This window comes from Terrapene carolina, unplaced genomic scaffold (genome assembly GCF_002925995.2).
Source record: "Terrapene carolina triunguis isolate 2854851 unplaced genomic scaffold, T_m_triunguis-2.0 Scaffold58, whole genome shotgun sequence".
Taxonomy (NCBI): domain Eukaryota; kingdom Metazoa; phylum Chordata; order Testudines; family Emydidae; genus Terrapene; species Terrapene triunguis.
In genome coordinates this window covers 89,059,768-89,131,856 of record NW_020664409.1, presented here as the reverse complement: position 1 = coordinate 89,131,856, position 72,089 = coordinate 89,059,768, and positions in this window count along the sequence as shown.

Here is a 72,089-nt window from a genome sequence, read left to right as displayed (position 1 = left end):
TGATTGTTTGGTTTGGCACACAGATGATCCAAGGGGCCAAGGGACAGCACAGAGAGGATTGGAGGAGTCGATGAAAGCTCACTCATCCTTCACAAATGTCTCGTACATGCTGATGTGTGACCTCCAATCATACATAGGTTTTTTTCCCACTGAATACTTAACATTTTATGTCTGTAATTTAACTTTGCTTAGAATGATATTGGTGAGCATGAATAGGTGTGTGTGTGTGCGTGCCTGTGGATGGAAGGGGTTGGTGGGAACGTAGAGTGTATGTATGAGTGAGTGAATGTCTAGGGAAATTGCTTGGCGGTGAGGAACAGCTGAGTAATTCACTTAACAAACTTTCAGGTCACTGTTAAAATAATCTGGCATCTGGTCTAGCTTTTGCACTGGATTTCTAGGGAACAGCTGCTACCTCTTTTTGTTCAGTTAAGTGTTTTCTCCCCCATTTTCAACTGAATACTGTTGAGTACCCATTTTGTGTTTGCTCCTGGGATTTGTTGTAAACTTTTCCCCCATGTAGATGTGATAGTGCTTTATGGTCAATGCCATGCAGATTTAAATTACCATTCAACACTTACATGAATAAGAATGTAGTGCAAGGGGCAATATATGGGTAAGAGTTAATTAGGGTAGGGCATAACACACTTTTTTTTGTCCCCCTTTAGTTCTATAAGCCTTCTGCCAGGTGGAGTCGGCAGCAACCAGGGCCGGGTTCCTTTTTGACAATGCAACACAGAACCGGCTCAAGCCCCCACCCAGTAACTTGGGAAAATTACACATCACCCCTGGGTGCCTCTGAGAGGCAATACTTCCCCTGTTGTAAGCACAGAGTCTGAGTGTAGAAAAGAAACTTTTAATAAAAGGAGGGAAGTAACCCAGCATTAATTTGGGAAAACGCCGCAAGCAGGCTTAATAAACATAAAACAATGAGCAAAATACCCACCCCCCCAGAGTATGTTGGGCCATGTCATTTGCCTCAGGTTCTTGAGTCCAACAACCAAAAGTTCCTTTAATGTGCTCCTCCCTTCTTCCTCCCCTCCCCCCCCCCACTCACAGTGGTTGTCCTTGGTCAGTGAAGACTCAGAGTTCAGAGGTGCATCTGCATGAGTTCAACTCCTGCCCGGGGGGGAGGGGATGCACCTTGCTCGCTCTGCTGTCTAGGTGCTTGCTCTGGCATAAACCGCCCTGCCAGCCAGCCAACTGCTACTTCACTCTGCCGGCTTTGTTGGCTGCTCCACCCTGGTCTGCCCTGCTGGCCGCTCCACTCAGTTGGCCGCCCTGCCAGCTGTCACCGATGCACACTGTCACGTTCTGTTGCCACCTGCCTCTCTACTGTGACCTCTGTGGGTTGGTCTCTTGAGGTTGTACCCAGCTCTCAGTGATTTTCAGCTCTTAGGGCACATCTACACTGGCAAAGTTACAGCGCTCGCAGTTACAGCGCTGTTCAGGGAGTGCAGAAGGAAAACCACTGTTGTGTGTTCACACTGACAGCTTCCCTAATTGTGGAAGGGTGATAGATGGCCCGCATATTCCAATTCTGGCGTTAGACCACTTAGCCACCGAGTACATTAATCGCAAGGGATATTTCTCAATGGTTCTCCAGGCGCTTGTTGATCACCTTGGGCGTTTCCCAGACATTAACTCAGGCTGGTCCGGAAAGGTGCACGACGCACATATCTTTCGGAACACTGGCCTGTTCAAGAAGCTGCAAGCAGGGACTTTCTTCTCAGACCAGAAGATCATCATAGGGGAAGTTGAAATGCCCATTGTAATCCTGGGAGACCCCGCCTACCCCTTAATGCCGTGGCTTATGAAGCCATACACGGGGCAACTTGACAGCAGCAAGAAGCAGTTCAACAACAGGCTGAGCAAGTGCAGAATCATTGTTGAGTGTGAGTTTGGCCATTTAAAAGCCCGCTGACAATGCCTGTATGGGAAGCTGGACATGGCAGATGACAATATTCCTATGCTTATAGCCACGTGCTGTATGCGCCATAATATTTGTGAAGGGAAGGGTGAAAGCTTCATTCAGGGCTGGACTGCAGCGGCTCAGCACCTGGAGGCTGAGTTTGAACAGCTAGAGACCAGGGCTATTATAGAGGCACAACGCAGGGCCATAAGGATCAGGGATGCCTTGAGGCAGCAATTTGAAGCTGAAAGCCACTAATATTTGTTGCTATGCTTGGGATTGCAGTGCTTGTAATGCTAGGAGGTGATTGGTGCACATGATGCAAGAAGGGGCCTTAACATAATTGTATGTTGCTTTGCAGTGCTCTTTTTGCTTTCACTTAATAGAATAAAGATTGCTTTTAAGCAAATACAATTCTTTTATTAAAAGACAACAACCGGAGGAGAGAGTCAAATGAAAAAATTCATCAGCAGGGAGGTGGATGAGGGAAGGGAAGGTATCAAGAGGAGGAGGCGTCCCAGGACGGCTACAGATTTGTGTATGTCCAGGGATCATACCCAACCTTCTCCTTTGGAGTACAATGCAGTGGGTGATGTACTTCAGCAGGGCCAAACTGCAGAGGGATGGATATTGAGTGCAGTGGATAGTGGGAGTCCACAGTGCTAGACTGTGAGGATGGAGGAGTGGAATGCTGCGGGTAGAGAGCGGAGCCAGGAGGTTGATAGCGGTGTGTTGGCGGTATGTGTGGGGTGCATGGGAAAGAGTTTTGCAGCTGCAGGGGAGGTCGGGTGTGGAGCTGCTCAGTTTGAAGAGCTAGTATCGCCTGGAGCATGTCCACTTGGCGCTCCATAATGTTTAAGAGCTGCACCATGGCTTCTTTCTGGTGTGCCACGTTCTCCTTTCGGTCCCTCTTCTCACTGTCCCGCCACTCCTTCAATTCCTGTTTCTCGGTGGTGGAGTGCATCATAACCTCATGGAGAAAGTCCTCCTTAGTTCTTCTTGGCCTCTTTCTAATTCTGTGCAGCTGTTCTGCCGCTGATAAAGAGGAAGGCTGGGCTCCCAAGGTCATCTCTGAAGTTTAAATGCAACATTTTACAGAAGCAGTATTGTTTGCAACACAGACAACACTGTTTCAGTGATTTAAAACACAGCCAGTACCCTCACACCTGTCACTAACTGGCTGACCCCAGGCAAGCACACATGAGCCACAAGATCCCCAAAATGGTGACTAGCGACAGGAGCAGGGTAAATCTCTCTTCCTGGACCCTGCTGTACACTGGGCACGTGGGCTCTTGGTGAGAGCTAGCACTGTAGGGGGGCCTGATAATCATTCCTGTCCCCACACTTTCCACAGGAGGTGATCATTATGGAAGATATCTCGCTGCTGAGGGTGAGCAGGGAATCAAGGGAGAGTTTTGTCCAAGCCTGCGGCTTCCACCCTGGCCCCTATGCAGCTCATCTGTGTGCAGCAATGGTCCTCCCCTCCCCCCGTGACGGCAAAGTGGCATGGGAAAGTTACCGTTAATGGGGCAAGAAACAAAGCAGCTCTGCCGAAGGATTGCTTAGTATCTCCACAAGAGTTTCCTGGGGATTTCTGAGGGAGATTCCCATGAAGTGAGGGAGTCAATCAACAGCCTGTTCCGCCGCTCAGACTAGGCATGCGGTGGGAGACAAGCCTGCTTTCTGCAACCTTCCTGCCCCCAACAACTCACTTCAGCAATTCCCAAAATCAGATCCACTTACCAGGGGCCTCCTCTCCTGTTTGCGCTTTGCCAAGATCCAACTGCTGTGACTGGCGAGGCTCTTCTGGGGTAGAAAAGAGTTCCTGGCTGCATACATCTCTGGCCTCCGAGTCATCCTCTGCCTCTGGGTCCCGCTCCCACTCTTTATCTAAGATTTCCTACTCCTGGCTCGGTCCACTCTCGACTGGCACATGAGCCAATGAAGTATCCACAGGGGCCTTCACAGTGGAGGTGGGGTCACTGGCAAGTATTGCGTCCAGGTCTTTGTAGAACCGGCAGCTCATGGGCGCAGCACTGGAGCGGCGGTTTGCCTCCCTCGCCTTGTGGTAGTCGTTCCGCAGCTCCTTCACTTTTACCCTACACTGCAGTGTGTCCTGATCATGGCCCCTTTCTATCATGCATCATGAAATCTGTCCGTAGGTATCTGAATTCCTATGGCTGGAGCGCAGCTGGGACTGCACAGCCTCTCTCCCCAAATGCCAACAAGGTCCAGAAGCTTGGCATTGCTCCAAGCGGGGGATCGCTTGGTGTGTGGAGCAGGCATGGCCACCTGGAAAGATATGCTGAGACCACTGCACGCATCACCGAGCAAACAGGAAGGGGACTTTCAAATTTGCAAAGGAATGTATGGGGTGGGGATGACGGTTGGTCACCTGTGGGCAGGGCAGTAGAGTTCAAACCGATGACCAGAGAGGTGAGAACAGGTATTGTGGGACATCTCCTGGAGGTCAATCGCAGCCCTGTAATCACCATGGTGCCTACACTGGCACTGCAGCGCTGTAGCCCCAGCGCAGAAAGCTGTACGTGTCTCGTTGGGGTGGTTTTTTTAGAGCGCTACAACTGCGCAGTTTCTGCGCATTAAGTGGTTGGCAGTGTGTACATCTCGGGAGTTACAGCGCAGAAAGCTGCTTTACTGCACAGAAACTTGCCAGTGTAGACAAGGCCTTAGATGGTGAGTCTCACTGCTGAAGCACGCTGGGCAGAAATGCTGCCCCCCAACAGATTATTTCAGCTCTAGTGATCACTTAACAAAACAAAAAAACTCCAAATGGAGCCTTAATTAGCTCTATCTTTGAACATTGGGGAGGGACAGGTTAAACAATGTGTTGGACTCTTAGCTCAAAGACCACACCTCCAGGCAGGAATATCTGTCCCCAGCCCCTCTCACTCTTCACTGGAGTCTGGCATCGGTCCGAGCCTCCTGCTTAGCGAGTTCAGTTGCGGGTGACCCCCCTCAATCAGGACAGGCTAAGTACAGTTCTGCTGCCCTTTACTCATACAATAAGAATAACAACATTTCATTACCGCAGTTCCCTGCAGTCAATACTATAATGATTTGTAACCCAACACCAGCGAAAGTTGATCACTTGGGGAACACAGCTCTGTCTGCTCATACCTAGGCAGAGTGGGTGTATTCATGTACATACAGTCTGGTCCTGAAGCCTTTTCCCCCTCCCCAGCTCATCACTAGCTATCAGGGAAGAGCTCATTCAGACCCTGCTTACAGTTCTAAAGCTTAACCTGAATTCACTCTAACAAGGCAAGAAACTCCACCCCAAGTTTAAACTGATCCTTTTCGGAGGTTCAAACTGATTTGTTTAATGTTCTTTTAAATATTATTTTCCATTGTCTCACTTCAGGGTCACAAGTCATTGAACCCTGTCTTTGGTGGAGAAGAGATTAAACGAAGCAGATGCATTAGAAAAGGAGAGATTGCCTGACACAGTTCACCATTTAGGTGCCAATCCAAGGCTGTTCTCACATTATTTCTGGTCTGACTGAAAGCAGAAAGCACTGGAAATCTCTCAGGAAAGCTGTTGCTGTTTTCCTCATACGATTTCCTGTCTGCAGCAATAAAATGACTCCTTATCTACTCCATCACTCTTTTCCAGTCCACCTTCAGGTTTTCTGACCCTTCATAACCTGCACATGCCACAGATTCTCCTAGAACATTATTAATTCCTTTTATTGAACAGGAAACATCCATTCCATCTGTAAGCCTACAGATCTGCTTTACTGGTGCTTGCATGATAAGACACGCATAATTTGTGGTATCTAGAAGCAGTGCAGCCATCACAAGGGCCAAGAGCCTGCCAGAACTAAGTAACCTTGTTAATTCTACAAAACTCCAACGAGAGCATGTTGTCCTCTCTGTCTTCATACTCCTCCACATTTTAAGACCTTAGTAGACATACACCATACACAATGCTAATCAGGCATTAAAGGCACAAGCCAACAGTCATATACTTTTAATATGAATAAAGCTTTGAATCAGCATGACTCATTAGTCAAGCGTGATTATTAGCTCGTGGAATAGCTTTCTTAGTGAAGTATAGAAACCCCCATTTTGGAGCCATTTAGAGATCCCTGGAGACATTTAAAATTAGACCGGACAAAGCACTAGAAAGTGTACTGTAGAGAACAATCCCACATTGGCATAGGTTTTTGGACTAGATGACCTAATAAGTCTTTTCTGCCTCTAATTTCTATGATTTTATGACTGGAAATAACTTTGAACATAAGAGGATTTAGATGACAGGCCTGGGCGTGCATTATTTACTGCCTAACTTACAATAATTGCTGTATTATGGGGTGCGGGAGAAGTGGTGGTGGGTGGAGGATTGTGCTGGTAAGTGAAAAGAGGAGATCATGGAATTAGGCAGCAGTGGTAGAGCTGGAATAATAAGCACAGTTCTGGCTGGAAAGGGTGTCTTTCTAATTAGTAAGAGCCCTGACTACAGTAAGTACCTTAAAGGTGTTTTACGTTTGTTTCCTACTTTGTTGTTTTCTTTCCAAATGCTGGGTTTCAGTTTGAAGGTGTCTCTCTCTGAACAGGAGCATCATTTTTACTTACATTGGGACAATGCCTTAGGGCCAGATCCTGGGAGGGTGCTGAGCTCCTGCAACTCCCAATCACATATTTTCCATACTCAGGAGAGATTGGCTGCTAAAGGGAGACTGCTGTGCCAAAAATGTGACCTACTGCATGTGTTTTAGACAACACAGCATCCGGACAGAATAGTTTCTTCCACTGTGGTTGCCTACTCCTGTCTTCTGAGCCATCCTTGACATTTACAAGAACCTTGCTCTTGGAGGCACTCAGGGGATGGGTTTTTGTAAGTGCCTCTTTACCTTGCATAGAAGAGCAAGGAAGACAGACATAACGGGGAAAAGCTGTGCATAGCACATGTGCATGTGTGATCACAGATAAGACCTGTTCTCTGATTTTTTGTTGTATGGTCATAACCCATTACACAGCTTACTTCATCAAATAGTATCCACGCTCCAGTCCTCACTTAAGGAATAATTTATTTATTTTTAAAAGCGACATTATTAACCAGATACTGGGAGCTGATTATTGTGACTTTTAAGGGAGGTTACATTTTTGGCTTCCTGACTTTTATGTTGTCCCTTTAAATGTCCCTTTAGATTCAAGATGCATTTTTTATGTGTGTTCGGACATGGGAAACTTTGTAATAGTTAAACAGCAAAAGAAGCTTTTTGGTTTCCTTTGCAGACATATATTTTGAGAAAAACCATGACGTAAAAATCTTGAAAACATAGCAGGATTGAGTTATGCTAATACCCCCATACTCTAGAACCATGTGAAGGGGGAGGGTCCCAGAACTCAGGCTTCAGATTGAGCCCAGTAGTTTACACTGCAATTAAACATCCCTTAGCTTGAGCCCCAGGAATCTGAGTCAGCTGGCATGGGCCAGCTGTGGGTTTTTAATTGCAGTGTACACGTACCCTATGTCTCTTGATTCAGAGTCCCATCCTTGAAATCACAAGACAACATTCCCTCCCTATACAACAAAAATAAATGGGGATAGAAAGGAAATGGGGGGAGGGTTTAATTGCAGTATAGACATACCCCTAAAGTCTAGTCCCAACTCTGCCACTAATTTCATTTGCAAGTTTGGGTAAATCACTTAACTTTTCCCTTCCTCAGTTTCTTGATCTATAAATTGTGGATAATGCCTATCTCATCAAAGTGATGTGAGGCGTGCTTAATGTCTATAAAGTGCTTTGAGATCCTCAGGTGAAAGGTGGAGTAGAAGAATAAATAACTTTTAATACAAGTCTCACTTGAATAGATGTGTTAGCCTATTCCTGGAATTTACAGAAATGCTGGATTTTCCATATGTTGCAATTTGATTGAACATCCTTCTCTTTAGCTTCACTGGCCCGTTCTGAAAGAGGAGAACAAAGAATCAATTGAAATATGTAATACTGGAAAGTTTAACATACTACATCACTTAACTACAGTCTACAGGATATTTAAAGTGTGGTTCCACTCTGAAATTGGCACGCTGCAGCAATACCTATCTGGAGCATTAAAGCTGCTTGATGCCACATTTCACTCTATAGAAATAGCATTGTGAGGGTCTATATTTCTCTCTCAGTGATTTCCATATCAAATCTGCTCCATTTACAAACAAAATGTGTTTTTTCTAGTTTCAGCTCTGCCAACTCAGCTTGGGTTCAATGGGTATGTCCACACTGCAATGGGACATCCGTGGCTGGCCTGTACCAGCTGACTTGGGCTTGTGGGGCTCAGGGTAAGGGGCTGTTTAATTGCAGTGTAGATGTTGACCCTCCCACCACACAGGGTCTTAGAGCCTGGGCTCCAGCCTGCACCCAAATATCTAGACTGCAGTTAAACATCCCTTTAGCTCAAGCCCTGCATGCCCAAGTCAGTTGTCATGGGCCAGCTGCAGATGTCTAATTGCAGTGTGGACATACCCATTGAACCCAAGCTGAGTTGGCAGAGCTGAAACTAGAAAAAACACAAACTTGAGTTGTCTCCATTACTGCATCGTCACCAGTAATAAAGGTCCTGAAAATTAGATTAGTCCCTCAGTCCCACCTTTGAAAAATCATTGTCTTCAAATGATGTCCTCAGTCCTATTGCCTTCACTGGGTTTGCATGTGAGTAACTGATTGGAACTTAGTAAACAAGTCTGTTGATCGTGCACAAGATGAAAGTTGGGTTAAAAATCCCTCTTTTTAGCAAACCCCATTCCTCCCAGAGATCGTTCGGGGCCAATGCAAGTGGAAGAAATGCATGTTTGGAGTACAGATGACACATTTCCATTTGCAATAGACAGAGGCAGCGTTAACCTCTTCCTGGGGCGGTGCGGGGGTGGGGTGGGGCTGAGGTGGGCTAGACATAAAATTGGGGGGTGCTGCGCTATCCAGCCAGCAGCCGCCACTCTCCAGCCACCCAGCTTTGAAGGAAGCGCTGCTGCCAGCAGCAGGGCAGAAATAAGGGTGGCAATGCCATGCTATCCACTCCCTGTCCCCTCCCCTCTGCCCCTAAAAGAACCCCGTGTATCCTAAACACACATCCACAGTCCATCATATAGCTCAGAACCCTAGGCCCCCATAGACGCCCAGCCCCCTACACACACACCCTGCCCATATCCAGACCCTACCCTGACTCACACAGCTTCTACACCCCCTTGGGACTCTCCATAATAAACTCTCCCCCACTGCATCTGTTAGGGTGGGTACCTTTAGCCATGGCCCCGAGAGTGGAGCCAAACCCAGCTCAAAGATATCCTGGCAGGAGGCGGGGAACCCCTCCAACAATCTTCACAGAGACTCAGTGTAGCCAACTCAGAGATGCACTGAGCCTCTCTCTGCTGCCTGATTGGTGCTCCCAGTTGCCTACCACACCTCTTTTGTCTCTGATTGGTGTGCAAAGGAATGTCCCACCTTCCCCTATTGCACTTGAACCGTCCAAGTCAGCAAGACTTCCTCTTGGGAAGGGTGTTTACACGTGCATCCCCTGGTCACTGATTGGCCTGTGTGAAGAGCAGCTGGGGCTGTGATTGGACACCAGACCAGGAGCTACCCCTGCTTTGCTAGGCTGCACCAAGTTGGTGAGAGTCCTGGATCGCTTGCTATATCCTCAGGTTCTCCCCAGCCACTGTGTGTGAGGTTCAAGTAGGTTGTACGTACCAGCCCCTAGAGCCGCCGCCAGCAGCAGCGGAGAAGTAAGGGTGGCAATGCCATACTATACCATCCTTACTTCTGTGCTGCTACTAGCAGTGGTGCTGCCTTCAGAGCTGAGTGCCCAGCCAGCAGACGCCGCTCTCCGGCCACCCAGCTCTGAAGGCAGCGCCACCGCCAGCAGTAGCGAAGAAGTAAGGGTGGCAACACCATAGTGCTGGGAGGGGTGGCTATGGGGGTGGGGGGGGTCTAAGGCAAGTTTTGGAATAGCTGTAGTCCCCACAAGTCTTCCCCTCCCCCCCTGAGTGCTGCCCCAGCAATAGAAATACATCACTTTTTCTACTGCTTGCATTAGCTTCACCCTCCAGGTCTGATGAGAACATTTTGCCCTCTCTGTTTTCTGCTCAGTTCATGTTGATCTCTATTGCTCCATGCATCCATGTATTTGCACGGTAGACTTGCCTTTGTGTTTCCATCATCTGTAATGCAGAGCTTCACATACAGAGCTTGTCAGCAGGAAAAGTAGATGCACTTGTGTAAGTAAACTACTGAGGAAGGACCATCATAATCACCAGTTCTCTTTGGGTACTCTGATACTATTAGCTGTAGGTAACTGCAGTGCAAGGGACCTATTCATAAAAGCCATTGGAATAATTTCTTTTCCTCCTTTACATTTTTATTCTTAGTTTGTGCAGCTTGGAAATTGTTATACTCTACTCCATGTTTATGTATCTATACATTCATATGCTTTATTGAGGCATAAAATCTTTCCCCCACCATGTGTAGGACTCCATAAAAGCTACATATGGCATGGAATTCACAATGGTGTCTCAGAAGGAATGCATATGAGAAAACTGCAATCTTGGAGGGCAAGAAGGATACAAATGAATGTTTTCTCAGTATGGCTCTCCCCTAGAATGATCCTAAATGGATTGCAAACCAGAATTATGCAACAGCAACTCATTCTGTCAGTCACCTGCATTCAACTCTTTCAGACCACGACACAGTTTTTCTTGGTTTCTTATCAATCCCATCAGTGTTACTAGTCCTGAACTAAGCAATATATCATGCTCTAGTCTACAAAGTATGTAAATGAAGATCGAACTGCTAAAGAAACATATTGACAACCTTACTAATGAAGCAGCCCCCAAACCCATTCTTGCTATTACCTCACATATTGCTCTGAATTTCTGTTTTCATCTTGGTAGTGCAATCAGGGAAACAGACTAACATACTGGATGGAATTACTGGCTGTACACTAGAGCTGGGCAAAAAAAAAAATTTGAGGGGGGGGGGGAATTTCTACTTTTCACTGAAAATCTGAAAACTAACTTTTTCAGCCAAAAGCATGACATAGTTTGTGCAAAGCAGCCACTTTTTGTGAAAACTTTTGTTTAATCCAAAACCCAATTGTCCACCGCAAAATATTTTTGACAGAAAAATTTTGACTGTTAATATCTAAACACCTTCAGCATTAGATACATGCACTCAATACCATTTAAAAATATTAGTATCGTGGAGGAAATGTATGAGACTGGAAGTCAGGACACCTGGGTTCTAGATCCAACTCTTCCATTGACATGCTACAATATGTGATCTGGGCAAGTTATTTTCCCGCTCTATATTTGTTTCTCATTGGTAAAATGGGGATAACAATACTCATCCCCATAGCCTCCTTGTAGTGTACTTTGTAAACCTCTAAGGGTGCTATTTAAGTTAAAAATATTGTTGCGGTTATAAACGATGTAGAAATATTTTATATCTCCCAATTACACAAAGATAAACTTCTTGGATGGGTTCTCTCTGTTTTTGGCCATCTGATTAATTACGGTTGCTTAATTGCTTACCAATTACCCAGTGGATTCAATGAATTCCTTAAGTGCTGATTGTTCAGTTCTGTACAAAATCTATAAAGAACTACAACATATCTTCTTATAGAAAGTACCGCATTTATATCAAATGACTTCCACGAAGCTGAATATAGAACCCAGAACATGCTAGCCCATTGGTAGGGCCCTACCAAATTCATGGTCCATTTTGGTCAATTTCACAGTCGTAGGATTTTAAAAATCGTAAATGTCATGATTTCAGCTATTTAAATCTGAAATTTCACGGTGTTGTAATTGTAGGGGTCCTGACCCAAAAAAGGGGGTTGGGGGGGGATGCAAGGTTATTGTAGAGGGGGTTGCAGTATTGCTATCCTTACTTCTGTGCTGCTGCTGGTAGTGGCACTGCCTTTGGAGCTGGGCAGCTGGAGAGAGCAGATTTCATGGTCCGTGATGCGTTTTTCGTGGCCATGAATTTGGTAGGGCCCTACTCATTGGTCTCAGATATTCTTGATTTCTTCATTAAGGAAATCAGATCTCCTGTTTACTTTCTCTTTCCAGATTTCCAGGGCCAACACATTTATGACTATGAATATTCTAGATCAGCTGACAGCATTCAACAGGTTAAAAGATCAGATTGGGGAAGGGAATTAATTAAAGCAAGCAACGTCCTCCTTATCCCACCCAGCAGCCATTACAATGGCCTCTGTCTCAAGTCTAAGGCCTTCCTATACACAAAAATTGACCAGTTTAACTAAAATAGTGTAAACCAACATAGTTATACCAGTGCAAAACCCTTTGTAGGTATGTTTAAATCAATTCAAGATTGTCTTATCTCAGTTTAGCGCAATCCATTTTTCTTACGAGAGTAAACTGAATTGAAATAAACTACACTTAAATTGATTTAGGTGTCTACATTCAAACTGGTTCTGGTTTCCCTAAATTGGTTTAAAAACATGCCTTAGATCGATCAGTGCAAGTTTGTGTATTAAGTCCTAAAGTGATTTGGCTTTGAACCCTCTAATTTAATGGATACCTGAATAATCTGAAAATTATTCAATATCCTTTAATTTCATTCCAGCTAGTTTTCTAAAGTTTCCCATTGCTACTCCCAATATTGGAAATATGGAAGGGGTATTTCATATGACATACTTCGCTGAACAAAGGCATTATATGCCCTTGTGAGATTTTACTGAAAGACTGATTGATCATAGGTTTTTAAATGATTCATTTGAGCTTTTGTCTGTTGTCAGACCAGGTGTGGAAATTTGATAAAAAAATTTTTTTCATACCATCCAGGCAGCAGAAGGACTAATATGAACTAACAATGTTAATGTCCCGCTTCTAAGAAACGGTTGGAGATTGGAAAAAACAAAATAGCTATTTAGAGCAGTATCTGATATTTTCCCTTAGGAATCAAAGTGTTTGCAGCAAGGCTTTTTCTTATTATTTTTCTTGTAAGCTTTGTTCTGTTCCCCTACCACTAATTACCAGGATAGCAACCAGTCAGAATTTAGAACCTTTTAATCTTTCTACTTTATACATCTTCTCCCATTGAGTACAGAATCAGCATACATTCTAGTCCCCTCTTGGTTTTCAGGTGTTCATTGTTTGGGAGAATGGAGAAGAAAAATACACGTGTCATGTACATTCAGCCTTTGGTGATTGATTGTTTCATCACTATGAAACAAATTTTCTATACCAATTATGTCTTTGCAGATGACAAAAGCCATTTAGGCTAATGACCATAATAATTAATTTTCATTATGAAGCAGATTAGTTAATGATGCCAAAACCTACGTTTCTTTATAGAAGTAAAATACAATATCTTGTGTGCACTCCCAGAATGTATCTTCTAAGTTTGTTAAATAAGGTACTACATTTCATATTGTTTTCTGGATAGGAGTAGCGTTGACTGATTTTGACCGAAAGGGTTCAATGTGAAAGGCAGCAACACAGTTCTCCAATGCCAGGAGCTCGTTAGTAGCCCCCCATTTTCACCCACAGTAAAACGTGATTTATAGCTGAGAAAGACTTAGGCCATGTCTACGCTATAAAATTATGGTGACCTAAGTTACATCATCCGCTGCAGTTATTACATCACCTGTGTGTGTGTCCATACTAGGCTCCTTGTGTTGGCGGTGTGTGTCCTCACCAGCAGTGCTTGTATTGATTGCAGCTATCCTACTGTGCAACTCACCCCCATCCAGTGCAGAGTGTTTTGGGAAGTTTTTGCAATGCCTTATGGGACTGAAACAAGTCGGTAGGGAGCATGTGTTCAACTTCCCATAATGCAGTGTTCTCCATACCACAATTTCACCTGCATGCCATAATATTTCACACCCCTTTTAAACATCCCCACAAATCCATGCATCCCTCCTTGCTGTCTGCCATATGTGACAGAAGCATGGATCCTGCACAGCTTTGCACTATTGTGATGAGTGTTGTAAGCACAGGGCATCTGATCCTGCAGTATTTGCAGAGCTGCAAGAGGAGCTGTGGGAAACATGACAATTCCTTGCAGGCTAGATTGCTGTGGAACCTAGAAAGAAACAATTCAAGGTTTTCCGGTCAGGGAAAGATGCTTTTTATAAAATGATGGGGTCTAAATTAGCTGTTAGCACTCAAGAAAGAGACCTTGGAGTCACTGTGGGGAGTTCTCTGAAAACATCCACTCAATGTGCAGTGGCAGTCAAAAAAGCGAACAGAACATTGGGAATCATTAAGAAAGGGATAGATAATAAGACAGAAAATATCATACTGCCCCTATATAAATCCATGGTACACCCACATCTTGAATACTGCGTGCAGATGTGGTTGCCCCATCTCAAAAAAGATATATTGGTGTAAACAGAGTCTGACATCTAGTGGTGAGCAATGGACAAGGACTTCTGGAGCTGATCTCGTTTGCATGGGCGCACCCAGCCTGCTTAGGTGCTCAGCATGATGGGATTAATTGCCCAAATGATCACTTGTGGTTGGTGTTGGATCCCCAGTCTCTTTGTTATTGGGGCAGGAATAATAAAGGGTTGTTGTCCTTGTTGCGTGAATGAAGGGCAGCAGAACTGTACCTGCCATACCCCAGTGGAGGGACTCACCCTCAATTGAATGGCACTCGCTAGGCAGGGGACATGGGTTCAAAATAGGGTGACCAGACGTCCTGATTTTATCAGGACTGTCCCGATTTTTGCTTGTTTGTCCCGCGTCCCGACCGATGTGCGGTCGGGACACTGGACAAACAAGCAATTTTGCCCTCCCTGAAGGGCTCTCGCCCCCCCCACCCCCGACTCTATTCCCTCCTTCCCCCATTGGCTCCCGCCCTGGCCCCGCCTCTTCCCCAAGCATGTGGCATTCCTCCTCCCTCCCAGGCTTGCTGCTGTAATGGCGGCAAGCCTAGAGGGAGGGGGTGGTGGCCGGCTTCCAGTTCCTGGAGCTGGTGAGTAGGGGCACCGGGTGGGCAGGGGGGCTGTCAAGGGGGCTGCTCCCCCAGGAGGTAGATGGGGGGGCTCCGGACCCCGGCAACGGTGGGGGAGAGCAGCTCGGGGCTGCACCAGTGGCCATGTAAAGTTTATCGGCTTGGAGGGGGACCCCGGCTGGCTCCTCGCCCCTGTAGGGGGGTAGCGTCCCCACCCCGCGCCAGCATGTTGCACCAGCCGCCGCAGGCCAGGTAAGGAGCCGAGTTCCCCCCTCTCCCCTCGTCCTGGCTCCTCAGCTGAGCCCCCCCGTCGCCCTCCTGGTGGAGCAGCCCCCTTGCCAGGGCCCCTTGCCCGCCCGGTGCCGGAGTTGTACTCACTAGCTCCAGGAACTGGAAGCCGGCCACCACCCCCTCCCTCCAGGCTTGCGCCGGCATTCCAGCTGCAAGCCTGGGAGGGAGGAGGAATGCCGCTCAGCTGAGGAGCCAGGGGGAGGGAGGGACTCGGTTCCTTACCTGGCCTGCAGCGTCCGGCGAGACATGCTGGCGCGTGGCGGGGACGCTACCCCCCTACAGGGAAGGGTGAGGAGCCAGCCGGGGTCCCCCCTCCCCAGCCGATAAACTTTACATGCCCACTCGTGCGGCCCTGAACCGCTCTCCCATGCCGCTGCCGGGGTCCGGAGCCCCGCGCCTCTCGCTCCAGTGGCTCCTTCCCCGCGGGGCGGCGGGACGTGCCGCATGTGCCCGGGGCCCTGAGTGGGGGCGGGGCCGCGGCGCGGCCGGGGCCTGCTAATTCCCCTGGCACCTGCAAAACGACTTTTTTTTTTTTGGTGGATTTTTTTTTTCGTCCCCCCCCCGCGTCCTGATATTTCCTGTCAGTGATCTGGTCACCCTAGTTCAAAAGCTCAATGAGTTGAGAGAGGGTGGGGACAGGTACAAGTGGTGTGGGCCCTGTTTCAGCGTTCTAGATGCCATTTGACCCTTCCTCTCTCCACGGTATAACAAAAGAGCTAATTTAGAGTCAATTGAGAGTCTTGTTACATGCTGCAGAGCTGAAATCACTGATACCTAGGTCTAAGTATTAGACCTACGTTGGGACAGTGTCTCTTACGCAAGAGACTGCCCAGTGTGCACCAGCAGTGAGGCTCCCCAACTAACAGCTGAAATCACTGAGAGCTGTGTTTAAGTGGTGGGTCCTGAAGACATCCCGGCAGCTGGCAGAGAGGTGCAGAGAGCAGCCAACAGGGCGGCTGGTGGAGAGGTGTGGCCAGCAGGGCAGGTGATGGAGAAGGCGGCCAGCAGGGCGGCTGGCAGAGAGAGCCAGAGCAGAGCCCCGCAGGGAGGCATGGCAATCGGCCAGAAGGGCGGCGAGCGAGTGCCTGAGCAGTGGAGCATGTAAGGTGCCTCCTTACTCCCCTCCTTCCACCCAAGGTAGGAGGTGAACTCTACAGATGAACCTCTGAACTCTTGGGCTGTACTGACCAAGGACAGCAATGGTAAATGGGGTGCAGAGAAGGGATGGGCACATTAAAGGGACTTTTGGGTTGCTGGACTTAAGAACCTGACGGGAAAAGGACACTGTCCAACTTATTTGGGGGTGGGTCTTTTGTTCATGGTTTATGTTTATGAACCCTGTTTGTGGTGTTTTCCCAAATTAATCCTGAGTTACTTCCCTCCTTTTATTAAAAGTTTTTGCTACACTCAGACTCTGTGCTTGCAAGAGGGGAAGTATTGCCTCTTAGAGGCGCCCAGGGGGAGGTGTGTAATTGTCCCAAGTCACTGGGTGGGGGCTCAAGCTGGTTTTGTGTTGTACTGTTGAAAAGGATCCCCTGGATCAGGGGTGGGCAATAATTTTCACAGGCGGGCCACTCCACAAATTTTGGTAAGTCGTCACGGGCCACCCAGTTCTACTATATTAATGGAGGGGGTGCAGGCTCCGGGAGGGAGATTGGTGCAGGAGGGAGCTCTGAGCTGGTGCAGGGGATTGGGGTGAATGAGGGGGGGCAGGGTCTGGGAGGGAGTTTGGGTGCAGGAGGGGGTTCTGACCTGGGCCAGGGGGTTGGAGTGCGGGAGGGGGTGCGAGATGCAGGCTGTGGCTGGGAAGCGTTTACCACAGGTGGCTCCCGGCTGGTGGTGCGGCAGGGCTCAGGCAGGCTGCCTTCATGCCATGGCCCCATGCTGCTCCTGGAAGCTGCCGGCTGCTGGCACTGTGGCATGTCTCTGCACGCCCCTTGGAGGGAGTGGGGCAGCGGGTCTCCATGCGCTGTCTGTGCTTGCAAAAACTGCTCTTGCAGCTCCCATTGGCCAGTTTCCAGCCAATGGGAGCTGTGAGGACAGTGCTGTGAGCGGGGTCAGCACTCGGAGCCACCTCTTCCCCCAGCCATGGGCACGCAGAGATATGCCAGCAGCAGCCAGCTGCTTCCAGAAGGCAACAAAAATTATTAGGGGTATGGAACGGCTGCTGTATGAGGAGAGATTATTAAGACTGGGACTTTTCAGCTTGGAAAAGAGACAGCTAAGGGAGGATATGATTGAGGTCAATGGGAGCTGTGGGAAGTGGCGGGCAGCACGTCCCTGCAGCCTGCCCCGCTTCCTGCAGCTCCCATTGGCTGGAAATGGCAAACTGCGGCCACTGGGAGCCATGGGGGGCCATGCCTATGGACGATCAATGTAAACAAAATGTCTCACGGCCTGCCTGATTACCCTGATGGGCTGCGTGCCGAAGGTTGCCGACCCCTGGCCTAGCACAATGACCTCTAATACAAATAATAACAAACACCAGATAGTGGATAACAAATAATCTTATTTACACACAAGAGAAGGGGGAGTGAGGCTTTGGTGCGTGTGTTTAGCTAAAGCTGTGTTTTTAGATTTGTAAGCAGAGTCAGGATAAGTTCTACCCTGACATCTGGTGATGAATTATGGCGAGGGTGGAAAAGAACTTCAGGGGCTGATCTTGTTTGCATAGGCACACCCATCCGCCTAGCCTGGGACAACAACAACTGAAAGTGGTTACTTTGGCTGGTGTGGGATCCCCAGTTTCTCTGTTATTGGGGCAGGAAGAATAAAGTGTTTTTACCCTGATTCTGTGAATCAAGGCCAGTGGAACTGTTGTATGACAGAGGGACTCACCAGTAACTAAGTAGCACTCGCTAGACAAGGGGCATGGCTTACAAAACCCAGTGAATTGAGAGAGGTTGGGGACAGGTATGTGTACCTGATGGTATGGGCCCCTTTTGGGGGCCTGGAACACCAATTGTACTACCCCCTCTCTCCACTGTTGAATAGCAGAGCTAAGTTTGCTTCTATTAGGAGTCTAGCTAGAAGTTGCTGAACTGAATTCACTTTGGGCCAATGGTGCACCAGCACTGGGGTTCCCCTACTACAAGCTGAAATCACTAAGAGCTGAAATCACTAAAAGAGCTAAAATTGCTGAGCTGAGATCACGGAGTGCTGTGTTAACCAGTGGGGGAGCCTGAAGATATATCGCTAAGCAGCTGGCAGAGCCAAGCAGTTTGTGGGACGGTTGGAGCGGCCCACGGAACGGGGAGCAGAGCGGAGCAGTTTGCGGGGACGGCTGGAGGAGCGGCGCGGCGTGGCTGGTAGAGTGGAGCCATTCGTGGTAAAGGCTGCAGCAGAACTCCACGGAGAGGTGGGGCAGTTGGCCTCGGACCACGTAAGGTGCCCCTTAACATTCCGTGTGCGCCTCCCCCCCATTTCCGCCCAGGCTGGGGGGGTAAAACTCTGCAGATAAACTTTTGAACTTTGGGGCAGCACTGACCAGGGACAGAGACTTTGGGGTTGTTGGACTTTGGGGTGATTGGACTTAAGACCCTGAGGGGAAAAGGACTCTGCCAAACTTACTTGGGGGTGGGTCTTTTGCTCATGGTTTGTGTTATGAATCCTGTTTGTGGTGTTTCCCCAATATAATGCCGCATTGTTTCCCTCCTTTATTAAAAGGCTTTTGCTACACTCAGACTCCGCGCTTGAGAGAGGGGAAGTATTGCCTCCTAGAGGCGCCCGGGGGGTGGTATGTAATTGTCCCAGGTCACTGGGTGGGGGCTCGAGCCGGTTTTGCATTGCGTTATTGAAACAGAACCCCTAGATACTGAACCCAGCCCTTGTTGCTGCCAACTCAGAGGGGCAGAAGGGTTACAGATTGATTTAGTTAAACCACTGCCAGTTTGTGTGGATTAAAAGTGGTTTATTTCAGTTAAGTTTAATAAGCTACTTAGAAGATATGTTCTGTGAGTGCATGCTTGTTACTGGATTAACTTTAACAGAAATAAGTGATACTTAAACTGAAATAGGATGTCTACACGCAAACCTCAACCAGTTTAAAAAGTCGGTTTAAAAACACATCTTTAGTTAAATTGGTGCATCTTTGTGTGTAGACAAAGTCTAAGTGAGCAGAGAAAAGAAATGGTGGAGGGGAGGAGAAAACTTGAAAGAGAAGGAGAAAATTGGGAAAATAGTGTGAGACCTAGTGTTATGGCATGAAGATCACCCGGAGACGCCCCCTTTCGGTCAGGTATGGTGCTGCAAGTGAGCCCTGTCTCACTTATCTTCACCTGGGTTATAAACAAGTTCACACAGACCATTTTATCAAAAAGTACCCCCCGCCCCGCCCCGCCCCACCCCATCCCCGGTTCTCATTTCTTAACAGCCATAAGAAAAAGTATGAATTTATCCAGATACACCCAGGGACGTTCATCGTCCTAGTCCAATTAGCAATCTCTGGCTCCTTCCTTCAGGAGATTCCTCTTTTCTGAGCCTGTAAACAGTCTCAGTTTCTGGAACCTTTCCCCATTCCTTCTCTGGGTTACTCCTTTTCAAGCCCTCCTTAAGCAGAAGTTCCCAGCTCTCCTCTTTGGAACTGGACTGTATGTCCCTCGCTCTCTCCTCAAACAGGAGTTGCCCCAGATTTCTTTTCTGGACCTAGGTTCTGCCAATCAGATTCTCTGGTCTTTCTTAAGAAGGAGCCCACAGCAATCCTCTCTAGAGCAGAGTTTTGGGTTGACCAGCTGTAGGTCTTTTGCCAATTTCTCCCTCAGATGGCCCTTTGCCCTTATTAGCCTTCAGGGTGATTACAAGCCAGCCTTTCCTTGCTGATGTGTCCCAGTATTGAGGGAGGAGGCAATATTTGTGCTGGTCCACCTGTCCCACCTCAACCCCAAATGGTTGGGCATGAGAGGAGCCCTGACGGCCTCTCTGAAAAGCTCCTGGCCCCGGGCCCTTAAAGAAACAGTACTGGGATTTCCTCCCAAACAATTCTTGCTCCTGGGACCATTTCCTCTCTCCCACTGTCTCCTAGTCCTTTTGTGTATAATTGGATCTTTCATACTATGTGACAGAATGGGATGACCACTAGGCATCACTACCCTTAAGGGAAGACTATCCCACCAACCTGATCTACACATAAAACTTAGTTCGACATAGCTACTGTGCTCAGGGGTGTGAAAAATCCATACCCATGAGTGCGATAGCTATGCCAACCTAACCCACAGTGTAGATGCTGCTAGGTCAATGGAAGAATCCATCTGTCAACCTAACTACCATCACTCGGAGAAGTGGAGTCCCTACAATGACAGAAAAACCCCTTCCATGCTGTAGTCTGCGTATACACTGAGGTTCCAGCAGCATAGCCACGGTGCCATAGCTACGCTGCTGTAGTGTAGACATGGCCTGAGGAAAGAACTGTAAGAAAGGTGCTTGGGAGAGAAAACAGAATAAGAAATAGAAAACAGAACCAGTACATAGACAGGAGAAAACAAGAGAAGGACAAAAGGAGAATCGACAGAAAAATACACAGAGAGAGTTCTCACTTCCCCTTCCTGCCAAGATGGCTGCATCCTCAGCTGATGGGTCTGAAGAAGTCTTTTTTCCTTCAGTATGTTCTTGGCATGTGATGGTGGAAGAGTCTGTTTGTTTGGGAATGATGCAGAAGTTACTGTGCACAGACTGGTGGATCCTGTGGTGCTAGCAGTTGACATCATGAACATTGTCCCTGGCTAAAGGTACCTGTGAGGAAGCCGACTTGGGAACTGTACTGGGGAAGGGGGGCCAGCTGCTAGAGGGACCCCCTCGTATGGACAGTTTGCAACAAGGTCTCCTTACTCTGGGATATGGTTTGCAGGGCATGTCCTCCATTACAAACTCTAGGAAGGGCAGGACAACAGTGGAGCTTAGCCATAGTTGGGCTGTATCCAAAATGTAGAGGTAAAGGGCAGTTTAGTTAGTAACCACACCTGTGGCCTCCCCTTCACTGTAAGGGGAAAGGGGGAGTAGTATTGTGATCTTCTCTGCTGTGGGGGCTCCACTCACTTTAGGGGACTCCACCCAGGGGGCTATTAAAAGTATGAGTTGACCAGAGGGAAGTGGCCCAGAAAAGGCTTTTTTTTAAGAATCTGAAGTTAGGTCTTCTGTTATTCTGGACCCTGAGGGTCACACAAAGAGAAGCCTCACTGCTGAGGAGGGAGCACAGAGGCTTGTTGTGAGTGAGCAACTGAGGAACAGTGATGGTAAGGAAGGATCTGAGCGTCTGTTTCTAGTCTGGGTATCTGTTTCCTGAGGGGCTGGCTAGGAAGAAATCCTAAGCAGCAGTCACAGCTGGTCAGGATTGGGCTTCTGGTCCAGACTCCTCACAATGGAAGCATTATCCTAGGATGCCTTAGCAGAGAGATATGATTTGACTGTACTATGTGGGAGATGTGGTCAAGTGAACCACCAGGGATTTTGTTGGATCTCTTTTGTTAAAATATTTAGGATTCTCACCTGCACAACTGAAAGCTGTGATACCCCTGCCAGGCAGCAGGGAATTCAATGTCAGCTTTTTCTTTTATGGTAAAGTGGAATTTTTCTGGGAGCAATTTGGAATTAGGAAGAGGACTAAGGGCCTGGATGATGTAGTAGCTGTTTCTTTATTCCAGTCTGTGATTAATTTCTTCTGCATGAAGAAGAAATTAATATATATTCTAAAATATACATGAAGCAAATGTTCTGCAATGAGTTTCACTTTATGGCAGTGTTGCAACCTCAATTTAGGGTTTGGCATGATGAATGTAAAGGCACCATTGAACTTTTCCAGGAAAATAATTAGTGCAACATCTCCACAATATATTTTATTTAGGTTCTGAGTGGGGTTACTGTGTGTATCCCAGCTAGCCACACACAGAGCACTTAAGTATGAACTGTGGTGTGAGGAAGTGCATATTCTGTGGTTCTAATGCATACAAGACTGAGGACTGCAGGCTCTTCATTAGATGCAACATGTGGGAAAAGTGAACATTTATAGGTAGTGCCGAGAGCTGTGGTACAACATTTTCAGCATCACAAGAACACTTCCTCCTGCCCTAAACCACGGTTCAGAGGATCCTGGACAGCCCTGCAAGGACTGATGAAAGCCCCATTTTGAGTGGCAGCCCCCCTCTACTTTTGGGGGAAGGACTGACATTGTCCTTTGCTGATACAGGATTGGGAAGGGGTCAGGGAACCACTGAAAGTCAGGACGATACAGATGGGGACATACACACTGGTAATGTGGGGGAGAATATTGGAGATAGGGAGGGGGGAAAAGAGAAACTGGTGAAGGAACATTCACAGGTGATATTGGTTATGCAGGAACCCCAGTCATCAGGGAGAAATGGGCAGACCTATAGATGAGGAGTGGGTTTTGATGTGCTCAGCTTCAGAAACAGAGGATTTTCTTGAAATCAGACAGGGAGAGGATCCAAGGAGAGTGCTGGGTTTATAGTAGCTGAGGGTGGCCTGCAATTGTTCAAACCACACAGTATTCTCACGTGCAAGCAAATAACGGGTTTAGTCACTGCTGTGGACAAGAGAGAGCAGAGACAGGAGCCCGCAGATGAGTTACAAGCACACTCACTGGGGGGAAGGGACCCAGGTGTTATAGGGCTCGAGCAACTTCAGAGCAAACTAGAGTGGCGGTTCAGAATCTGGGGACTCATGAGCCTGCCAGTTGAGACTAATGAGCCAGTCAACAAGGAAAAAGTGACTAATGAAAAGGAAAGGGGTGAGGGGTAAGTCAGAGAGTTTAGTATCGGTGACAAGGTGGTCAACTACACAGGGATCACAAGGACCTGTGACAACTCAGACTTGAGGCTTTGTTTAGGTAGTAGTGAAAATTGCAACTTGGAATGTGCACTCCATCCTGAGTGTTTGCCAGAAGCAGATGATCTTTCAGTTTTTGGAGGGACAGGATTTGGATCTAGTGGGTGTTATGCTGTCTGCTATGACTCACGACCATGAGTGCCAACCTCCAGGCAGACTGTCAAAAGGCAGGGCAGAAACCCCAAACTGGTTGTATGTTCTACAATTAGATTTCACCAACCCAGTAACAAGTGTGAACTTCTAAAGCACTATAACAGTCTTACCATGGAGTCACAGACAGTCCCCTTGGGCGTTCCAGTCTAAGGGTACGTCTTCACTACCCGCCGTATCGGCGGGTAGCAATCGATTTATCCAGGATCAATATATCGCGTCTCATTAAGATGCGATATATCGATCCCCGAACGTGCTCACTGTCGACTCCGGAACTCCACCAGAGCGAGCGGCGGTAGTGCAGTCGACAGGGGAGCCGCAGCCATCGATCCTACGCCGTGTGGACCCCAGGTAATTCGATCTAAGATACTTCGACTTCAGCTATGCTATTCGCGTAGCTGAAGTTGCGTATCTTAGATCGATTCCCCCCCCCCAATGTAGACCAGCCCTAACTTGCCATGCAGGCAAGTTTGAGTTTGTGATAGATGGTCCCTTACACCAAAAATCACAATAATATTCAGGTTACTCTAAGTCCCAAAGGACCAGTCACTTATCCCAAGTCAATTGTACTCAGATCTCAAACCAAAGACAACACCTGTAGCCAATCCTGTAATAAACTAACTAAAGATTTATTAACTAAGAAAATAAATGTAAAAGTTATTTACAAGATTAAAACAAGCAAGCATACACGCACCAAAAGGTACAATCTTCAGTTCAAAAGATAATAGCAGTGACCATAATAAGCAAGCTTTTATGTCTTTTGGGGCTAACCCAAGCCAAGCAGCTTGGGGATCTCTTGCTTATGTCTAGGAATCTTTGTTCCTCACAGTTCAGACAGCATAAAGAGACCCTAATTTCTTCTGGATAGGGACTTTTATCTCTCCACCTCCCCCCCCATCCCCTGCACTCTCTCTAGAGTCCAAGCTGATGGGACAAGTACTCCTGCATGTAACCTTTTCTTGGGTGGGTGGGTGGAGGAATCAACAAAGTCTTTCTTCTACAGTGGCCCATTTGGATTAAATAATCCTTCCTGACGGGCAGGAAAAAACATCTCTTCGGGTAAACTAATATTTCACTCTTGGTAATGCATCTCCCCTGACTGTGGGGAATTTATAGTCTTAACAAACATTTTTATAGTTACAGAGCAAACATTTAAACATGATCTTATGACATGGGATACAGATATATGTAAGATTAATGCATGCAGCATCCTACAAGCATTCCATAAAGTCTAAATGCTAAACACATGGTTATAACTCTAATATCCATTTTGATAATGCTAACACACAGGTAAGCTGGTTTCCAGCTATGTGTTTGTCAGTGTTCAGTGAGGCCTAGGGCCTTGCCATGAACTAGTACCTGGTCTGCCAGCGTCACAGCGGGGAGCTAGGAAATAAGTCTATGTTCTAGGCATGACATTTTGGGAGCTCAGAGATATTGGAGGAGGAGGCCATTTTGTTTGATCCACAGGGCCTGATACTTATGATAGAGTAGGGGTACTGTTTTATACTTATGCAGTATTGGTGCAGATGTGTAGTCAGGAAAGGGTTTATTAATTGATTTCCATTACTCGGATGTGAAGTATCATTGTGTCCAGGGCCGGCTCCAGGGTTTTGGCTGCCCCAAGCAGCAAAAAAAAAAAAAAAAAAAAAGCAGCGATCGTGATCTGTGGCGGCAATTCGGCGGAAGGTCCTTCGCTCTGAGCCGGAGTGAGAGACCGTCCGCCGAATAGCTGGACGTGCCTCCCCTCTCCGGAGTGGCCGCCCCAAGCACCTGTTTGATAAGCTGGTGCCTGGAGCCGGCCCTGATTGTGTCACCATCTATGGTCCACAGCATCACAAGCCAAGGAAAGATCTTATTATAGTGGTTGTTCCTTTTTTATTGATGTCTCAACAGTTTTTTTTATGGAGGACTTTAATTGTTTTGCTGCAGTGACTGACAGAGTGAAGCAACTTGAAGGGTTACGAGCTGAAGAAACTTTGTGTGATGCCACTGGGTTGAAGGATGTTTTTGAGCATCCTCATTTAAGTTAGGAGGGGATGTTTATATATTTTAGGGGAATCTTGTAGTCAATAGGACAAGGATTATGTGAAAACTATCCCAGTCCCTCAATGTGCAGTGCAGCCTGTAGTTTTCTGATCACCGCTTGGCCCAAGTTGATCTCGGGGAGTATGGCGCAGTGACCTTTGGCTGTGGTTATTGGAAATTAAATACTTGTTCACTCAATAATGCAGTGGCAGTTAGAAAGGTTGAAGGTATCTTTATGGAACGAGAAATAGCTCTGGAGTTTTACTCCCCCCGCAGATGGAATGGTGGGAACTGACAAAGAGGAGCCCGGTTGACCTCTCTATGTTCCTTTTCAGGATGTCTGTATACATCTGATTACAAGCATTATTTAGCGTTGCAGAGCCACCTTAATAGTTGACTGCAAGCTGGGGAATGCATAAAAATAAGGGTCATAGAGGCAGTTAAGAAGGGAATGGTTCGGTACCAAAGGAAAAAACTGAAATCAGCTAAATTTGCAAAGGACTTCAGGACAATAAGTGGGGCAGGTTCCTCTGATATATTTGTGAGATGTAAGGAAAAGAGACTGTAGCGAGATATGGTGAGGTTCCAGTCTTAGCACTGGGCAGGTCTGCTGTGATGCTGAGGACAGTTCAGGAATATTACAGTGAGCTCTTTTGGGGACAAAGTCTTCCTCCTTTCCAGCAGCAGCAGTTTTCGGATAGTATCGCAGGTTTTTGAACATTAGCAGAAGAGGAGCAGGATTTGCTTGTGAAACTAATAGAGGAGATGGAGGTTTGGACAGCTGGCTTGTCATTTAAGAAAGGAACTTTGAGAATTTTATCAGAGACTGTTGGATCCCCTTTCTGTGGTGCTGTCATGTGCTTTCCATGATTCCTTGACTTGAGGCACATTGGGAGCCTCCTCTGATGAAGGTTTTGTTATTTTATTTTATTTATTTTTTGTCAAAAATGGGGATTTGCAAGATGCCTAGAATTGGAGGCCCATTGCCTTTTTGAACATGGATTGCAAAATTTTGGCTTCCATTCTAGCCAAGAGATTGGGGGAAATAGCAGGGAAACCATTGCATCTAATGCAGTTAAAGGCCACACAGTGGGAAGGCTACACCGTGTGTAGTTTGTGGGAAGTATTTGAAATTGGTTGATGGCTGGGTTATGTTTTGGCCTTGGATCAGGCCAAAGCTTTTGATAGAGTGAACTTTCCTTACTTATGGCTGGTCCTGTCTCAATATGGTATTCCCCTACAGTTCATTAACTGTCTGCAGCTCTTCTATGTTCATGCACATGCATTCCTTTAGTAAATGAGTGGAGGGAAGAGGCTATACTAATACTCTGGGATAAGGCAAGCATGTTCACTGAGTCCACGATTGCATTGTTTTTCTTTGGACCATTTATGGTGAGCAACATGGGTGGCCGGTGACCCGACCATTGTGGGAGGCTAGCATCCGGCCCCATCCCTTGTGCCTGAGGCCCCACCCCTCCCTCTTCCTATCTGCCCCCCTCCTCTGCTGGAGCCCAGAGCACCCTGGCCCCAGCACTGGGCAGCCGGGCCGCCCCCAGCCATGGTGTGCCGAGAACTGCAGGAGGAGGCTTGGGGGCAGAGCGTGGGTGGGGCCATGCCAGGCTATTTGGGAAGGCACAGTCTCCCGCTGCCTACGATACCCGCCACCCATGGTGAGCAGCATATGGTAACAGAGGATTTCAGGACTTAGATGTTGGATTTAGTGGGAGAGAAATTTCACTCTGCCAATGAAGCCTATGCAGATGATGTCACATTGCTGGTGGGCTGTACCACAGACAGGGACATCTTTTTGAAACCTTACAGAATGATTCAAACACAGCTGAAGCAGTGATTAACATGAAGAGGAGCAGGGCTTTGTGAGTGGGGATTTGGGGTGCTCTTTTGCTCTTCCAAAAGTGTTGAAGATTGTGACAAGCCCTCTCAGATGGGTCACAGATATTTTGGGACTCACCTTTGGCATTGATTCAGGAGCAGAATTGAACTGGGAGAAGTGGTTTGCCTCCTGCCTGGTTAAAGTAATGAGGTGGAAGAGATGGATCCTGACGTTGGCAAAAAGGGTGATGTTAATTAAAACATTCCTGTTATGCCTTCACATTTATATGGCATAAGTGTATCCTTCCCCTGGAAAGTTGTTAGTCAGATTGACGGCTACTTTTTCAGAGATTCTGGGGCAACAAATGTAATCTAGTGGAAAAAAAGTATACCAGTTAAATATTGGGCTTTGGGAATAGTCTAACGTGAAGCTTTCTTGATTGTGTTGTGTTGTGTTTTTTAATTTTCATAGGATTCGTGCAATTGGGGGTAGGAGACAGCCACTGCCTTTTCCAGTATTACTGGGAAATGTCACAGGGGAAGAAATTGAGTAACTGGTGGGGAAAAGGAACTGCAGCCCCTAAAAACATTTTTTTTTCCCAGCAAGAGCCCAGCAGACTCCCTCTTAGGGTATGTGTGATGGGGTGTACCTGGCCTCTAAGGCTCCCTACAAGATACCCCGTGGTCCTACTACAGCCTGTCCCAGGAAGCAGCAATATGGGAGGAATGGAGCAGTGAAGCTGGATCCTCCAGACTTTCCTAGAGAGGACTCTTTGGGGCAGCCATTTTGGAAACAACAGAGATCTGGTTCTCCAAGGGCTAGAGGGGCTAGCAACAGCCAATTAGGACCTTGCTAGCCTAGATAAAAGGAGGTGTCTGGCCTTAGCCATTCATTTGCTGGCTGGGACCAGAGGAGTGGAGGGAGGGAGCTCCTCTCTGGGCACAGGGACCCAATAATCAGTCAGCATTCATGGGTGGCTGAACTTACATAGCTGGGAGTGCAGAGAGAAGGACCAGAGGACACTGGCCCTGAGATAGACTGGAGATAAAGGGGCCCAGCAGGAAGAGGCCCATGGAAATACCAGCGAAAGATCTGAGTTGAGCAGTATCCGGCTGCTGTGTGCAGGGTCCCTGGGCTGGAATGTGGAGTAATGTTCAGGTCAGGTTCCCCTACAGCCACAGGTAAAGTGGCCTAAGCCCCAAGAAAGAGACAGGGCTTATTCGGGGGCCCAAACAAAGGGCTGAAGTTAAAGGGCCCAGAGCCAGGCTGAAGACCCTAGCGAGTGCAAAGAGACTGTTTATTTATTGGACTCTTTAATACCCTGAAAGGGGTTCATTCAGATTTGGGAGTGGCTGGAGGGCCAATCCACTGAAGATCTGTTGAGTTTGGCTAGCAGTCTGCAGGGGGCAGAAAAGGTGAAAAAAGGACTGTGGTACCACACCCAGCCACTTGGAAGTGCTCAACAGGTGAGTGCCCCTTCACACTATGTCTATGCAGCCAGCAGCAGCAAGTCTCTAATCCTGGGTCAACAGAGTCAGGTTTTTGCTAGTGGACTAAAAATAACGGGGTAGATTGGCTTCAGAGCCCCAGTGCCAGCCCAAGCCTCAATGTCTACATGGCTACTTTTAGTGCAGTTGTGCGAGTCCGAGTCTGTAGACTGAGGCTCAGAGGCTGTATAAACATACCCTTATATACAACTTACTTTAAGATGCATTTCCCATTGGCAAATTCAGGAGATAGCATGCCAGCACACTGGGTCCATCAATGGCTATTAGCCAGGATGGGCAGGAACGGTGTACCTAGCCTGTGTTTGCCAGAAGCTGGGAATGGGCGACAGGGGATGGATCACTTGATGATTACCTGTTCTGTTCATTCACTCTGGGGCACCTGGCATTGGCCACTGTTGGAAGACAGGTTACTGGGCTCGATGGACCTTTGGTCTGACCCAGTATGGCCATTCTTACGTTCTTATGGGTCACAGTTTAGGAGAGCATTATACCAGACGGTGCTTAAGAAATATTTTTCAGAGTGCCATTTCGCATTACTGAATTGCCCAGAAGATTGAATGATTGGGCCATTGTTGTAAATTCAAAACAATAGAGTTCCCTTTAAGTACTGGGATTTACAGTGGTGGGTATTTCATAGTAAATGGTACTTTAGAGGTAATCCACAAGGTAGCATATAGTAGATAAAGGTCGTCCCTGGGCATCTACATCTAGAGGATGTAATGAAGCACTTTTATTATTTGACTCCTTTAAACACTGGCATTTGGGAATCCTGCTATTGTGTGGCCAGACTTATGATCAATTGGCTTCTGGAATTTTTCAGACACCAGAGGACTGAGCATCTGTCTTGATAAGGAAGGACAGACATTTGCCACATATTTTCTTTGAGACTCTCGCAGTTGTTAACACAGTGGTTTTATGCTACCTCTGGCAGAGCTGTTGTTTGGCCTATCTTCAGGCACAGAATGACACACCTGAAACTAGTTCATGCTATTTGTGCGGTTATTCAGTGACTGGCAACAACGGAGAAAAAACAAATGAGTTCAGAGGAATGGTGGGCGGTGTGGAAGCTGGTGATAGCAGATTTCTCTTCTAGGTTTCAGGAGTAAGAGTCTGGGGCGGAGGGCAGGGTTTGGATGATTTCTTTTTGTATCTGTGATGTGTTCTGACTGCAATTATAATTTTGGGGTTTGTTTTGAAGTTCTTAGTCCAATGAACATGAACAGGGTGAGAGAATGGTTAAACAAAGCAGGGCAGCTGTAGTAATTGCACCAGGGCATGAGGTAGAAGTGATTGGTCAGTAGAAGACACAAGCTGCATCTTGGTACAAATGAAGGGCTCCAACCCAATAAGGTTGGGAAACACTGTTTTAGTAAGAACTATGTCTGCTCATTAGACAGTTATTGAATAGCATAATGTTATATCAGGAAGAAAATTCTTGTCATTTTCTGTTCAGCAAAAATATTGTTAAATAAAAATGCCGAGTTCTGCTTTTCTCCCAGTAGGTGGGTGACACTCAGCTCCTCTATTTATAATCTATGACTATGGTTCTTAATGCATTTATCCTGTTAATACCTTTGAAAACCTGATTTGGTAAAATGACACTAGTGGCATGCTTGTGTCAATACCTCATCGGTAATTAGATTATCAATGGCTTTTGCATGTATTGTACTATTTCAGCATCACTCACATCTGGTACAGTAGGCAACACAAATATCTTCTAAAAGGAATGGGGAGGTGAGGCTGGGCCCCTTTCAGTTCTGCAAAGGTCAGCAGTGCTGTCCCGTGGCAGGGAATGGGGGGATGTATACTGCTTCCTCTTGATGAGCTATGCTGTGGCCGTATTTCTGAAAGCACTGTGCCTCCTGAGGCAGAATGCCTTCCTCAGCTTTCTATCTACTTGCCTGTGAACTTTAATGCAAGATGGAAAAAAACATATAAAGTTCTAAGTAAATGCAAATTTCTTTTTATCTCAAGTTGTTTTGCAGGCCTACAAGTGGAAAGTGGTTTTTTTTGTTTTTTGTTTTAAGTTTTAACTGTTAGAACCGCTGAAGATGGCTTGGTTTAAAAAGTGAATTTTCACAAATAGTTAGTTCTAAATGTGGTCTAGGCCCCTTTGTAATTATGGAAAAAGATAAAATAATTGAAATATTTACTTTTGAAAACTGTCTACTATTAAGTTCCTTGGTTTTTTTTTGTTTTGTTTTTTTGTAACATGGTACAATGGCATGCATGCATCTGTGCAATAGAAAGATGTTGAGCTGGTTGAAAAATGCAGTTATTTTCTGTGAAAAATTTCAAAGGAAATAAACCAATTTTCATTTTGTTTTGAAAATTCCATGGCAAATTTTAATTTTTAAAATTTGATTGGATTCAAATCAAAATGAAAACTTTTCAGAGTATCCCCTACTCCATCTCGCACTCCAAAAGTGTGTGTGCATGCAAAAAGGGATAGAACAGGCAGACAAAAACCAAAGAAGTGAAAACTTACACTCAGTGGGAGAAATCTTGTTATCCACGACATCAACATAAATATAAAGCAAGGGCCCAACCCTGCTCACACTTGTCACTAGGGGTTTTTTGATTGACTCCAGTCGGAGTTGGATTGAGCCTCAACTCCACTGAAGTTAGTAGAGTTAGGGTACGTCTTCACTACCCGCCGTATCGGCGAGTAGCAATCGATTTATCTGGGATCGATATATCGCGTCTCATTAAGACCAGCCCTTAGAGTACTTCAGAGTTACACCTGTGTAACTGGGCCAAATGCGGCCAGCAGAGTGTTGGAGGGTGACACACAAACCCACAGTTTTGATTTAAGACTGCCACATCAGTCTTAGCCCCCTCTGTTGTATGTGGTATTAAAGCATTCAGAAGAAGGATGTTCTAGTAGGGGTAGTCAACAGGCAGAACGCTGGCCAAATCCGGACTGCCAGATGCTTTTGAACAGACCCTGGAATCTTTTTATTTACTTATTATAATCATAATTGTTGTTGTTTTTAAAATTTAATTTCTTTGGGGTCTGGACCTTGACTATACCTTGACCAAGAAATTTGGACCTTAATAAAAAATAATTGACTACACATGAAGGGTCCTAGAGCTGGATTCAATTCCCAGCTCTTCCACAGACTTTGTGTGACCGATGACAAGTCACTTGATCTGCCCTGTACCTCAGTGTCCCATGTGTAAAATGGGGGTAATGCTTCCTACATCACAGGGGTGTTCAGATACTATTAGCTAACGTAAAAGATAGACACTCATATTGTTCTCTACAAGGGAGTCTCCATATACAACCACTGTATGTTCTAACCATAAAGTACAAATCTGATGAAATAGCCAGACCTAGAAAGGTGAATTAAGGGTATGGTGACAGCCAGACCAGCTTTGCTTTTATTGGTATGTGTTTCAACATCAGTGTTATTTTAACACGCACATATTTTCTAACTTACTCCGTCTGGGTGAAAATTCTGGGCTTTGCTCCAGATTGAGGGCCTGATCCCACAGTCTTCACTCAAGCAAAATTCCCATTGATTGCAATGTGGGTTTTAACAGAATGGATTTCAGAACTGAGCCATTAAACAGTACTTTTTTTGTTTGTTTGTTTCTTTTCTTTAAGGGGACATCCTTATTTACCTATCTGGCATTGCTATTGTGAGTCATATTTATTGACTGGAAACTTGGCAAGGCTAATATTTGTTTTTGGTAACAAGATACTACCCGCAGTTTTTACTTACAGGGCTCTGCAGCAACCAGGTGGAACATACATCATTAGTTTACTGAATAATGAATATACTTTAAATCATGATTCAAAAATGTTCAGTTACTTACTGTGTATTAAATTATAAAAAAAATGTTTAATGTAAAACCAGCTTTCCATAGTAGAATTAACAGAATCAAAATAAGCTTTTTATCAACTTTATTGAAACTAATTCAACTTTCCAAGAACTAGAAAATGGTTTCCTGTCTTGACTGTTTTGGAATTACTTACTGTCATCTGTTTCAAACGTTAAAGGATATGATTTAATATCAGCAATAAGGCCTCTGTTCTTAGTTTGGCAGGTGTTAATTACTTAAACACTACTCATTTTAATTTATTTCCAATCATTCTTTTGAGTGATTTGCTTTAAAGAATTCATTATGTGTATTTTCTGCACAAAAAACAAAATAAAACTTTGGGGGGGGGGGTGGAGGGGGAGGAGGAATCCCCCAATTTATAGCCCTATTTCTGCAACACTCTAATTGATAGGCATGTAGAGGCAGAGATATATTCAAGTATTATGATCTCCTCTAATGGAATATAATATACACTACATCATTTTTATCTTCTCTGTAATAAAAAAATAGTTCTCTTAGGCTATGGGTTTCTGCATGCTAATGATTGTCCTCTGTATGAATGAGTTTTGAAATGTGTTGCAGTTATTGAAACTTCCATTTTCTTTGGAGTGATTCAGACAGAATCATTTGAAAAATGGAAACAAAACCCTAAAATAACTGAAGTGATTTCTTCACACATTATGTGTAGGCTTCAGTTTTGTTTAACTCTGGTGACAAAACACAGCGCCATGTATATTGTTTGGTTCCCTCCAGATACCCATTCATGATGATGAAAAATGCCTCTCCAGATAAATTTGAGTTTTCATCTACCACAACATTAGAAAAATGCCCCCTTTCTTTTTACCTTGATTTTACTTTACCACATTACACTGAGGAAATAAAAGTCCTAATGCCATATAATAGAACCCTGTATTGCGCAAAGTGAAATTCTAATTGTATGATAGATAACCCATAAACCACAGTACAATTCTTGTCAGTAGAATAACATAACGGAAAGCTGGGCTGGAGAGAGAGAGAGAGAGAATTTTAGCACCACTGGGGAAATGAGAAACTGACAACTATAGGTATTACAGTTATACAAGGCAAGTCATTTCATCCTAGTAATAAATGGAAAAGGTGGGTGTTTGTTTAGATTTAGGCCACTTGGTAATGATTTTAACACTCAGCCAAGCCTCCTGCCAAGACAAGCACTCTGAGGCCAATATCTGTAATGAACTCTCATCTTCTCAATTATAGATTCAGTCATGACCAAAATGATATCCAATATTCCATCTCTCCTCTGTGCAACTTCAGGAGCTGCTCTTGGGGACCTGCAAACAGTGCAGCTCCATATGGAACACCCTTTCTGGATGGCGACCCCTTGCTGGCCAAAGCACAGAGGCTGGGATGGTAGCAATAAAGTAGGCTTTTTTTTTTTTTAAATAGGAAGAAGATGGAAAGACTGTGAGAGCAGTGGGAGCCTCATAGGGAGGGAATTAATAGCTGGAGGCTCCAGAGGTAAAAGGGGGAAAGGAAAGGGATTGAAACTATCTTCCTCTTGCCTCAGGGATTCTCTTACCCCCTTTTAACACATGAAGGACTGTACAGTTTATTTTGTCTTTGCAGTTCTATGACATTGCTTTTGTTCCCTGGGTTCTGCCAGCTGATTTATTCTTAGTCATTGTATGTAATGCATTATTGTGCTCTTGGAGTGATGTCCAGCAATATATCTATGGCAAGATACTCCACTCCTTTTTATTTGTTGCCGTTACTTCAAAGTGATTGTCCATATTTCTTGCCCACTTGCATCTGCCAGTAAGTCCCCTTTCTGATTCTCAACTTCAGTATTCATTGCAATGCTAGACCATCTGATTCATTCCATGACTTGTATCATGTCATTCATCAGCCTGATCACATGGCCTCACTACTTAATATTTTCATTTTCTATAGTCTCTCCCCACTTCTGCTTCATTTTTCTCTGATGGCTTCATTCTTCACTATATCCACCTGCCCTTCCATCCAGCCTAAAGTGGTGAATGGTGCTTTGGTCCCCCTGCCTAATAAATGATCTGTTTCCCTCCCTGCCATTGTCTCTGAGCACAGTAAGTATTCTGTCCACACCCAGAACTCCACTGAGGCTTGACTCCACAAATAACTCAATGAGAAGACTAAGATTTCAGGTGGGAAGCTGCAGCCAGTGGACTGATTGATTGATGTTGGACATCTATGCCCAAGTGGGGAAAATGGTGCAGCCATGGTTAGCATGGAGTGGTAACCACTGGAGGAGGCCCTAGGGCTAAGCGATTCTGTCTCAAGTTCTGCACTCCCTTCCAAATGCAAAATTTCTACTCTGAGGAAATGCGACCAGGTACCACCAAGGTTGCTCATCTGCTAACTGTTGCCAAAGGATGGGGAGCTCCTTCTAGATAAGCAAGTCCCCAGACCTCCCTAAAGGGCTTCCATGTTGACCTTCTAGCTTCCAGACAAAAGCTGAGCTGGGGAGAGAGGAAGAAAAATGCCAGGGGATAAAATAAAGAGAAACAAATATCTCAATGGGAAATAATCTCTTGTGAAAGGTTGTCACGGAGAGCTGGAGAGAAAACCTCTTCACTCCTTCGTGGAGGCAGAGATCCTGAATAGGGCACGGTCAATCTAGCAAACATCCCAGCTGAAAAAACAAACCCCTTATTTGGTTGCATTCTGCTGAAGCTCTGATTTTCTGTCTCAAACAAGGGAGTTGTTGCAAAAGAAATGCAGTGTGGCCTAATGGAGTAAGCCCTAGACTGGGACTCTGGAGACTTCGATTCTAGTCCCAGTTCAGCTACAACTTTGCTGGGTGATCTTGAGGAAGTTACTTTCTTTCATGTGCCCCCAATTCCTTATCTGTAATATGCTTCTAATGATAGGGGCATCCTTTAAAAGCACTTTGAACTATACAGATAAAAAGCACTATATGTTAGATATTTCCCCTCTTTATCTAGCATAAACTCATGTTGCTTCCTGTATTCCTCGCTTCTTAGCCTAAATATTGTAGAGTTGCTTGGGCTGTTCAACAGTTGCCAACTGGTGACTCAATTTTAGTCCTGCACAAGGTGGCTTCCATGTATAATATCTAATGTCGCTTGCCCAATCTTGCAACCACAAATCACAGGAATAGTAGGACTTGAAAGGACTGCTCATGAATTCAATGGGATTGCTAATGTGAGCAAGGATCACAGGATTGGGTCTCAAGTTAATAACATTTTTAAGGTGCCTTTTGGCAACATCTGGATGAAAGCTGGAAATAAAGATGGTTCTCATATCATCAGCATAACTCTGTTTTTAGTTATTTCCCCACAATTTCCTGTGTATGGCAATGTTGGCAAAGAACAGTTAATTACTTAGTGTTTCTGAATCACTCTGAACATGAAATAAGTGCCAAGTATTATTGTTACTATTATTATATGAGACATTGGGTTTGGGGACTCATCCTTCCCTTCCTCCCATCCTTTTAGTCTCCATTAATGCATAGGCTTTGAGTGGTATTGTATGCGGCTTATATGTGTAACGAGTTGCTTGGTGTAACTGGAAATAGGAAGATGTCCCTCCCTTCCCTGCTGCAGAAGGTAGCTGCTATTTTGCCTTCGTGAAGGGCTTGTCCTGGAGGAGATGTACAAGGTGCTCTCTTAGGGAGACTTTACTTTTTGTTCGTTCCTTCGCTGTTCTGTTAATATAAAATAAAGGTCATTCTGAGTAAAAGTATCTGGCCGTGCTCTGCTTATGCAAAAACAAATCTCTGGTGAATACGTAGTGTATTGTGGGTCCTTTTTTCTTTTTCTTTTTTACTGATCCTCCCCAATATCTGTGCCTTAGTCCAGTCTTGAAGCGACAATCACAATATGCTCTGCTCTTCGAGAGCACACAGAAAACATGGCTGGCGCAAAATGTAATGAGGACGAACTCAGATAAAGCATTCTTCAAGAGGGACTCTTGCCTCTGGCATTAACTCAACACCAGATTTCCAGTCACACAACAAGGCCCACCTTCTCTCCTAAGCATTTGGGGAGAAGAGCGCTCATTACAATTAGCTAATTTAGGGTATGTGTGGAAATTCGTATGTCTTTGGACCTTTGTTAGTTACCTAGGGCATTGTAGGGGGGTCAGATATTTATGCTAAGATGCTCAGTTTATTTACTACACCTCTACCCCGCTATAACGCGACCTGATATGACACGGGTTCGCATATAGTGTGGTAGCAGCGGGGCTCTGGTGGCGCTTTAAAAGGTCCGGGGCTCCGGCTGCTGCGGGGAGCCCTGGGCCCTTTAAATCAGCGCTGGAGCCCTGCCACTGCTACCCCGGGGCTGCGGCAGCGGGGCTCGCCGGTAATTTAAAGGGCCTGGGGCTCCCCGCGGCCGGAGCCCCGAGCTCTTTAAATCACTGCTGGAGCCCTGCCGCCCCTACCCCGATATAACGGCGTTTCACCTATAACGCGGTAGGGATTTTTGGCTCCCCACAACCGCGTTATATCGGGGTAGAGGTGTACTATGATACTGCTGAGATACTTGTTTAGTTGTTGTAAGGGTACCCACAGGATAGGATTGGTTTCTGTTCAATATAGCAATGGTCTGTGACCAAGGAGACCTGCATTCTATTCCCAGCTCTGCCTCTGGCCTGCTGGGTGATCTTGGGTAGGTTTCTTCATCTCTCTTTGCCTCCATTTCTCCATCTGTAAAATGGGGATAATGATACTGTCCTCCTCTCTAAAGCACTGTCAGGGCAGGGCTGTGGGTGGCTAGTCAGTTACCAAGTTGTAGTCAGGAAATATGTAGCAGGAAATATGTAGCAGAGTTGGCGTCAAGCACCAGGTTACAGACAGGAGGCAAGTAGCAGAGACTGGGACGAACCAGGGCCATGAGAGAGTCTACAGAGTTTACAGTAGGGCGTGGACTGGAGCAGAAGCAAGCAAGTGGTCTGCATCATTGCTCAGACAGCTGCCTGTAGTGGCTTACTGGTTTATATACCAGCATGGGACAATGAGTGTGCTGCAGGGGCCTGGCACTCAACCTTACTTCCTGCAGTGTCTAGCATCATAGGGCCCCCCCAGGAGAAACCTGGCCTGAGCTCCTGGTGCTGATGTGGCCGTATCAGTAGCTCAGAACCTCTGTGGTTCTAGTCCTGTAGGTGCTTATATTTACTGATACAAAGGGCTGTGTAAGAGCTACGTGTTAATCATATTATTATTACTCTAAATAAATAATGTTTATCTTTTCTTTTCTTTACCAGACTTTTTGCACAATGTTTATAGGCCCTTGATAGCCACTTCAGTGGCCATATTTATACCGGTGCAGTAAGGGCCAGGGGAGGTAGGCTCATATTTGGTAGATATGTCCCTGAATTCCATGCAACATGATTAGTAGGGCTGGTTGAAAATTTTCTGCCAGATTGTTTCTTGACAGAAAATTGTGTTTTCAACTAAATGAAAATTTTCACCAAAAGCATCTGTTTTCCATGAAAAATTGTGACTTTTCATCAAAATAACAAAAACTAGAAAGTTTTCAGCTCAAAACTCAGGAAATTTCCTAGTATATCAATGAAAATGTTTTTGTTTTATTTTAGTTTTTCGTCAATATTTTCTGCAGAAAAAAATCCTCATTTTCTGACCAGCTTTAATGGTTAGAGTGATGTCTAGCTACATGAAAGCAAAAATCAGGGATTTTTAAAAAAGGAAATCAAACTATATGTATATTATTACAGTGTATTGAAACTAAAATATAAAATTGAATAACCAACAACCCCTATGTGTAAATAAAAAGAAATGCAAACTTAATACTACAAAATAATTAAAACGTGAATCATGAATTTAAAAAAATCAACATTTATCTTTTTTATCTTGAAACCTAACTTGGGTAAATCAGTTTCTTTTTCTTTGGCCTCCACGAACATTGTTTAAAATATGATTTTATGACTTCTGATATCAAATTACTGCATATTACCTAGAATGCAAAATGAGATCTGTCTGGGCAGTCAGTAAGATGTCATTCATTATTGTTTTACCTTAGGGACTGAATATTCAATCTGAAAAAATAAACCTTCTATGTATACTCCACCTACATGACAAGACTTTCTTTTATAACTTCCTTTCTGATATGCAGCTTCTGTCCCCAGCTTACAGCTACATGAAACCCTAGCAGATTCACCCTGGTTATAATTTACTCTCAAAACACCCAAAATGCTTTACTTCCTAGAAGTGTTTATTAAAAAAACCCACCCAAGTATATTTTCATTTTAACTATTCATATGTCAGTTACTGCTTTTATTTTGAAAGCTTGGTAAATATATAATTTCAGTATATACTAATTCTGTGAGTTTATAATTGCATTTGCTAGAGTCATTTCCTCTGACGTGTTCAGTATTGCTAAATTTTATTGTCAAAAGGATGAAACAGATCACATTTAAATTCTGTGAACATGCTTATCCTTTTGCCCATCACTTCCATGGACTTTATGCTAACCAGTGCAACTCCATTGATTTAATTAGTTACTCCTGAATTATGCTGGTATGAGAAGAAATTCAGGCCTTACTGTATGTTCCATTGCTGATCAGACCATTCTAAAAAGTGTTTCCAGCATGGAGTAAGTGAAGTGTATAGGAAGTGGAATGACACAAGCACTACGTAACCTTTGCTACTTGTTGAAATAGATCACAGAACCTAGAGAATCTATTTTCTTCTTTCTGTCTGCAGTTGCTTTAGGTGTTAGGGTTGCCACCTGTCCAGGTTGTCCCTTTTTTGAGGCCTGCGAAATCTGTAAGGTGCTCACTATACATTCCCAACTGTCCAATTTTATGGGTTCAGGATCATGCTGGATGTCCCGGTGTTTTTGTACCTCAGTGGTGGCAACTATATTATGTGTACTGGCACTCTAGTCCAAAAAATTCCTCTCTTTCTCTGGCCAGCTTACTGGCACACTCAGAATCCCTTGCATGGTGTGGGGGTTGGAATTATCTCTGGCCAATCATGAAGATCCTGAGCTCGATGTCCTTAATTTCAAAGAGGAATGAATAGGAGAGTACTGGCCCACCTACCAGTGAAGAGAAGGAGACAATACTGAGGGGCACACGGAAGCAGAGACAGGCTGGCTAATCAGCTAGCCTTGAAGAATTCATCATGGTTTCTCCTAAAATTTGGCAACCTAGGCACTTGTTGAAATTCCTGTCCTGTGTATGAGTCTAAAACAAGCCCTGTCTTCAGCTGTGAAACTGTCATTGGCATTAATGGAAGCTATATGCATATTGCATGGAACTGACTCATTGGTTCATCTGGTATGAGAATGGACCGAATAAGGACTCAGTCCTTCCTTGCCATAACTATTTTTCTCAACCTGTGCACCGCGTGCTAGAATGCAGAATTGAACCCAACAAGGGGGCAACCTGAAGGAAAACACAAATCTGAAGGTTAGAGGGTACAAGGCAGTTGTACAAATACAGGATCAAATGGACAAAGAGCTTAAACTAATGAAAGAGGACAGGCACTAACAGAATTTAGATGGATTTTTTTCTGAGATGTTAACCTAATGGAATAAGCTACTAATGGAAGCAATTGGTAAAAGTAGCAGTTTTAAAAAGGATTTAAACTGGCATTTAAATAAGATGGAGGCAAAACTACTAAATCAAACAAACAAACAGACCTAGATGTATAAAACAAAGTCATCTACTCCTCCCAATATTGTTGTACACTATCCATACAATTAAGTCAGATGTTCCTACACACAGTATGTTACCAGTATACTATTTGCGTATATTTTAGGGCTGTCAAATGATTAAAAAAATTAATCGCAATTAATCGTGTGATTAAAAAAAATCAATCGTGAGATTAATCACACTGTTAATAATAGAATACCATTTACTTAAATATGTTTGGATGTTTTCTATATTTTCAAATATATTGATTTAAATTACAACACAGAACACAAAGAGTGCAGTGCTCACTTTATATTTATTTTTTATTACAAATATTTGTGCTGTAAAATACAAAATAGTATTTTTCAATTCACCTTATACAAGTACTGTAATGCAATCTCTTTAGCATATATATACACTTATAAATGTAGAATTATGTACAAAAATAACTGCATTCAAAAATAAAACAATGTAAAACTTTAGAGCCTACAAGTCCGCTCAGTCCTACTTCTTGTTCAGCCAATCACTCAGACAAACAAGTTTGTTTACATTTGCAGGAGATAATGCTGCCCACTTCTTGTTTACAGTGTCACCTGAAAGTGAGAACAGGCATTTGCATAGCACTGTTGTAGCCGGTGCCGCAAGATATTGATGTGCCAGATGTGCTAAAGATTCATATGTCTCTTCATGCTTCAACCACCATTCCAGAAGACGTGTCCATGCTGATGGTGGGTTTGCTCGATAATGATCCAAAGCAGTGCAGACTGATCATGTTCACTTTCATCATCTGAGTCAGATGCCACCAGCAGAAGGTTGATTTTCTTTTTTGATGGTTCGGATTCTGTAGTTTCTGCATCGGAATGTTGCTCTTTTAAGACTTCTGAAAGCATGCTCCACACCTCGTCTGTCTCAGAGTTTGGAAGGCACTTCAGATTCTTAAACCTTGGGTTGAATGCTGTAGCTATCTTCAGAAATCTCACATTGGTACCTTCTTTGCGTTTTGTCAAATCTGCGGTGAAAGTGTTCTGAAAACAAACAACATATGCTGGGTCATCATCTGAGACTGCTATAATATGAAATACATGGCAGAATGTGGGCATAACAAAACAGGAGCCATACTATTCTCCCCCAAGGAGTTCAGTCAAAATTTAATTAACACATTTTTTTTTTAACAAGTGTTATCAGCATGGAAGCATGTCCTCTGGCATGATGGCCAAAGCATGAAGGGGCATATGAATGTTTAGCATATCTTGCACGTAAATACCTTGCAATGACGGCTACAAAAGTATCATGTGAACACCTGTTCTCACTTTCAGGTGACATTGTAAATAAGAAGCCGGCAGCATCGTCTCTCGTAAATGTAAACAAACTTGTTTTGTCTTAGCGATTGGCTGAACAAGAAGTAGGACTGAGTGGACTTATAGGCTCTACAGTTTTACATTGTTTTGTTTTTGAGTGCAGTTATGTAACAAAAATATCTACATCTGTAAGTTGCACTTTCATGATAAAGAGATTACATTATGGTACTTTCATTATAATGAGATTACACTACGGTGAGGTGAATTGAAAAATACTATTTCTTTTGTTTATCATTTTTACAGTGCAAATATTTGTCATAAAAATAATATAAAGTGAGCACTGTACACTTTGTATTCTGTGTTGTAATTGAAATCAATATATTTGAAAATGTAGAAAGCATCCAAAAATATTTAATAAATTTCAATTGGTATTCTATTGTTTAACAGTGCGATTCAAACTGCGATTAATCGCGATTAATTTGTTTGAGTTAATTGCAAGAGTTACTTGCGATTAATCGACAGCTCTAGTATATTTTGAACTAGTTTGGGCTGTGAGAGTTTATTTAAACACAGGGTATGTCTGCAGCAACTAGACACCCACGGCTGACCCGCACCAGCTGACTCAGGCTTGCATAACTCAGGCTTTAGGGCTGTTTCATTGATGTGTGGATTTCTGGGCTTGGGCCGGAGTCCTTGCGAGGTGGGAGGGTCCCAGGGCTTGGGCTCCAGCCTGAGCCTGGAAATCTACACAGCAATGAAACAGCCGTACAGCCGGAGCTCTGTGAGCCTGACTCAGCTGACATGGGCCAGCTGTGGGTGTTTTTTTGTTTTGTTTTTGTATTTGGATTTTTTTTTTTTTGCTGTGTAGACATACCCTTAGAGTGGTACAAAGACAGAGACCATGACACATTTCAACTCACAAATCAGGCAACAGATTTACATGAAATTCCTCAGGAAATTGAACCTTTATTCATGATTACATGCTTAAAATTTGAGGAAGAGTTACTAATTCTTCCTACAAAACAGAGGTTTAATGCCTACTTAAAGTGAAAAATTAAATTGGAATAGCACCTGGAGAATATTTAATTTAACTGGCCAAATTCAGAGCTGGTGTAAGCGGGTGCAACAATCCAGTGGAACTGCACCCATTAACATCGGTATGTGGCCCAATGTATTTATCTTAAATTACATTGTCAGTAGGTTTATAGTGATTTTACAGGCTTTGGAGCAGTTTCAGTGCTTAGAAAGTGCAGAAGCTAGAATGGAAGGAGTGCAGGACAGATGGCAGTGAGGAAGTTAGAGCAGTGACAGTAAATGAGCTGTTCAATGAGTTTAGAGGTAAAAGGAAGCTGGGAGATGGAATGGCAGGTAGAAAAGCAGGTGGAGTTCTGAGTATTAGATTACTGAGGTTGAAGGAGACCTCAGCATGTCTATAGAGTATGTGCAGATAGTCCAATATGAGCATTCACAGTTCCAATTACAAACAGCGGTTTGTTAGTTTTCATTAAACGCATACAAACATATCATGTGATCTGTTCCCTGATTGGATAAGAGTAACTCTTAGAATCAGGGTTCAAGTGAGATAATCATGGTTACAGGTTCAAAAGAGCGTTGTTGTTTCTTTTGTCAGCAGTGTCCCATTCTGACACCAGCTTTGGCCCTCTGCCAAATGGTGGTAGATAGCCAGAGCCTTGCAGGTCAGATTCTCAGCAGAAGAGAAATCAGTGATGCAGCGTCTGTCTATATTCTAAGTGTAACTTCTTTTACCTACATATACACATATACACATCAGTCCTGGCACAGAGGTGGTCAAACAGCATGCAGGCAATCCCTTCTTTCAGAAATCTCTGCCTTACACCAATGCCCACTTCCTGGGGAACAACTCTTCCTGAAGAATGGACTCTTAATTGGAGCAGAGGGCAGAATGCAAACCCTCATACTGTGCACACAGCTGATTCTCCAAAGACCAGTGCTGCACACCACCACAGGATGTCTTCCCAAATCTGAACATTTGCTCACACTCTAAGACAAAGAACTTAGAAGATTTTATAACAGCACCACCTGGAGACACCTGTCATAACAATAGCTTTCTGTGCATGTTCCCTTACAGTTTCTGTGACACCTTCTTGACAGTAAACTCATTTACTAGAAAATGAAGGGAAACCAAATGCAAAAGGGGTGTGAACACAATAGAATGAATATTTGCACAGGATTTTTTGCTCTACTTATCCAGCTCTAGTCTTAGGCTTCAGCTGCTATAGGGGAAAAAGAGCCAACAGAGAAACATTAGTTTTGGAAAAAATAAGTTACAGCAGTTTTAGGAGGAAGGATGTGGTTAAAGCAAATGCCTGGGAGGCAACAGATAAGAATTCTATTCCCAGCTCTACCACAGACAATGAGATCTGGCACCAAACTGCTTCCTTTCTCTGGGCCCCGGTTCCCCTATCTGTAAAATGGGGATAAGAATACTTACCTACCAGACCTGACAAGGTTGTTGGGAGGCTAGCTTCAATAACGTTTGTAAAACACTTTGAGATCCTGGGATAGATGCTATCGTGTGCAAAATGTTGTATTTGGGGGTCGAGAAGACGGAATAAATGGGTCCAATTTTAGGCTGACAAATTTGTCTCTTTAAAATGATACTTATGTATATTAATAGTATTTGTATTAAGTTAATAATATCCTCTTTAAAGTATTCATAGCTTATATTGAGTACTTTTTGCCCATCTCTGTACATAATTAGTTCATACAGATCTTGAAAGTCCCACTCCCTGCTCCTAGTGTCTGCAAAAAGAAAGAGAAATGATTACGCTATCTTGCATGTGCCCTGAGAAGTTTAATTTCTGATAGAACATTTTAACAGGAACATGAACTCAGACTGTTAGAGAGAATTAGAGAAAAAAACAAACACACTTTTTGAACCTTTAAGATAACTTAGAGAAACACATTTATTGTTTTTTAGGAATAGGCACACATAAAAAATAACCTTTCCCCATTTCTCCTCCAATGAGTTCTGGAGCTAAGGCAGCCCCAGACAGGACTTTAATCTTGCTTCCTTCCACCCTGGAACAGATGAGCGTCGCTGGGCCTGAAGAGCCTTCCAGCTTGTTTGAAAAAGGAGGAGACTAATGTCTTATTTAATTCAGCAGCACCCATTGGACAAACTGCCGCACCCCTTCCTGGCTTTTTTGGTAACCCTCTTCCTTGAAATTATGTCCCAAATAGGTCAGCCAGGCTTACTAGTGTGGCCAAGCATCACTTATCCTTAGCTGAAGTAATGTTTACACATAGGATCTTTCAATGCCATTTAAAATATAAAATGCCTGCTGTGAAAACAATAGACATATTCAAGCATTATATCCCTTCCCAGCAGAAATGAGAGAAATATGCCAAAGCTCCTATAGGTGCCTAATAGGTATAATTTTGTTAGCGATATGGTAACGTACAGCAGCTTTCCCTAGACTGCTGTGTAAAACAAAGAAGCGGTTGTCAGCTTTTCGGAATCAGATGTTAATGATATTTCATGTCTTTGTTGAGTCTGTGGAAAGCAGCTACTGCACCTAAAAGGGAAATGACTTCCATACCAACCTCCCCCAGCCAAAGTCGTTCAGATTGGGAAAACTGGACAGGGGCCATATTTATATTTCAAAAAGAGGTGTAAAAGAAGATTTCAAGACTGTATTGACTGAGCTGTCTGCTGCTCTCTTTACCCAGAGTTATATCTTATCATTGTGATGAAAGTTTTTAGTTCAGGGTATTATATATTTTTTCAAAACATATTTGGAGCTTTGCTTACATTACATTCTTTCCTCAATGTGTTTCTGGCAAACGGTGAGTGTTTTCTTCATCTCGTATATTTTTGGAAGCATTCAAATCCAAAAGTAATATGTCTTCCAAATCTGGAAGAAGGCTTTTTATTAGTGTTGCCTGTGTGCTGCAGAGAGTAAATTGTCTGCCACAGCTCCATAGCAAACCGTGATTGTTGCTCTTTCTCAACTAGTCTGAAAGGCTGGAGCCAGCCGAAAGGAGGGTTTCTTTAACTTTATTGCTGAAACTTCATTTTGCTGCACTACTGTATGTCTTCACTTCTGCAAACCTTTTTTCATTTGTTTTAAGAAGAAGTCTTAATTCCAATTCAAAACCCATCCAGAAAGGAGGGCCCCTCCGCACTATATTCCAGCTGGTGGGGATTAGCCTAGTCCTTTTACCGGATACATATCATTTTAATCTTAAGCCTTTAGACACTGTACAACATACTATTAAGTCTGTTACCAAATAAAACACTAAAAGGCTGATTCACTAAGGGTTACACACCCTTCACAGGGAAAAAACCTAACATTTACAAAGGGATAACTGCCAAAAATCACTTAAATTTCATGTCTTTCCTATTTACTAAATCCCACATCCACCATGTGTACAGTAACGTCCTTCAAATATGCCCCCAGGAGATGTGCAATTCAAAATAAAGGGGAAGTTGGCCCACCAAAATATATTCTCAACTCTAAAGAGTGATTTTATATTAATTCACATTAGAAAAACTGAAAAATGTAAGTTATGTTATTCAGGCATAAAATTAAATGCACTAGGAGGTGTGAAGCACGTACTTGATGTCTAAGATAACTACCACTACGTTTCCCATATACGGGTTAGTGGTTAGAGCAGGAAAGTAGGCTTTAGCACACCTAGGGGACTGATTTGCTGTGTGACGTGGGGCAAGTAACTTACACTAAATTTTTCAGACTAGGATGTCTAAAGCTAGGCATCTAAATCCATATTTAAGGCCCTTATTTTCTGAGTTGCTGTGGGTGCTGAGGCTCTCTGGAAGTTAGGCTACCTACTCAGGCGCTTAACAGTTAACTTAGATGCCTAACTTGACTCACTCTTGCAGCAAGAGTCTTGCTTGAAAATTTTGGTTGTAAACATCTCTTGTCCCACATTTTGTCCATATATCAATGTGTGGAATAAACACCTCTGATATTTGTCAAGTGCTTTGAAATCTTTGGATGAAGGGAGTTATATACATGTAAAATATTCACACTGTTTATTACTTAGGCTGTAGTTCTTATATAGGCTTAGAGATATCACACTACATTATATGCAGTCATTTAAATTAGTATCGACTCTCATGGGTGCATTTTAAAGTATGAATTTAATCTCAGGAGCATTAGGTAGGCTCTGGCACCAATACCGTGAAAGAAACTAAACTGATACTCTATGTCCTACAGTTAGAGTATTATAAATCATTTAGGGTTTTTTGTACCAGGGGATTTTTTGTTGTCAATATAAAAACTATATCTCCTTTGTTTTGGAGAAAATACCCCATTGTAGAAATGTGTAATGGAACATTCCATTAGCACTGACAAACCGTTTTGTTTCACACTAGCCAATCAGCTCTGTGCATTCTGAGACATTTATTGTCTTGGAGGATGCAGAAAATCTGCCAGTATTGGGGGTTGAAGCTCACTTTGCAGATTTTTACTAAATTGCAGAATCTAAGTTTTCATCTGAACAAGAAAATAAATTCCTAGTTATTTTGGTTGTGCAGATTAAATGTCAAATGGTACGTGGATACAATGGTATCTGGATGCATGTTCATCTGAGTCTGAAACAGCATAGAATATTTGTACTTGCGTAACCTTTTCATATTAAAAATATTTTACAAAGATGAAGGATAAAATTCACCTGTGTGCTTTAAGTCCCGAGATTAAGTAGTGCATAGGCCTCTGTGGGTCCCTTGCAGAGAGGTGATTTTCACCTTAAGTAGTTAATCTATTAACATTCTCACACACATGCCAAAAAAGGTAGGTATTGTTATCCCTGTTTTACACATGGGGAAATTGAGATATCAGAGGAAGATTTTTTTCCCAAAGCCATAGAGGGATTTAATGTGTCAGAGCCAGGATTAAAATTCAGGTGTTGTCACCATTCAGTCCTGTGCTCAAACCACACAATTGATCCTAACACAATTTTATAGCTAATGTCATGATATTTGGTGTTTTCATTAAAGACCTAGCTCCAGGAGTTGATACTGTGAGAATCTTTGCTTCCATATGTATACAAAGGAAGTTTTCTAGTGCTAATGTTGTGGAGAAAAGCTTGAAAACATGATCCAAGTGCTCCCTGCAGTCTCAAAAGCCCAACAGGCAAATAAAAAGAACCCCAAATTCATTATGATTTTTTAAATAAATATCATGATTTTTAAGCGACTCTTGTGATTTTTGGGGGTGGGGTGGGGGCTGACTTGTGATTTTCAAATATTTGGGCTTGGCAATACTGCTAGTATGTAACAGAGAAGTGAGGTTTGTGGTAATTTGATTTTGATGATTAAGTTTCCCTGGCAGGGCATAGTTTATTTTGGGGGAGCCTGTATTTGGCAAGGTGGGAGAGAAAATACAAACAATTTAAAAAAAAACCTCTTAACATTTATGATTCCACATTAGCCTTCAACAAATCTAGGGTTCAGTACAACTATGCAAACTTTCCCATTTATCTTAAGGCATTGGGTATGCAGGTTGTGGGGATGTATAGCTCCCGAATCGTCAGCTCATGGGCGCGGCAAACTGCTCCCATGGCAACGAGGCTGGAGCTGTTTACACCCCCGCGTCTGTGTTTGGAAAACTTATTTGGCTGACTTGATCATCACCCTCGCAGCTGGTTTTCACGTGCACAAGATATGGGTTCGTTATCTTATGTGGCTGTACACTGAATGCCTTTTCTATGCGCAAGAATTTAATCACTGAGAAGTGTTGTAAACAGAGTAAGGAAAGAAATAAAAACCCCAGGAAAAGTTTTCCTGGGAGGCTTTTGGCTTGAGGCTTTTAAGGCTTTCTGGCTACCACAGACCTGGTGTTCTGTTTCCTTTCATCTGTCGTCGCCACAGCAGGTGAGAGGTCTCTGAAGTCTAATGACAAGTATGGGCCTTTTTTTGCAGCATCCTTTGGTGAGAAGTTGTGGTGTGAGGCATGTACGCACAGCGTCAGATTTGAACTAACTTTACTAATAACAAATAGGAAGAACAGTACATGACAACATCCTATAACTTGCTACATCCATGAAATCACCATTAGGAGAAGCGCTATTACTTATTCCAGTACCTTACAATTTCCTCAACCAAATATCTCTAACTTTGCTAGTTTTTGCGAATCAGTGAACAAATGGTATAAATTGCTTTAGTAATATTACATAATATCTCGGCAAGTCTAATACTGAACTTACTGAAAACAACACTAAATACAATCTAAATTTATTTAAGTAATTGTACTTACTTATGCACAGGGTACGGGGTCAGTGGATGCTTCTCTCTGGTTGTGTAACATTTGTTTGGAAAAGTCTGAGTGATCTCTTCCTAATTCTTCAGGTACAATTTCTTGACTTTGAGCTGCAGGATCTATATTCAGCTCAGGAAGTATCTGCAGTTTGTTCTTGTTTGCACTCTAAAAACAAAAAATTCCAAACGAAAACATGGGAGAGGATGAGAGAACAAAACGTGCGATTGATGTTAGTCACATTGTTTAATGCATTACTGGAAGGTGCTCAGACACTATGATGATTAGCGCAATATAAGAACCTATACATAAGGCTGCGAGTCTGTCATGGAGGTTGCAGAAGTCACGGATTCCGTGACTTGCCGCAACCTCCGTGATTTCCACAGCTGCAGTGGCCAGTGCGGCTGATCACAGAGCCACTTGAGCAGCTGACTGGGGCGGCCTCTGCTGGAGTGGCCCCAGAACCATCCGTTCGGGCAGCCATGGGGCCAGTTGCACTGGCTGCTGCTCAGGCAGCCCCGGGGACTGCCTGAGTAGTGGCTGGTCCGGCTCCAGCGGTCCTGGGCACCGCCCTGGAGGCCTGAGCAGCAGGCAGAGCAGCAGCCCTGGACGCAGTCAGGCCCCACTGCCAGAGCAGGGGCCATCTGTTGGTCCCTGGGACACCCAGAACCGCAGCGCCCTGGAGGCCCCCCAGAGCAGCAGTACCCTAGGATGAGCTAAGGTTTACTCAGATGTATTTATAGTAAAGGTCATGAACAGGTCACTGGCCATGATTTTTTGTTTATTGTCCGTAACCTGTCCATGACTTTTACTAAAAATACCCATGACTATATCTTAGCCTTACCTATACAGAATAGAATAAAATTGTTAATGTTAGAACCAAGCACTTAGCCTAGCCATAGGAGGATGGATAGCATGGCGCTGTGATTAGATGTGTGATTCCATTTAATGTAGTCAGTTAATCAATGACCTGAGGTAAGTGCGAAGTATTATCTTTATTTATTTCCTCAGTGATGTACCTTCTGAAAAGGAGATTCTTTCCTTTATCCCAGAGACCTTCTAGAGCTGTGGAAGTCTGGATGTGAATTCTTCTGGAGACCATCAGCATAGTTCAGCTACACAAGTTGCTAGCAAGACATGATAAACAATTTTCACCCAGCTTCCTTTGCAGTATCCCATGACATGATTCATGTTAGGAACCATTAGGAAAGGGATAGATAATAAGAGACAAAATATCATAATGCTGCCATATAAATCAATGGTATGCTAACACCTTGAATACTGTGTGCATTCTGGTTATCCCATCTCAAAAAAGAATTGGAAAAGGTAGAGAGAAGGGCAACAAAAATTTGTAAGGGTATGGAACAGCTTCCATATAAAGAGAGATTAAAAAGACTGGGACTTTTCAGCTTTGAAAAGAGATGACTAGGAGGGGATTGATAGAGGTGTATAAAATTGTAAATGGTGGGGAGAAAGTGAATAAGGAAGTGTTATTTACTCCTTCATATAGCATAAGAACCAGGGGTCACTTAATGAAATTAATAGGCAGCAGGTTTAAAACAAACCAAAGGAAGTACTTCTTCACACAACATAGTCAACCGGTGGTACTCATTGCCAGAGGGTGTTGTGAAGGCCAAAACCATAGAAGGGTTCAAAAAGGAATTAGATAATTTCATGGAGGAGGCCCATCAATGGCTAGTAGCCAAGACGGTCAAGGATGCAACCCCATGCTCTGGGTGTCTCTAGCCTCTGATTGCTAGAAGCTGGGAGTGGACAACTTGGGGGAGGATGGATCACTTGATGATTGCCTGTTCTGTTCATTCTCTCTGAAGCATCTGGCAGTGGCTACTGATGCAAGACAAGATACTGGGCTAGAAGGACCATTGGTCTGACCCAGTATGGCCAGTCTTATGTTCTATATCCCAGACCATGAGACCAGGCTAAGGAGTGAAACCCAATTATTTCAAGTGATTCTTGCTACTTGAGTCACAGAGTCAATAATCAGGTAGTTACATAGTTGAGAGGATTGCTCTTTTTTTTTTTTTTTTTTAGAACAGCTAAGAGCATTGTTGGCTTTCAGTGAAATGTTGGACTCACAGGCATGGCTTGTGGCATTTCAATACAACACGAGCAGCAGTAAGGAGTGAGGCCACTTTAATTACTTGATTTAGATTCTCAAATGATGTACAATGACAAATTCATGTGCACACAGTGGTATCAGATACTGGGAGAGGGCCAGACAGAAAATATCTGTAATGTATAAATTCAGGATTTGGAGGGTAAATCCCTGCAAAACTAAACAAAATGCTCAAATGAACAAATGTTCTTAGAAAATCAAGAGTATGACAAAATGGTGGATCAGGCTGATTAGGAAATAATTGTCTAAGCAGAAGAAAGTCCTACCCTTGTCTCCACTACTCAAAAAAAGTCAGTCTTGGTGCATTGAGCCAAGTTCATTGCTGGGGTAACTCCATTTGTCTTCAGATATGAATTTGGCCCATTTTTCTTATGCTGAATCCCAGGATGGAAGGGACTGCTTACTAACTCCTGGAGTTTTTTTAACTGTCACTAGACAGTTAAGTGCTTTTCAGAATTTGCAAAATGCTTCCTCAGAAGCTGATGCAAATTCATAAGAATGAGTTCCTTTAAAAGGAAAGGAATTTGAGCCATTGATGTAAAATTTCCTGGATTCTGGCCTGCTAACAGGTTTCATCCATGCAGTGTCATTGGTCAGGCCTCTTGCAGAACACTACTCACATTTAAAGTATAATGGGCCTGATTCTTCTTTCACTTACACTGGTGTAAAGCAGATGTAATAGAGTTTAAATGGGATGAGGACAAATCCCTGTAAGTATTTATCCTTTACAGTTGCATAGATGAGGTTTCCAGCTGACACCAGTCTTCTGCTGCTCCATGGAGATCAAGATCCCAAATAAGCAAACTTCTTCCGTGAAGCCTACAAGAAATTAGCTAGCTAAGACCTTAAGTAATTTAATTTCCAAAATGGAAAAAGCAGCATAAATCTTTTTACTCGGCCATTTTACCAGGATGTGAACTAGCCAGAGGTGAGTAACTGCTTAATATTTATTGATATTAATTACCCCATCCTCCCTCTCATTTATCACCACCATTTCCAGAATTAGTTTTAAAGCTCTTTGGGGCAAGGAACATGTCTTTTATTTACATTGTTAGGAATTTAACGTGCTTTGGGGTGGTGCAAAAAATATGTGGTAATGGTAATAAATAATATAGCTGCACTAGCCTGTTTCCAGCATAAAAGGAATGGCATCAGCCATAGTTCCAAATAAACTATAGAAATCTTGAATCCTTCATGGGAGAGTTATAATCATTGTATTCCTCCCCAGTGAAGATGCATTTGGCCCAAGAAGAATCCTCCACTTCCCTATGATCAAGTAGAACTCCAGATTATCATTTCCAGACCATCCTGTTTTCCCCATGCAGGCATCACTGTGTACTACAGTAATGCTGGAGATGGGAATGGCAAAACGGCTGGAGCAGGCACTGACCATGGTTCCATTGTACGCTGGCTTTGTTGTGTCAAGTTTGGCACAAAAATCTTTGATTCCTCTGGTTGGCCGAAGACGTCAGGCGATCCTGCTGCTTTCTGGAATCAAAGAATGTCTTTGTTAGCATTGACATTTTCAAGACAGGGGCAGCTGAAGACCGTAACAAGTTGCTTCTAAGACTCAAGGGCATGTGGATTGAAAGTCCATTGGACTCCTGGAAACAGACCTCACATTAAACTTAGGAGAAAGCAATGCTCCAAGCAATGTTCCAATGCTTTGATGCATCCTCTCAAAAACTTGGAGTATAAGGTCTAGCTGGATGCCTTGAGGTTAACAAGGAGCAGCTTTGGTACATAATCCTTCATAACAGGGCTGATGTAGGTGGAGTCTTCACTACCCAGCTGGCTCATTTTATTCTGTTTTCCTCAAGGCTTCTGCTTTGCTTTGGACTTGCAGGAGGTATCAGGAGAGGCCAGAAGATGCTCTCCCTTGTATCTGACAGCCTGCGACAACATTCGTATGTAAACCCTGGAAATGAGTCAGTCATGGTCCTTCCTGAGGCACATAAAGCAGGGGTTGTGCTTCTCCGGGAGAGACATAATAGTATGCCTCCTCTCAGGGCACTCTGTGAAAGATCTTGGGCTCAGTTGTTCACCAACTTAAACAAGGAAAAAGGAGTACAAGGGAGAAGAATACTCACAGCAAAAAAATCCCCCTCTTACCCCCAAAAGGCTGGAAAAGCTAACAATTTGAGAGAGAGAGAGAACAAAGCCACCTTAGGACTCAAAGACAGAGTATGTTGCTGACACTGACCACTGAGGAGAATCGTACAAAAAAAATAATTACACACACATTGGTAAAAAATGTTGAACTAGCAGTTAGAAGGCACTAGAGGGAAAGATGTGATGATGAAAACTCCAGGGTCTGAAGCAAATAGCTAAAGGTGCACCAAGTTGAGCCAGGAGGTTCAGTAGCAGAGACAGCTGGACACAGTGACCCCAAGAGTTTCCTTTATTGATCAGAAAGGAATTTGTGGCTGGAGACACTGTGGGGGCCCAGATTCCACTGAAGAGCTGATACATAATATTTCCTGATGGAGCCAGGACCTTAGAATGTTGATCTTTAGCGAGAACCTACTTTGGTCTTGCATGGGGGTGTGGAGCTGAGAACCCAGAGCTACCAGAGCTATCTTTGGGAAAACTCAGTTATCACTAATCGAAACAGAAAGGGGAAATAACACATACAGATTCTGTGTCTTGAGGGTTCTGAATAGCTTTTTCTATTCCAATTTTAGATTCTTCGAGGAGAGCTGCCGAGCTGCTTGATTGTAATTGACTGGTTCTTTATATCCTTTCTGGGTAGAGGGTTTCATGACTGTGTGACTTCTGAAGTTAATAGAAACACCCGTTTCTGCATCTTTTTCTTCTCTATCTGCAGGCAACCTAGAGACCCAAATCCATACTGATAACTTTCTAATAAGAGGGAATGAAAAGAAAATTTTAAAATGTACATTTCCCAGGGAAGATTTTTGCCAGTTCTGATGGCCATGTGGAGGTGGAATCTCTTAAAATAAAATATTAAAATATTACTAAACTGGTCATCGGCATAATGTCTGCAAAAGAGACTCTAACAGGAGACAAGAGGCAGAATCAGCATAGGTTTACCTTGGCTTCCTCCATGTAAACCTAGGAGCAAGGATTCTGAGATGGAAATTACAGGGGGAGAGATTGGAGATTGCAGTTGTGGAAAATGGCTATGACTTTCCCTTTCCTGTGGAGTTATGGGTCACTAAGCCCTGAAAAAAAAAAAAAAATTGAAGATGTACAAAAAGGGATATAGCAGAAATCTGAGGAATATACTAAATCAGCAGGTGTTGCTGGCAAAGCTGCTATGGAGTTCTGAATGAAAACTAAAACTACCTCCTCCATGGCTGGTGATGGCAACTCAGCTTTCCATTAGGGGAATTCCTTGCTAGGGACCAGGCTGGTACTGGGCGGAGCAGTTTACACTTCCCTGTGCCACCTTCAGGGAATCTGGCCTCTATATAGAGTATTTTATACAGGTCACTTGATTCATCACTGAAATGCAGCAAATCTTACACCACCACCATTATGCACGTTTTTAGGAGGAGAAGTCAATAATTCAATCAGTTCAACTTATTAAAGTTATTTTGAACTTTTTCAGCATTTAAAATAAAGGAACCTTCAAAATTTAAAAACATTCTATTCACATTTCTTGTTTTAGCTTTGTTCAAATTAAGGATTACATTATGGCCAGTCACTGCCGCCTAAAAATACATCACCTCTTAGAAATACATTTTTTTCAACCTGTTGTACCCATTTTTTAAAATGAAAACCTGTATTAAATACTAGCTGGAATATGAACAAATATACAATAGTGGCCAACATGATGTATAATGTGATCTGTTTTATTTAATGGATTTCTAACTAGGAAAATGGCCGAAAGTGAGTGAGTACAGTGCAGGTGTCAGCATTTATAAGCTCATGTAGTTAATAGGCTGGATTACTGTCCACTCATTTTTCATATCACACTGTTCACTATGATGTATTTTTTTAAAAAAGCAACCTTTATTGTCACAAAATGTGGAGGAATCTGACAAGTAACCTATTCTGTTATCACAAATAAAATTCTTTTCCTTCTGACAGAGCAGTTGATCCTATTAATTTTCATCTTTTGAATGCTAAATTTAACAGGGTATTCTGGACTAGGGAGGATGAATTCTCTCTATAAAGATTAAACTTTATCGTACAATGATGACGGCTTGAGTGAAAAACAAATGCAGTTGACAAAATGGGATTTATAGGGTTCAAGTCTCTTGTTCTGTGTACCATGGAAACAATATGTCTATTTCCCATTTCACCACACCCTTAGTAGGTAAATAAATCAAGTGTGGTTTCATCTGTCAGCAAAGGTCTAGAGGACACAGCAGTTAAATGCAGCTTCCAGATTGATACAGATGCTGGGATTCTGAATCAAGGACTGCCTGATATGTCATCACTTCTTGGCTGTTTTCATTCTCTGTTCTTTTAAGGATTCAAAATCACAGAAATATAAGTCTGGAAAAGACCTCAAGAGGTCATCTAGTCCATCCCTCCATGATGAGGCAGGACCAAATAAACCTAGACTGTTCCCGATAGATGTTTGTCCAACCTGTTCTTAAAAGCCTGCAATGATGGGGATTAGTGCTTAACTATCTTTATAGTCAGAAGATTTTTCCTTATAGCTAACCTAAATCTTCCTTGCTGCAGATTAAGATGATTATTTCTTATCTTCAATAGACATAGAGAACAATTGATCATTCTCCTCTTTATAACAGCCCTTAACATATTTGAAGACTGTTATCAGGTCACCCCTGGCGCAGATGGCGCCCTCTCCCGTCCCAGACCTGCTGGGGGAAAGGCACCTATCCTGCAGCCCTAGCCCCAGAGCTCCCGCGGCTGGGACAGGCGCCTCTCCCCTCCAGCCCAGATGCTGCTGCAGAGCGAGAGAACTGGGGGGAGTCCTCTCTCCCCACAGTAGCCCTGGAGCACCCTCCTGCACCCCAAACCCCTCATCCCTGGCCCCACCCCAGAGCCCGCACCCCTAGCTGGAGCCCTCACTCCGTGCACCCAACCCTCTGTCCCAGCCCTGAGCCCCTCATCCCCGGCCCCACCCCAGAGCCCGCACCCCTAGCTGGAGCCCTCACTCCATGCACCCAACCCTCTGTCCCAGCCCTGAGCCCCTCATCCCCGGCCCCACCCCAGAGCCTGCACTGGTAGCCAGAGCCCTCACACCCCTGCATCCCAACCCTCTGTCCTAGCCTTGAGCCCCCTCTCACAAGAACCCCTTGGCCCCACCCCCACACTGCCCTTCTCTGTTTCAGACTTGAGTGCTGTTTAAATGAGTTAGCCCTGGGCTTTCACAGGGATTTTTTAAATTACAGTGAGAAGTTCCAGGACTCTTCTGCATGTTACAAAGGTCCTGATTCTGCTACCTTTTCTCGCTCTTACTGAGCAAGTAGTCCCACTCACATCACCTAGGATGCAAATCCCTCTGATAGAAAAGTGTAGAAGTGAATGACAGGTGTGTAAGAGTGTCTGAATCTGGTCCAAAACAATTTTATGATTCTTTCATTTTCTACCATGATGGGTTGTGTTATACTGTCTGGAGTGGCTCACGGCCATGAGTGTCTAGCTCAGGACAGACTCAAAAACAGGGCAGACATCCCAAACTGGTGGTAAATTCTATAATCTGATTTTACCAAGCCAGTAACAAATGTGAACTCTTGTATTACTATAAATAGCCTTATCATAGAGACACAGATAGACTGGAGAATCTAAGAGGACTATCTTGCCACCCAGGCAAACTGGATTTAGTAATAAATGGTCACTTACACCCAAAATCACATAATATTCAGGTTGCTTCCAGTCCCAAGGGACTAGTCACTTATCCCAGATCTAATGGTACCCTAGATCTTACATCAAAGACAATGCCCATAGCCAATCTTGTAACAAACTATCTAAAGATTTATTAACTAGGAAAGATAAATAATAGATTTATGTATAGGTTAAAGCAAGCAAACATAGACACAAATGAGTTGCAATCTAAATCTTAAGAGTGGTAGAGTTGTAGTGATCTGTCAATTCAAAGTGTCTTTCAGGACGATCCAGGAGGTAGCTCCTGGGGATCTCTGGCTTCAGTTTGGTGTGTCTGGCTCTGTGAGAGTTTAAACAGCAAAGAGATAAAAAATGTCCTCTGTCTTTGGCCAGGTCTACACTATAGACCTATACTGGTATAACTACCTCATTCAGGAGTGTGAAAAATGTAGTTATACTGACCTAACCCCTCGTGCAGACAGTGCTATGCTTCTCCCATTGACAAAGCTACTGTCTCTAGGGGAGGTGGATTAACTATGTTGATGGCAGAAACTCTCCTGTCTACATAGCACTTCACTAAAGCACTACAGCTGCACCAGTGCAGCTGCGCCACTGTAGCACAGTACATGAAGACAAAACCCTTTGTTTTATTTCCTTTATTCAGCCTTCAAGTTCATAGGACAAGCATATTTGCACTCATTATTTCCATGGTTCAATAGGGCCATGAACCAAACCTTTCTATTGCGATGTTCCTTGATGACCCATCTGATTCTGATAGTTCTTCTGGGTGGGCGGGAGGGGACAGAGAAAACTCTTCCCTGCTGGGTTCACAAGTTTAGAGCAAACATTTTCAAAGTTATAAAGCAAAACTTACATATTTCCTTATAGAATCCTTATGGAAAACAGACACTACAAATAAGATTAATGCATGCAGCAACTTACAAACATTCTATAGAGCTGAAACACTAAATGCGTTCTGATAAGACTAATACATATTTTGAGCAACATGAACACATAAGTGAACTCGTCTCCAGCTATGAGTTTGTTAATTCTTAGCTAAAGCCTGCAGCTTTAGCAAGAACTGGCATCTGGCCTGCTAGCATTGCAAGCTGAATGTAAACCTTCTTTTTCCCCTCTTCCATTTGCCACAAAATCTCATATACATGGGTTTTACAATACTGTAAGTCCACGGACTGGTTGCAATTGAGATCAGAATTGGGAGTAGGTAGAAAGCAATGACATAGACATAAATAGATTTTCTACCAAGCATTTCTCAACCATCCACTCTAGTGTCAGGAAAATTAGAGGGGAATGTTGTTAGATGCAGAATATCCCCTTCTTTTACTATGGTAGTAGGGGGGAAATTGGTTAGGTATGCTCATTTGAAAACATAGCCTTAGAATCAAATCTTCAGTTTATTCTTGAGTACAAAGTGATGAAGGGTAAAATCACCATCAAATAGCTTTTAATGTGTTAATTACATAACAGAATTTGGGAAAACAACATAAACATATTTGAGATAGAATTCATCCACTATTATTTCTCCAGCTGTATTTCTCTTCTTGTCCTCCTCAGCAACTTCTCTAGAACAGACGCTTCCCCGTAAATTACAATAGCCAAACAATTTAAATTAGTATGTGCTGAGAGAGTCATTTTATGTTTGACCTACTTATTAAAATTACATTCTGAGAACTAATGGCATAATTACTCTTATAATTAGTAAAATAAAAAAACCTGAAACTGCTCAGAGTGGGAGTGATTACTGATATGATCAAGCATTACATTTTTTAAAAAAGGAATATTTCCTTGCACATCATCATTAGCTCCATATGTTTCAAAGTGAATGGAGACACGCCTGCAGTGACTACATTTAAACAATTATATCTCATCTCCGCCTTAGCATTTGATTCAATAGTCATTGATAAACCTTCATTCTTACTTGTCTATAGCTGGGAAAACATACACTTTAACTTCTTATAGTTACTAAAACATTCTATTACAGTAGTGAAGTTTTCCTCAAATAAAAGAGGTATTGTAAGATAAGCGGCAATGAAGTAAGAAGGTCAGTTTTCAGAAGGGACTTATTTCAGTAAAGCACCAGGGACTCAGGAATGCAAGTTGGGTCCAGGCTGCTTCCACATAAATCTCTAACAACTCCGCATATAACACTGGCCTTTGTGCATGCTTAGTAGAGATCTCTTTCCTACAACTCTGCCTGCTGTGTAATTTATTGCTAATGAAACAGGTATCACAAGAGTAAGATGTAAAAGCTGGTACTAAAGGAACTGAGCTCACTATAGGTTCCATGCTCCATGCGAGAACTACTTATTTCTTTCTTCTGACTTTTTCTATACTTCTTCCTACAGTATAGAGGACCTAATTCTGCCAATGATACTCACTTTGAATAGTACGTTACTGGGTAAAGAGCCCCTGAATGACAGTATTAAATCTGACCCATACTAATCAGGAGACTGTATTAGTGTGTGCACCTTGTGTCCTTTCATATTATTTCCTTCCTATAAATATACCTCGATTGTGCTGTTTGGTTGGTTTGACTGTGCAACACATAGGGATATTTATCTCTCACAATAGATAGGCCTTCTGGGGAAAAGTATTTTCCAGTTTACATACTGTCTATTATGCCCATTTCACTAACACTTTTTAGGTTTATTTCCTTGAGCATGTCTAGCATAGAATTAGATATAGAAAATATTTTTATTACTGAATTAAATGGAGGGAAAAAAACCTTTATCTGGATTAATTTTCTAATCCATCTATTTTATCAATCTACCTATATCCATGTTTTTATACCCTACCTATCACTGTAGGATGTGAGCTACTGAGAACCTTAAGTGGATAAGTCAATGTTTTACAGGAAAACGTCTTTGCACATCTTGAGTTGTATCCAAGTTACATAAGCTCCAACAAAAGAAGTGCAGATGCCATGCAAAAGGGTGTAACTTATCCAAACAAGTGAGTGACGTATTCTGTAAACATATAGTCTTCTCTTTTAATAACATAGAAATTCTCTCCCAAATGGATGTGCATAGACTTTAGGATCAGAAGGGACTATCAGGGCCATGTAATCTGACCTCCTGCACATTACAGGCCACAAAACCTCACCCACCCACTCCTGTAATAGACCCCTAACCTCTGGATGAGTTACTGAAATCATGATTTAAAGACTTCAAGTTACAGAGAATCCATCATTTACACTAGTTTAGACCTGCAAGTGACCCATGCTGCAGAGGAAGGCGAACCCCCCTCCTGCAGGGTCTCCGCCAATCTGACCCGGGGGAAAATTTTTCCCCAACCCAAAATATGGCAATTAGTTAGACCCTGAGCATGTGCACAAGACCCACCAGCCAGACACCTGAGAGAGAATTCTCTGTAGTAACTCAGAGCCTTCCCCACCTAGTGTCCCATTACCAATCTGCATAAGTCAGAATGGTCTCTGAGCAGCTTTAATTCACGATACCTCCTTGCCTCATGCAATTTACTATAGTCAAACACAAAACACGTTACAAAAACAGAAAACAAAGTGAAAGTATGTCCCAGAATTGAATCTTTTATCCATATTCTCATTTAAAAACAAGTGTAATATTACATTCCTACTTTTCATTTTCTTTGCATCCTTTAAACATGAACAAGATATAAAAATAAATTTATTTTCTATGGCTCAAATTAAGAAGCATCTGTTACCTTAATTGATAGCTAAAAATACACATTACATCAAAGGTATGCAATCAATATTAGAATCATAGAAGCATAGGGTTAGAAGAAACCACAAGGATCATCTAGTCTAACCCCCTGCCAAGAAGCAGGATTTGTTGAGTCTAAACCATCCGGGACAGATGGCTATCCAGCCTCCTTTTGAAAACGTCCAGTGAAGGAGCTTCCACAACCTCCCTAGGCATCTGTTCCATTGTCCTACTATTCTTACAATTAGGAAGTTTTTCCTGAGATTTAAGCTAAATCTGCTATGTTGTAGTTTGAACCCATTGCCTCTTGTCCTGCCCTCTGTGGCAAGAGAGAACAACTTTTCTCCATCTTTTTTATGGCAGCCTTTCAAGTATGTGAAGACCGCTATCATGTCTCCCTCTTAATCTCCTCTTTTCTAAACTAAACATACGCAGTTACTTCAGCCTTTGCTCATATGGCTTACATTCCATCCAGAGATGAACATAACTCTTGGTGGGGGTGGGGTGGGGTGGGGAGAGGAGACACAATTTAAAGGTTTGGGGAGGGGCATGTGACCACCCCATGCATCACCTCTGGCCTCTTTCCCCTGATTCTCCCAGACCCGCTCCAAGCTGGCACCACCTTGCCCCCACTGCCCTCACAGTTCCTTCCCCACTTACTTCTCCTATTGCTTCCCTGCTGTGGGTGCAGCATGGGCTGCAGCAGGCTACGGACACCTACTGCCAAGCAGGTAACTGTGGTTGTAGGCAAGGAAGGGACAGGACTCAGAGGCCTTCCCCGTGCCCCCTCTGGCAGAGCTATGTTGCAAGCCCCATCTCTCTTCCCTGTTCTGGGCACCTCCTAGGAGAACTCAGCAAAAGAACTAGGTGCCTATGCTTTTCCCAGGCATGCCCCCCTCAGCTGCCCTCAGCCCAACTCCCAGCCTGCCAGAAATCTGGGGAGGCACACAACTCCACGTGCCCCTCCCAAAGTTGCCTCTGATTCCATCCCTTTAATCATCTTTGTTGCTCACCTCTGGATCCTTTTCAGTTTCTCTACATCCTTTCTATACATTGGTGACCAAAATTAGACACTGTACTCCAGCTGAGGCCTAACCAGTGCCGAGTAGAGTAGTACTATCACTGCCATGTCTTGCATGCTTTGCCTCTGTTAATGCAACCCAAAAGTCTATTTGCTTTTTTTTGGAACAGCATCACATTGCTGACTCATGTTGAGGTTGTGATCCACCACAACTCCCAGATCCTTCTCAGCAGTGTTGCTGCCAAGCCAGTTATCCCCCATTCTGTATTTGTGCATTTGGTTTTTCTTCCGTAAGTGTTGCACCTTACATTTGTCTTGGTTGAATTTCATTTTGTTGTCTATAGCCCAGTTCTCCAATTTATCAAGATCCCTCTGAATTTTAGCTCTATCCTCCAAAGTGTTGGCAACTCCCCCAGCTATGTGTCATCTGCAAATCTGATCCATATGCTCGCTATTCCTGCATCGAGGTCATTAATAAAGATGTTAAACATCTTCGGACACAGAACAGATCCCTGTAGGATTCCACTTGAGACCTCCCTCCAATCCAACATCATTCCATTAATAGTTGGGGGGGAGGGATGGCTCAGTGGTTTGAGCATTGGCCTGCTAAACCCAGGGTTGTGAGTTCAATCCTTGAGGGGGCCACTTAGGGATCTGGGGCAAAATCAGTACTTGGTCCTGCTAGTGAAGGCAGGGGGCTGGACTCAATCACCTTTCAAGGTCCCTTCCAGTTCTAGGAGATAGGATATCTCCATTAATAAAAAAATAATAAAAATAGTTATTCTGTTTGCAGTTGTTCAACCAATTATGTATCCCCTTAATGGTAGTTCCGCCAAGCTCACATTTTTCCAGCTTACTTATCAGAATGTCATGTGGGACTGTGTCAAAATCCTTGCTGAAGTCCAGGTATATTATGTACACTGCAGTCCCCTTATCCACCAAACCAGTTACCCCATCGAAAAAGGAAATCAAGCTGGTTTGACATAATTTATTCTTAGTAAATCCATGCTGACTGTTAGTGATTACCCCTTCATTCTCCAGGTATTCACAATTTGAATGTTTTATACATTGCTCTAGTAGCTTCCTAGATACCAGAGTCAGGCTGACTGGTCTATAGGGCCCCAACTCCTCCTTTCCCCCCTTTTTAAAGATGGGTACTATATTAGCCCTTCTCCAGTCTTCCGGGACCTTTCCTGTCATCCATGAATTTGCAAATATCATTGCCAGTGGCTCCAAAATTTCTTCAGATAATTCTTTCAGTACCCTGGGGATGAACAGCATCAGGCCCAGCTGACTTGAATTCATTCAAATTGGTCTGAAGATCTCTGATGTGTTCTTTACTTATCTCGATCTGCAACCCTTCTTCCTTATTATCTATGGTAACTTTGCTAGCGGTCCAGTCGCAAGGAGATACATCATGCAAAACAAACAACAAATAAAGCAAATTGCATTTAAACAAAATTAAGGTAGCCCCATAAAGAAAAATGATACATGAACTTATGCAAAACGTCAAAGATACATGTATCCCTTTTAAAACTACCACTGACCTTCAAACTTTAATTTAAGATCAGTCTTAATGATTTGCTTCCTTTTTCTGTCCCAAACAGCACTTAGACAACATTGCTTCTTACTATTGAGTTGGAAATCAATACATGTAAATTACACATCAAAATCTTAGTCCATTGGAGCAGTGTGTTTATTTTAGATAGTACTTCAGGTGTGTTGCTTGTGGAAATAAAATTGCTGGGATCAATAATGCTCTCATCTTCTATTCTGCTCTTACTTTAGTCCCATCTCAGTCTCTGAAGACAGCTGCCATTCTACACATGTTCAATATCAAGTACCCTCTTTCTCTTCTCTACTGATTTAATATTTAGATTGCATGTGCCTAAAGTTAAGCATGTGCCTAAATGCTTTGTTGAATAGGGATTGACTGCTCAATTTGGACTCTAATCCTGAAACAATTTTAAAGCAATTTTTGTATCTAAACCAGTTGGACACCAAGGTAATAGGGTTCCTTAGAACTATGATAGATTAGATAGAAAATATCATTTTATCTACATGTGCCTATTTCCTATGGAACTTATATGGCTCCTTCCCCTTAGCGTTGGAGCCTCTCCCAGTTATTCAGAAGTAGAAATAATCTCTTTCTTGCTTTCTTCTTTCCAGTTTGTAGAAGCAATGGCTTGATTAATGTATGGGTTGTTTCTTTGCTTGTTTATATTTGTGTCTGAGTGAATGGCTGTGTAGGGTGGGTTCTGTGCCTTGGGGAGTTGAGAAATGATTGAGGAAAAGCTAAGTCATAGAGAGGAGTTTTGCATTTAGATCTGAAGGTGGTGGAGTCTGTGGTCATGCCTTGCAGAAGGGAATTCCATAGTTGAGGACCAGCTCCTGTGAAAGCTCGGGCTCCTGCACTCAGGAGCCTCCTGCTATTGGCTGATAATTTCATTGTTCCAGTAGAACATATCTGTCATGGGGGGTCATGGTCCAAGAGGAAGAGGTGATTTCTCAAAAGCTAGGGCCAATCCCAGAGAGATCTTTAATATCCACCTGAGTAACACCACAGATTAATTACCATAGCTTCTCTGCTCTTATGGTCAGATTGTGCCTGAGTTCTGTGAGGATAGTACCCTACATGAAGTGGTCAGATGCAACAAGGGTCCTTACCTTCAGGAAGCAACGCTCCATGGATCTACTGATGCCGGCATGAGCCTCCCCAGAGGGTATGGATGACCAAACCAGGTGGAGAGGGGAAATGATGCTGCCCTCTCTCAGGCACTGCCTTCTACCTTGGTGCTCCAGGAGACCTGGGGCCTGCTTTCAATACAATGCCTCTTAGAGCTCCTGCATGGGCAGTGCACTATTCCAGTGTGGGGCTGTGGCTGCATTCCCCAGTCAACCCCAGAACAACATTTCTGGTTGTTTTGACGCTTCCTTAATGAAGTCCACTGAGCTGTGGGTTAGATGGTAAATCCAGCAGCACAAAACCACTCTAGGCTGCAGGCCAGCTTTTCAAAAATCAATCTTCAAACCTCTCTGTTTGATGTGCTACATAAACAATACAGAAGTTTGCCAGTTTTAAATGTCTTGTACTTCATGGTCTCTACAGGAGAAATAAACTCTTCTCTCCTCAAAGGCTCTTCTAAATAGGTATTTACATGGTAGATAATTCAATGTATCAGGTACATAATATAGTGCAAAAAACAGGTCAAAAGGTCACCCTGGTCTTCAGCAAGTGGAGGGGAGCAAAAAGCAGTGGATTTGGGTAGAGGGGGAAGTGCTGGCCCTGATATTCTCTTCTTTCCCCCCAGTCCCATTGGGATCAGGGACTGCAGGTAGCAAAAGGTGGGAGGGATGGAGTTGAGGATACAGCTGCTGTCCTTGGCCTTCTCCCCCCCTCCTACCCATTCAATCCTGTAGACTGGGATTTTTATTGTAAATTAATGCTCACTTCCTCAGCATTTACTTATATCATTGTTCCCTCACTCCTCCAAGAAGGTTGTTTGAGGCCAGGAACACTATGGGTGCATGACTCCTGTGGCTGCAAAGAGACTGGGAATGCCAGGAAGCAAAGATCTTCTTGGCACTGTGTAGTGTAAAGGACTAGGATAGTACCCCATTTAAAAGTTTGTGAGCACTCTAGTGATACTCACTGTGTTGTATGTTTTAGAAGCGGCCAGATGCCAGCCAGAGCTGCAGGATCTGTGTAGTTAGGCCTTGAATGTTTGTGCATACAGTTATTTGTTAGTAAATACAGTTATTTGGAACCGAGCTGTGCCCCGGTGGTTTGTTCACATCATTGTTTTGTAAAGTGCAAGAGACACAAAACTTTGTCTGCATGAGGAAGATAGGGTATTAAACACAAGACAACAAACCTGTTTTAAAATCCTAGTGTACACAGTGCAGTTTCTCTTCCACCAGCTAATGTGTCAAAACTTGCCCCACATCCACTAGGATTTTAACACCTGTTGGCTATTGTATATTTAAAACATACTTCCCCCCTCTACACTATACATAACCCATCTAGCTGGCTGTGGCCTGCAGTAAATCTGCCAGGATGTGAAGGTTTGAGGGGGGTTGAACTTTCCTCCCATTCCACATGAGGAGAAAATATCACCTTTCCAATGGAACTATCAGGCAGAAACTCCACAAGCACAAAACTCACTGATTTTCTCATACCCTATGCAGAATTAATCCACTGAGGGGACAATTTGGCTATTATTGCATACTTAGCTGTCCTATCATAATAGCACCAATGATTTCTTGCCAACTCTTGGCACACTTTTCTAACACAGCTTCTTTCACATCCTTTCTTATTTTCTCTTATCTACTATCTTAAAATAAAAAACTGCAAGGAAATTCACAGGGGAAAAAAATCTATATTTATTTAAATAACATTAAAACTGGGCTGGAATATACCAGGTCTGGTATTAAATACAATACAGGCAAGTGACTGCTTAAGGGAAAGCCTCCAGGGAAGCCTCAGCAGCTCTCTGTCCCACCTCCCATTTGGATTTCCCTCCATGTCCGTAGCAGCCTGCCACCATACCACCAAAGACCGATGTGTGAACGGTAGGGAGAGGGGGGTATAATCAAATGTACACTGTTTCATAACCATATTTGTATTATTATTATTATTCAAAGTAGATCAAGTAAGAGACAACTATCCCTATCTATCCTCTACTTAGCCACCATTAATTGTTTGCTATTTTAGCGCTCAATCCATGTTTGCATGTCCTCTCTGTCAGCTTGAATCGGACAGGAAAAAAAGCACCAGTTCAAAGCATTTCTTCTAGTGTTTTAGGGCTTGATTTCCCTCACATACAGTCTTGTAAATCAGGAATAACTCTACTGAAGCCAGTGGAATTAAACCCTTGTTTATGCTGGTGCATGAGAGTCAGGCCTCTGATGTCTAAAGCTCTGCTCTCTTTCACTAGCCAGGATCAAAAGTCCAGCCTCAGTTTTCCTTCACCTTAAGGGATCCTGTTCTTCAGCTTTTGATGGTGAAGCAATCTCAGCCACTGTGGCCTCTCATATTTGGTATTCTTATTTTACAGCAGTGCTGGCTGAAATGTTATAGTCCTATAAAGGCTGCACTGGATCCAAGGAAATGCATTCTGTGATGTGGAAATACTCAGATGCTATGATGATGAAGCTAGAAAGGATGGGGCATAAAGATGTGATCAGCACCCTCTATAATTTATACATGTGTGCTGACTTGGCCTCAGAGACCTCAGCCAGCTGCTGAAATGAATGATCTCTTCAGGAAATGGTGTAGCAGAGGAGGGGAGGTGAAGTTCGGTGAGGGAGGGGTCTGGGCAGGCCAGGATGTGGGATCACAATAAAGCTGCTTTTGCAACATTAACATGGCCAGTCCTGAAGTGTTCCAGAATTTGTCCCTAAATGTTTAATGAAAGTGCTATCAGAAAAAAGCAAAATGAGAATTCAACAAGATAGACAAAAGATGTCCAGCTAAATAGCTGATAATTATTGATATTGTTCCATTCTGAGCCAGGACCACACTTCAAACTAAAAACTGGGAGATCATTTTGTTAATAATTTTAATTGGCTTCCTTTTCACAATGGATCAGAGAAGCCTAATAAATGGATTGCCAGTTGACAGATGATTTTTAACACCATCAGCTCGATAACTAAAACAAGACACACAGTCTCTCTTACATTTAGTTGGAAGCAAATGGTTCCTCTACAGAAGGAACAATAGATAGAGATAGAAAGAGTTTGATCTGCCTTAAATGATAGATGTTCTTCTCTATTAGATGCCTTTTCCTTTTTAATCCTTCCCCACCCCCGGCTTGACAGGCATGTTGTCCTGTTTGTTTTCAATCTTTATTTTCTTTCCCTGATACCAGGTTGAAGTCTGACTAGCCTAAGCAGTCAAGTGTGTTTTCTGAAAGGAATTTGTACAGGTTTCCCTAGCAACAAGATGCACACAAAATGTTTCTCCTCTGAGTGGACTTTTTCCTTTTCCTTTTAGCAGGTTTCATAGAGATATCAAGGAGAGAGGTACTGGTTAGGTTCAAATTAATCCGGTAAACTGAAGCGAAAGGAATGGTGACAGTGTTTGGTTAATTTCTGAACAATACCAGCTTGCTCCTGCTTTCAGTGTTGCTGTTAGATGTTTGCCTTTCTAATATCATTAATATTTATATCTAAGGAGACCTGGAAAGAGATTAATTCAAGCACAGGCACAGCATTACCTCTATTATTTGATTCACTTTCATACAGAAATTAATGGTTGTAATTTGTAAAGGCTACACTCTTGCAGTAAAGGGCCTTTCTATATAATTTCTACCTGCCACTGGTTTTTTTGTTTTTATTGTGAAAGGTCATAGTGCCACTGCAGATGTGCTACTGGCTTGTAATAAACATAGTTAATAAACACGATGCTCTAAATCATGCATAGCACAATAAATCACGTCTCCCATTATTTGAATGCATTGCAAATCTATACAGTAAGAGTTTAATTTCTCTGGCATTGGGGGAAACATGGTAGGTACTAGTGATGAGAGCTCATGAAGAATTTTACTGTTATTAGGATAATTATTTTTTCCCCACAACCTTTTTTTATTTCATCAAAAAATTCCATGAAAAATGTCAGGTTCACTGAAAACCTGAGAACTGACAACTTAGTTTTTGGCAACTGAAAAGCCCCAAAATTTCAGTTTTCTGATGAAAAGCAGAAAAAAAAATAGTTCACAACTCCCCCCCCACACACACACTTTTTAAAAATGAAATGCCATTTTTCAACAAAAAAAAGTTGTTGAAAAAATTTCAGCCAACTCTAATGGTTATTCTCCAACCACATACCCTTTGCCGTGTTCCCTGTCTCTGCTAGTGCCACCTCAATACGTTTTTTACTTTCTGTTGTGGCAAAATCCATGTCATTCCATTCATTGAACAAAGTGTGGCTTGCTTATAGCTTCCGTGGTAGCAACAGGAAAGATTAATTTCCAGCATCTAATATACAAGCCTTTGGCACGGGGTGCTCCACTCACTACTGGGCTAGCATCTTCTTCTAGTCACTCTTGGGATTAGTTCTCGAGGCCGATGTCCCCATCCACGGTTTGTACGCCGTCATTCCAACTCTCGTCTGCAGCTAGGGTGACCATGGGAAAATGGGGCCCCCCTGGGCCAGCCTGAATCATGCCCCCCTTCCACGCGGGGCTGGCCCAAGCCCTCCCTGCCTTCTGTCCGCACAAGGCTGGGCTGAGGTCTCCCTCCCCACTGGGGCCAGCCCCAGCCCTCCCCCACTGGTTCCTACCTGTTTGCGGGGCCAGCCTGAGGTCCCCCTAGCAACTGGCACCTGGGGCCAGCCTAAGCCCCACTACCCCCCACCTGTGCCTGGGACTGGCAGTCCGAGCCCCACTGCCACACGCTGGACCACCCAAGGCCCCTTTTTCCTCCCTACATGTGGGGCAGGCCAGACGGCCCAAGTCTCTCTCCCTAGTCCTCCCTCCAGTGCAGGGCTGACATTGCCACTTGTCCCCCTCTCTCCCATACGTTCCTCCACACCCTGCTAGGGGTCCCAACCCACTTTTTTTTACAAAACTGGACATTTGTCCAATTTTCTCTTGCCAACTGATGATCAAAAAGTCAGGACAGCCGGGACAGGGTCTAAAAAAGGGACTGTCCCAGCCACAACAGGACGTATAGTCACCCTATCTGCAGTTCCTCTCACTTCAGGACTCACAGTGTCTCCTTCATGACTTAACCCGGTGACAAGGTCACTAAGCATTCCCCCTTCCAGGTACAGTCCATCAGCAGTCCTAGACAGTCTTCTCATCCATTGCTTCAGTTCCATACCAGGACCTTGGTGACTGATAGGGGAACCCAGGCCCACCTCATTTCTGGGTTCCGGTTCAGGGATCCTCAGCTCAGCAGTTCTGGGCTTCCTCTCTCTGCCCTCACTGCTCCTTCCCTGATCTGCTTCCTACCACACCTGGTTCCCCTTCTCTCGCTGAAAATACTAGCTCCAAGAACCTTCCTCTCTCTTCCCAGGGAATGGCTGCTAACTGCCTTCCTGCAGCCTTTCCCAGCAGCCTGTCTGTTGCCAGGTACCTGGCTTTATACAGACCCCACCAGTTCCTGCACAGCTGAGCCTGCTCTCCATTAGTTCCCTGGCTCCTCCTCCTGGTGCAGCCTGCATGGCCATCTTAACCCCCTCCAATCCTGTGTGGGGTGGACATGCTATCACAGCCTTCCTTTTGTTGGTAATTTATAACTTTTTGAACCAAATTCCTTTTTGTCTGTAAATTTTTCATGCTTGGTCTTAGCCCAGAGTCTAACTTTTTTTTTAAAGTTTGAGCAAAATTGGGTTAGTCTTTCTAAAGTTCTTTATGTGAAAAAACAACATTCCCCTTTATGTATGACATTTAAGGAAAACCTCTGCTTTTATGGAATTCAGCATGGGCTCTCAAACTTCCAGACATTAATACATGGATGCAGCCACAGTAGGAGAAGTAGCTGGATGGGTAGCAAAATGCCTACCTTCTCCTCAAGTTGAAGACAGGCTCTTGATCAAGGATACCCTGATTGTTTCCAGATGGCTTTGACATCTCTTTAGTTATAAGGTTCTTTCTAACATAAGTTTATTGAATAACAGGCACACTAAGAAAAGGGTTAATAAGCTATCAGTAGTTGCTAGGTAACCATGTCCTGATCTCATGGAATTGTGCACCAATGAGTGTTGTTCTGATGATGTAATACTTCATGGCTGAGTGTGTTGTCACTCATTCTCTTGTTGCAGGGTCCTGGGCTTTACGAATTTGAGAGAAGTCTCTATCATGATCAGTTGAGTTAAGTGTCTAACAAAAGGCAATTTCTATTTTTCCAAATGTCTCCTTGTTTCTTACCAACTGTTTATCCAAACATAACAACTGGATCTATTGAAGTCCTTTAGAAATAACTCTTGTGTCTAATTCACACCTTAGTCAATAATGTAAATTTCTCAGATCCTAGGACTGCATTGATGGATGTAACTATAAACATTTTTGTTATGCTTCACTTTCCCCCTGTACCCTATGCAGGACTTAAAAACTCTCTTCATCAGAACTGCCTTAGGTTCAGAGCCCAGCATATCCTATTAAGGGCATTTGACTACAGAGAATTCTTCTTCTAGCTGACATGGCAGCTTAACAGATTAATGAATTAGTCTGTAATACCTTCTCCCTCTAATGACTGGTTCAAGTTTTGCTGCCGTTACTTCGATTACCACTATATTCTCTGGTGCTGAGCTCATCAATTCCTTATATTGACTGCACTGGCATTTGCTACTGTCAGAGAGGTAGAAAGAAACACTATCCTATAAAGTTTGCATCGATCTAAAAGTAAAATTATAAACATATCCATGTATTCTGACAGGACGAATAGGGCTGCTAACTGTATGAAACAACCAATGCTGTAGGCAGCCTATCATTCTTTCTTTAAATATATAATAATGCTAGGATAAGTTGTTGAATATAGTTTATACCAGCAGTAGTTCTCTGAAACTCAGTAGTTTCATGCAGTCATTGATATTATAAACCACAGTGGTTTGTTACAGTATTAACTTCCCTCTGTTTACCTCAGGCGGTTAATCAATGAACCAGCCATTAAGTGCTGGCAACATATGATTTTTCTAGGATTATTGCTAACATTTCTGCTGTAGTCAGGAGGGTTTTTCTGGCTGAGTTCAGCAATGGGGAAATCTGTAGCTGATCAGATTTGCTCTCCTATGCAAGTGTCACTGCAATTGATGGGATTTAATATGAAAGGCAAGATTTACTTACAGAAACCATTACTTTAAACCAGCTAGCCAGAAAATATTCATCTAAATATTGAAAAAGGAATGCAGAGTTTGGGAGAAATAAGTTTTGCTTGTAACTGACCTAGTTTGTATGTCACAATGGTAAAAGGCAAGCTGGACCTGATTTTGTCCTTACATTTATTATAGTTTTTAAATAAAGCAGTCCTGTGTAACGGAAAACTTTCCTCAAAGAGGTGACCACAGGAATCTTGGGGATGGGGGGAGGAGAGGGAAGTCTGTATTTTAATCTGTATATTAGCCAATTTTTCCATGCAATTTTGGACTGGTCTTTATAAAAACATCCAGGGATTGGCAAGGTCCAATCTTAAAAGGTGCTGAGCACCTCCCATGAGGTGTTGACTGCTCCATACTGCCATTGGCAGGAAAAAGAGTGCAGGGAGCATGCTTCCACTCACAAGATACTTTGTACCTTACAGCAGCGGCCCAAATGACCTTCTTGTCTCAACCTTTTACTTATTCCTAGAACCAAACTAATGCTCAGACCCTGAAAATGGGTTTGTTCCTCTACTTTAGGTACTTATATGACTCCCACTACCACAGTATCTGAACACCTCATTGTCTTTAATATATTTATCCTGACAACATCCCTGGGAAGTAGGGAACAGTTATCCCCATTTCATTGGAGGGGGTGGGGAAGAAAATTGAAGCACAGAAAGGCTAGGTAACTGCTCCACAGTCACCAGGAAGTTGGTGGCAGAGCAGGGAATTAAAGATAGGTGTCCTGAGTCCCAAACTAGCATGCTAACCACTAGACTATCATTCCTATCTATTACTAGTTCAAAAACTAATCTTGTTTGGAATCTAAATGCATCTTCATGTTCCACTGGCAAGTCCACATCACCAAATTTTTTGTTTAATAAGAGGGTAGGCCATGTTTGAGGCAACATGATGGAACCATGTAGCATATGGCTATATTCTTCAATATTTTTGTAGTATCATAAAAAGTATAACATTCAGTGATGGTGCATGCCAACTCATTCAAATAAGATATGTAATCTATATTAGCACAGGATCTGCCTGCAAGACTTGCTTTGCATGATCAGGGCCTTAACCCATAAACTGTTCAAGGAAGAGATTGTGTTGGATTTTCAAGAGTGCTCAGCCTTGGCTTAACC